This window comes from Hordeum vulgare, chromosome 3H (genome assembly GCF_904849725.1).
Source record: "Hordeum vulgare subsp. vulgare chromosome 3H, MorexV3_pseudomolecules_assembly, whole genome shotgun sequence".
In the NCBI taxonomy this organism is placed as follows: domain Eukaryota; kingdom Viridiplantae; phylum Streptophyta; class Magnoliopsida; order Poales; family Poaceae; genus Hordeum; species Hordeum vulgare.
This window is the reverse complement of record NC_058520.1, coordinates 42,303,917-42,376,005: the sequence shown is the minus strand read 5'-3', so window position 1 is coordinate 42,376,005 and position 72,089 is coordinate 42,303,917.

Below are 72,089 nucleotides of genomic sequence, written 5' to 3'. Positions count from 1 at the left end.
ACTGGGCCACTTGCTGCACCTTTGCTACTACTTGTTACTTGTTACTCTTTGCTTGCTACGTTTCACCTCGCTACACAATCACTTGTTACCGCTACTTTCAGTGCTTGCAGTTATTACCTTGCTGAAATCCGTTAATCAGAGCCTTCTGTTCCTCGTTGGGTTTGACACTCTTACTTATCGAAAGGACTACGATTGATCCCCTATACTTGTGGGTCATCAAGACTCTTTTCTGGCGCCGTTGCCGGGGAGTGAAGCGCCTTTGGTAAGTGGAAATTGCTAAGGAAACATTTATATACTGTGCTGAAATTTGTTGTCACTTGTCACTATGGAAACTGTTCCTTTGAGGAGTTTGTTCGGGGTATCTTCACCACGAACGGAAGCACGAGGAGTTGCTCCTCAACCTGAGGTACCTACTGAAAATATATTTTATGAAATTCCTTTGGGTATGATTGAGAAACTAATGGCTAATCCTTTTACACGAGATGGATCTTCACATCCAGACTTGCATCTAATCTATGTAGATGAAGTTTGTGGTTTATTTAAGCTTGCAGGTTTGCCCGAGGATGAGGTAAAGAAGAAAGTCTTTCCTTTATCTTTGAAGGATAAGGCGTTGACATGGTATAGGCTATGTGATGATGCTGGATCATGGGGCTACAATCGGTTGAAATTGGAATTTCATCAAAAGTTCTATCCTATGCATTTAGTACATCGTGATTGGAACTTTTTTTATAACTTTTGGCCTCGTGATAGGGAAAGCATAGCTCAAACTTGGGGGAGGCTTAAATCAATGCTATATTTAAGCCCCAATCATGAGCTCTCGAGAGAAATCATCACTCAAAACTTCTATGCTCGGCTTTCTGATGAAGATCGTACCATGCTTGACACTTCTTGTGCCGGTTCTTTTAGGAAGAAGGATATTGATCACAAGTAGAATTTATTGGAAAGAATCAAACGCAACTCTGAAGATTGGGAGCTGGAGGAAGGTAAGGAGTCATGTATGAATTTCCAGTTTGATTGCGTTAAATATTTTGTTGAGACAAACACTTCTAGAGATTTTAGCGCTAAGTATGGACTTGACTCTGAGATAGTAGATTCTCTATGTGAATCTTTTGCTGCTCATGTTGATCTTCCCAAAGAGAAGTCGCTTAAATATCATCCTCCTGTAGAAAGCAACATAGCCAAAACCAATCTAGTTGAAGACAAAATCATAGCTTTTAGTGATCCTGTTGTTCCTTGTGCTTACACTGAGAAACCACCATACCCTGCTAGGATAAAGGATTATTCTAAAGCTCCAACTGTGATACGTAGGGGTTACATTAGACCACTTGCACCCCCTGAGGAGATTAGAGTTGAACCTAGTGTTGCTATTATCAAACATCTCTTAGCCGAAGACATAGATGGGCATGTTATCAAATTCTATGAGGACTCCGCTAGAATTGCTAAACCTCACGCGAAAGACAAAGACGGACCTGTAGTTGGCCTGCCCGTTGTTTTTGTTAAGATAGGAGATCACTGTTACCATGGTTTATGTGATATGGGAGCTAGTGTTAGTGCAATACCCCATTCTCTATATGATGAAATCAAAGATGAGATTGCACCTGCTGAGTTAGAACCCATTGATGTCACTATTACGCTAGCTAATAGAGACACTATCTGCCCTATGGGAATTGTGAGAGACGTAGAAGTCCTGTGTGGTAAGACGAAGTATCCTACTTATTTCCTCGTCCTTGGTACTGCACAAGATAGCTTTTGTCCCATCATATTTGGTAGACCCTTTCTCAACACTGTCAATGCTCACATTGATTGCATTAAGCAGACTGTCACAGTAAGTTTCGAGGGAGTGTCTCATGAATTTAACTTCTCCAAGTTTGGAATACAACCCCAAGAAAGAGAGTCGTCTGGTAGAGATGAAATTATTGCTCTTGCCTCTATTGTTGTACCTCCTAAGGATCCTTTAGAGCAATATCTGCTTGGCATGAAAATGATTATATCGACTAGAGGGGGGTGAATAGGAGACTTTTAGAATTTCATCACTGAGGAAATTCCTTTTGAGGAAATTCCTCACTGATGACTAACTTATAGCAAAAACAGTTAAGGATCAGTCGTGCAAACGTTCACAACAGCAGTATTACAGAGTGAAGATTATGAAAACAGATTGCACAGTAAGCAGGCACGCAGAATACATATGATGATTAACTATTGTGAAGAATTTGGGGTTGAGGAAATTCGGAGAAAGTCTTCAGCAAATTCTTCAAACAGTCACAGTGAAAGTCATCAACACATAATACAGAGAAAGTAAAGAGTTGAGGAATTAGAACCCGATTCTTGGTGAAGACTGTTGTTGATGACCCAGTTCCAACTGCTGTGACAGTTGTACATCTGGTTTGGAGCGGCTTGGTATTGAAACCAAAGGACACCCAGTCCCGGGACACACAGTCCCTGCCGTATTCTCCTTGAGCTAAGGACACACAGTCCTCGCCCAACACTCGTGGTAAGTCTTCAGGGCAGACTTCCAAACCCTCACAAACTCGGTCACCTGGCGATCCACAATTGACTGCTGGATTGCTCTAGACCATGACGCCTAACCGTCTGGAGGATGCACAGTCCTCAAAGGTAAAAGGCTTCAGTCCCACACAGGAACAACTTCTTCAGTGATGCTCAATCACTAGGTTTGGTTTGTGGTTTCGGTGGGTGGTGTATTTCCTCACTGATGAATTACTCTCGAAAGTTCTGAGGAATTGGGTTGCTCTTATGACAAGTGTCAGTTTCTAACGGAGCAGCCAACCAGCTAGTGGTTGTGGGGGGCGGCTATTTATAGCCTGGGAGCATCCCGACATGATTTGACACTAATGCCCTTAAATAATATGACCGTTGGAGTGGATAAGACCAGTAACTTGGCGTCGCTATCGAAACGGTCGGGACCCTCAACTGTGAGAGTCCTCATGTCACTCATATTCCTCACTTGAGGCTTTTGGTAGGATTTGGCTTGGGTTGAGCATCATGAGGAAATTCATTCCATAGCGTTACTTTAACCCCCTTTAACAGTACGGTTTTCGTATTCATCAAATGCGAAGAAAGTAAAACAGAAAATGTAAATCTTCACGCTTTAATTTCTTCAAAATGATTTTCTTCAGGAACCACCAATCTTCTCGATATCAATATCTTCATGAGGAATAACAATTTCATCGCAGATTCCTCGTGATTCATTTCTTCAGCTTCAGACCAATTTCTTCAACTGAAGACATATATTTTTAAGGGTCGATATTCTTCAAATATCTCAAACTCCTCAATGACTTATAGATCCTGTGTATACTCACAAACACATTAGATACTTAACCTATAAGTCTTCAAACCACCAAAATCACTAAGGGGCACTAGATGCACTTACATATGCATATGGAGGAGAGAGATGAAATAGATAAAATTGTCTTAGAACAATATCCTATTCTCAAGAATAATCTGCGTGTTGAACTGCTTGGGGATCCTCCCCCACCAAAGGGTGATGTTGTGTTCGAGCTTAAACAGTTGCCTGATACTCTTAAGTATGCCTATCTAGATGAGAAGGAGATATATCCTCTCATTATTAGTGCTCTCCTCTCTGCGCGCGAAGAGAAGAAGTAACTAAAAACTCTGAGGAAGCACCGCACTGCTATTGGATATACTCTTGATGATCTTAAGGGTATTAGTCCTACTCTATGTCAGCACAAGATTAAAACTGATCTTGACTTTAAACTAGTTGCTGATCATCAAAGGAGCTTAAATCCTAAGATGAAACAGGTCGTTAGAAAAGAAATATTAAAGCTTGTGGAAGCAGGAATCAGTTATCCTGTTGCTCATACTGATTGGGTAAGTCCAGTACATTGCGTACCTAAGAAGGGAGGTATCACCATCGTTCCTAATGATAAGGATGAACTAATCCCACAAAGGATTATTACCGGCTATAGAATGGTGATAGACTTCCTGAAACTGAACAAGGCAACCAGGAAAGGTCATTATCCTTTGCCGTTCATCGACCAAATGCTAGAAAGGCTATCAAAACACACACACTTCTGGTTTCTAGACGGTTATTCAGGTTCTCGCAAATACCTGTTGCACAATCTGATCAAGAGAAAACCACTTTCACCTTCCCTTTCGGTACCTTTGCCTATGGACGTATGCCTTTTGGCTTATGTAATGCACCTGCCACCTTCCAAAGATGTATGATGGCTATATTCTCTGACTTTTGTGAAAAGATTGTCGAGGTTTTCATGGATGACTTCTCCGTTTACGAGTCTTCCTTTGATGATTGCCTCAGCAACCTTGATCGAGTCTTACAGAGATGCGAACAAACCAACCTCGTTTTGAATTGGGAGAAGTGCCACTTTATGGTTAATGAAGGTATCGTCTTAGGACACAAAATCTCTGAAAGATGCATTGAAGTTGATAAGGCTAAGGTTGATGCAATTGAGAAAATGCCTTGCCCCACAGATATGAGAGGTATACGAAGTTTCCTAGGTCATGCTGGTTTCTATAGAAGGTTCATTAAAGACTTCTCTAAGATTTCTAGGCCTCTTACCAACCTCTTGTAGAAGGATGTTCCTTTTGTTTTTGATGAGGATTGTGAGGAAGCTTTCGAAATACTTAAGAAGGCTTTGATAACCGCACCTATTGTTCAACCACCTGACTGGAACTTGCCCTTTGAAATCATGTGTGACGCTAGTGATTATGCTGTTGGTGCTGTTCTAGGACAAAGAGTTGACAAGAAGTTGAATGTCATTCACTACGCTAGTAAAACTCTAGACAGTGCCCAAAGAAACTATACCACCACGGAGAAGGAATTTTTAGCAGTCGTGTTTGCATGTGAAAAGGTCAGATCTTACATAGTTGACTCCAAAGTCACTATTCACTCTGATCATGCTGCTATTAAGTACCTCATGGAGAAGAAGGACGCTAAGCCTAGGCTGATCAGATGGGTTCTCCTGCTACCGGAATTTGATTTGCACGTCGTTGACTGAAAGGGTGCTGATAACCCTGTAGCAGAAAACTAGTCTAGGCTAGAGAATGTCCTTGATGACCCACTACCTATTGATGACAGCTTTCCTGATGAGCAATTAAATGTCATCCGCACTTCACTTAGTGCACCATGGTATGCCGATTATGCAAACTAAATCATAGCCAAATACATACCACCCAGTTTCACCTATCAGCAAAAGAAGAAGTTCTTATTTGATTTGAGACACTACTTTTGGGATGATCCTCACCTTTATAAGCAAGGAGTAGATGGTGTTATTAGACGTTGTGTGCCTGAACATGAACAGGGGCATATCTTGTAGAAGTGTCAATCCGAAGCCTACGGAGGACTCCATGCTGGAGATAGAACTGCCCATAAGGTATTGCAATCAGGTTTCTATTGGCCCACTCTCTTCAAGGATGCCCGTAAGTTTGTCTTGTCTTGTGACGAATGCCAAAGGATAGGGAACATGAGTAAGCGTCATGAGATGCCTATGAATTATTCACTTGTCATTGAACCATTTGATCTCTGGGGCTTTGATTATATGGGACCCTTCCCGAGTTCCAATAGGTACACTCACATCTTAGTTGCTATGGATTACGTTACTAAGTGGGTAGAAGCTATCCCAACTAAAAATGATGATCACCACACCTCTATTAAGATGCTTAAAGAAGTCATATTCCCAAGATTTGGAGTCCCTAGATACTTGATGACTGATGGCGGTTCACACTTCATTCATGGTGTTTTCCGCAAGATGCTAGCTAAGTATGATGTCAACCATAGAGTTTCATCTCCTTATCATCCTCAGTCTAGTGGTCAAGTGGAGTTGAGTAATAGGGAGATCAAGTTGATATTACAAAAGACCGTCAATAGATCTCGAAAGAACTGGTCTAGCAAACTTGATGATGCACTATGGGCTTATAGGACTGCTTATAAGAATCCCATGGGCATGTCACCGTATAAAATGGTTTACGGTAAGGCGTGTCATTTACCTCTTGACCTGGAACACAAAGCTTATTGGGCGAGGTCAACTTTGATTTCAAACTTGTCGGTGAGAAGCGGTTGTTTGATATCAGCTCGTTAGATGAATGGAGAGCCCAAGCATATGAGAATGCCAGGTTGTTCAAGGAAAAGGTTAAGAGATGGCACGACAAATGAATACATAAACGAGAGTTCAATGTAGATGATTATGTCTTGCTATACAATTCTCGTTTGAGATTCTTTGCAGGCAAGCTTCTCTAAATGGGAAGGTCCCTATGTTGTCGAGGAAGTATATCGTTCCGGTGCCATCAAAATCAATAACATGGAAGGAAATTTTCCTAGAGTGGTAAATGGGCAAAGAATCAAGCATTACATCTCTGGTACTCCCATAAATGTTGAGACCAATATCATCAATGTCATAACTCCTGAGGAGTACATAAGGGATGTTTATCAGCCTGTTTCAGATCTTGAAAACGAAGATGTATCTGTTTCGGTAAGAAATTGGACTCCGATACTTTTCCAATAGGAAATTTCCTTTGTTTTGGAATTTTTAGAAAATTAGAAAAATAAAAAGCAGTCCGGAGAGCGAACGAGGCAGCCACAAGGGCCCACTCCGCCACCACCCCCTGGTGGCGGTGGGCAAGCTTGTGGGCACCTCGTGTGCCTCCCGGACTCCGTTTTCTTGCGGAGGACTCCTTCTGGCCCAGAAAAAAAATGAATATATAGTCGCCCGAAGGTTTTGATCTCCGTGTCGCGCAGTTTTCCTCTGTTTTCGTTTCGAGCTTGTTCTGCCGCAGATCTAGGTCTAGATGTCTTCTCAAGATTCAGAGGGAGAGAGCTATGTGGCTGACTACCTTGCTAACCCCAAGGACTATGGGGACTTGGAACCATATGGCTGGACCACTGATGAGGAAGAGGACTATCAGCCCAAAGGGAAGGACCCCGACGAAGAGGAGGCTCCTCTACCTCAACCTGCAAACACCCATGTGGAGTTCAAGAAGTCAAGCCTCCCTGACCATAGGAAGAAGCCTAAGACCTTGTTTATCCCTTCTCGTTTCTTGCAGGAGAGTAAGCAGGAGCTTTGCCATAGAGTTTTGAAACTTGATGAGGAAAATGACGATCTAAGGGAGCAAAACTTTTTGCTCAAGTGGAAATTAGACAAGCTCAAGACTGCTCCAACAACACCACAGTCACCACCAAAGGAAGATAACTACGCATTGGTATGGGCAATCCCCTTGGCTTCTGCCAAGCTTGGGGGAGTTGCCCTGGTATCGTATCACCTTTATATCTTTTGCTTTTACCTTTGTTTTAGTTCTTTCCTTTTCAGTTTTTATTTCTTCTTTTAGAGGAATAAGTCTTTAGTTTTTAGTTTGAGTCTTTTACTTTTGTCTCTCCCCCGTTGTATTCGAGCTTACGAGCTATATAATAAAGAGTGTCTTAGTTAAGGGCTTTGCTTTGTGCCATGATCAAAAGTATGAAAAGAACGATAGCATGAAAGATCATGAGACGATCTTATGGAAAGTGATAACTTCACTTATGACACGTATGATGATTGAAACTTGTTGAGAATAAATCAACATAGACATTAGTCATTGTTGCAATTAATAAGAAGTAATAAGGAAAGAGAGGTTCACATATAAATATATCATCTTAGACACTTTCTACAATTGTGAGCACTCACCAAACTATTACATGCCTAGGAGTAGATGTTGGACAAGGAAGACAACATAATCAATTGTGTTTGCTTGGTTCCAAACAATGGTATATGATTAGAGATCCCTTAGCATGTGACGATTTCTTCCACATCATATTAGCCAAAACTCTCGCACCAAGTAGAGATACTACTTGTGCATCCATAAACCTCCAACCCAGTTTTGCTGTGAGAGTCCACCATACCTACCTATGGATTGAATAAGATCCTTCAAGTAAGTTGTCATCGGTGCAAGCAATAAAAATTGCTCTCTAATATGTATGATCTATTAGTGTGTGGAAAATAAGCTTTGTACGAACCTATGATGAGGAAGACATAAAAGCGACGGACTGCATAATAAAGTTCTTTATCACAGGAGGCAATATAAAGTGACGTTCCTCCGCACTAAGAGGACACACATTCAAACCTCAAAAGCACATGACAACCTCTCCTTCCCTCTGCGAAGGGCCTATCTTGTACCTTTACTTTTGACCCTTGTAAGAGTCATGGTGATCTTCACCAATTCCGTTTTTGCCTTTGTCTTGGCTACCGTCACATGTTTGGGAAAGATCTATATTCATATATCAACTTGGAGTTGAGTAGTTATGCTTTATTGTTGTTGACTTTACCCTTGAGGTAAACCGTTGGGAGGCAAAACTATAAGCCCCTATCTTCCTCTGTGTCGAGCTGAAACTTTGACACCATGTGTACCACGTGAGTTAGAACAATTGTGGAAAACAAAAGAGATGATTGAGTATGTGGGTTTGCCTTACAAGCTCTTATTTGACTCTTTCTGATGTCGTGATAAATTGCAATTGCTTCAATGACTATGAACTATTGTTTGTTACTTCTCGGTAAGGTTTTTGCTTCATGCTTTGCTTTGTGAAGGAATTGTTACTTTCCCATAAGAATCTTTATGATGTATTGCTGTTCTATGTGTGATCATGATGCCCTCATGTCCGTATTATGTTTTATCGACACCTTCGTCCCTCAACATGTGGACATGTTTTTGGAACTTGGTTTTCGCTTGAGGACAAGCGAGGTCTACGATTGGGGGAGCTGATACGTTCATTTTGCATCATGCTTTCATGTTGATATTTATTGCTTTTTGGGCTGTTATATTACTTGTGGTACCATATTTATTCCTTTTCTCTCTTATTTTGCAAGGTTTATTTGAAGAGGGAGAATTCAGGCAGCTGGAATTCTGGAATGGAAAAGGAGCAAATCCTAGTCCACTATTCTTCACATCTCCAAATGCCTTGGAAATTTACGTGGATTTTTTCTGGAATATATTAAAATACTGGGCGAAGGAACTACCGGAGGGGGGCACGAGGGCTCCACAAGCCCCCACTCCGCCACCACCCCCCTGGTGGTGGTGGGCAAGCTTGTGGGCTGCCTGATGGTCCACTAGCCCCTCTCTTTTGCTATATGAAGCATCCTGGTCTGGAAAAAAAAATCAGAAGGGATATTTTTCCTGAGGACATGGGATAAGTCATGCTCATAATAGTCATGTGAATTTGATATTCGTTCGGTATTTTGATATGTTGTATGTTGTTTTTCCTCTAGTGGTGTTATGTGAACGTCGACTACATAACACTTCACCATATTTCGGCCTAGAGGAAGGCATTGGGAAGTAGTAAGTAGATGATGGGTTGCTGGAGTGACAGAAGCTTAAACCCCAGTCTATGCGTTGCTTCGTGAGGGGCTGATTTGGATCCACTAGTTTAATGCTATGGTTAGACTTTGTCTTAATTCTTCTTTTGTAGTTGTGGATGCTTGCGAGAGAGGTTAATCATAAGTGGGATGCTTGTCCAAGTAAGGGCAGTACCCAAGCGCCGGTCCACCCACATATCAAACTATGAAAGTAACGAACGCGAATCATATGAACATGATGAAACTAGCATGACAGAAATTCCTGTGTGTCCTCGGGAGCGTTTTCCTCCTATAAGACTTTGTTTAGGCTTGTCCCTTGCTACAAAAGGATTGGGCCAATTGCTCCACCGTTGCTACTACTTGTTACTTGTTACTCTTTGCTTGCTACGTTTCACCTCGCTACACAATCACTTGTTACCGCTACTTTCAGTGCTTGTAGTTATTACCTTGCTGAAATCCGTTTATCAGAACCTTGTGCTCCTCGTTGGGTTTGACACTCTTACTTATCGAAAGGACTACGATTGTTCACCTATACTTGTGCGTCATCAGGGGCTCGGTGGAACGAGGGGAGTGGGGGGGGGGGGGTTCTTCGTGGGGTTGGTGGGAGAGAACGAGGGAGAAGGATCCCCTCGTGGGGTGGGTTGGTGCGGCGCTCGAGGGCGGGGGGGTCTGGTGGCGCAGGTGGGAGGGAGTGGGGAGCTGCGGGGATGGGCTAGGTTTTTTGGGGGGGGGGTATACCCCCCAAATTAGGTGGGCCGGTGGTGAGGCGATTGGGTGGGCTGGCTGGGCCATTTTGGCCTAATTTGGCCACCAGGTTCTTCCATTTTGTTCTTGTTTTGTTTCTATTTTCTGTTTTTACTTTATTATAGTTTTAGATTTAGTTTATTTCAGTGCAATAAATCCCCTTAAATATAATAATTCTTAAAGGACAACTTACTAAGTATTACTCCCTCCGTTCCTAAATATAAGACCTTTTAGAGATTATACATTATGGACTACATACAAAGCTAAATGAATGAATCTACACTCTAATGTCTATATACATCCATATGTAAATCATAGTGAAATCTCTAAAAGGTCTTATATTTAGGAACGGAGGGAGTATTTGACAAACATCAAAAAAATTTATTTTTACATTTGAAAACTATTATCGCTTGAATTTATTCTAAATTTGTCTTCGAATCGTTTTGAACTAACGCGAGATTAACAATAGAAATCATGGTGACGTGGCATCATTTGCATAGGTTTACTGTAGCTTAATTACACATATTACTTTAGCAAAAGCTGAGGATGTCATAATGTATGTCCAATATAATTTTGTTGACTTTGACAGCCTTCTCATCTACCTGTTATCTAGGGTAGTTCCATGTAATGATCGTTCCCCTCATTACAGAAGAACTTAGTCTCGGGTTTGGGTTCAACCTTGGGTTTCTTCACTAGAGCAGCAACTGGTTTTCCGTTTCATGAAGTATCCCTTCTTTCCCTTGCCCTTCTTGAAACTAGTGGTTTTGCTAACCATCAACAATTGATGCTCCTACTTGATTTCTACTTTCGCGGTGTCAAACATCGTGAATAGCTTAAGGATCATCATATATATCCCTGATATGTCATAGTTCATCACAAACCTCTGTAGCTTGGTGGGAGTGACAATGGAATACTATGTCAATCACTATCTTATCTGGAAGATCAACTCCCACTCGATTCAAGCGACTGTAGTACTTAGAAAATCTGAGCACATGCTCAACGATTGAGTTTTTCTCCCTTACTTCGCAGGCAAGAAACTTGTCACATGTCTCATACCTCTTGACGTGGGCACGTGCCTGAAATCAAAATTTCAGCTCTTGGAACATCTCATATGTTCCGTGACGTTCAAAACGTCTTCGGTGCCTCAATTCTAAGCCGTTAAGTATTACTCACTGAACTATCGCGTAGTCATCAAAACATGTATGTCACTTGTTCGCAACATCCACACACGACGTTCGGGTTTCAGCATACCGAGCGGTGCATCAAGGACATAAGCCTTCTATGCAGAAATGAGGACAATCCTCAGTTTACGAACCTAGTCCCTATAATTGCTCCTATCATCTTTCAACTAAGTTTTCTCTAGGAACATATTAAAGACAATAGAGCTACAACGCAAGCTACAACATAATTTGCAAACACCTTTTGACCATGTTCAAGATAATGAGTTCAATTAATCATATTATTTAAGAACTCCCACTCAAATTTACATCCCTTTAGTTATTCGAGTGACGCATGATCCAAATTCACTAACTCAAGTCCGATCATCAAGTGAGCTGAGTTTAGCTTCAATGGTGAACATCTCCATGTTGATCATATCAACTATATGATTCATGCTCGACCTTTCGGTCACTTGTGTTCTGAGGCCATGTCTGTACATGCTAGGCTCGTCTAGTTTAACCCGAGTGTTCCGCATGTGCAACTGTTTTGCACCCATTGTATGTGAACATTGATTCTATCACACCCGATCATCGTGTGGTGTCTCGAAACGACGAACAGTCGCAATGGTGCACAGTCGGGGAGAACACAATTTTATCTAGAAATTTTAGTGAGGTATTACCTTATAATACTACCGTCGTCCTAAGCAAAACAAGGTGCATAAAAGGATTAACATCTCATGCAAATCATAAGTCACATGATATGGCCATGAACTTGTGGTTCTTGATCTCCATCACCAAAGCACCGACATGATCTCCATTATCACCAGCACCACACGAGGATCTCCATCATCATGATCTCCATCATTGTGCTGACATCGAGGTTGTCATGCTAACTATGCTGTTACTACTAAAGGTACTGCTAACTATGATATCCAAGCACAAAATAATTAAAGATAACCCTATGGATCCTGCCAGTTGCCGTAGCATCAACGTCCAAGTCGATATTTAACTATTACAAGTCGATCATCTCATACATCCAGTATATCATATCATGTCTTTGGCCATATCAAATCACATGCATACCCTGCAAAAACAAGTTAGACGTCCTCTAATTTGTTGTTGCATGTTTTACGTGGCTGCTATGGGTATCTAGTATAATCACATCTTACTTACGCAAAGCCACAATGGTGACATGCAAATTGCTATTTGACCTTCTCGAAGGACCGCCTCTGTCAAATCTGATTCAACTAAATTTGAAGAAACAGACACCCGCGAGTCATCTTTATGCAACAAGTTGCATGTAAGAAGAAGAAACCGGTCTCTCGTAAGCGTACGAGTAAAGTTGGTCCGGACCGCATCAATCCAACAATACCGTCGAATCAAGAAAATACTAAGGAGGGCAGCAAATTGAGCATCAACACCCACAAACTCTTTTGTGTTCTACTCGAGATATCATCTACGCAAGGACCTAGCTCATGATGCCACTGTTGGAGAATGTTGCATGGCAAACAAAAAATTTCCTACGCACACGCAATACCTATCCATGGTGATGATCATCTACGAGAGGGGAGAGTGAATCTACATACCCTTGTAGATCCCTAAGAGGAAGCGTATATAACGCGGTTGATGTAGTGGAACATCTTCGCGACTCAAATCGCAGACCGTCCCGCGATCTCATCATGATCCGTCCGACGATCCCATCACGATCCATCCCGATCTAGTGCCGAACGGACGACACCTCCGCCTTCAGCACACGTACAGCTCGATGATGATCAACGCCCTCTTGATCTAGCAAGAGGGCATAGAGGTAGATGAGTTCTCCAGCACGGCGGCGTGGTGGTGGTGGTGGTGAACTAATCCAGCAGGGCTTCGCCTAAGCACCGCCGAACTAGACTAGAGGGGAAACAGATCTAGAGGGAGAGAGAGGCAGCCATGACTGATTTCTGTGTCTCAAAAACCTCAAAACCTCTAGTATATATAGGAGGAGGAGAGAGGAGGAATCCTTGGCCCATACTCCAAGGAGAAGGGGTCGGCCGAACCCTACAAGGAAGAGTCCACCTTCCTGATGACGAGGCGATGTATATACTTCTCGCCCCTTGTTGGAACCCCCCAAGTGGAACGTGGAGATGTAGTTGATAACCCACAAGTATAGGGGATCAATTGTTGCCTTTCTCGATAGGTAAGAGTGTCGAAACCAACGAGGATCTAAAGGTAGGACAAATATTCCCTCAAGTCCTATCGACCACCGATACAACTCTACGCACACTTTACGTTCGCTTTACCTAGAACAAGTATGAAACTAGAAGTACTTTGTAGGTGTGATAGGATAGGCTTGCAAGAAAAGAAAGAACACGTAAATAAAAACTAGGGGCTGGTTATATAAAGAAAGAATTACATTAGTTTAACGAGTGTGGAAAAGTGGTGGTAGGAGTTGCGGAATTTCTCCTAAGCAATTGACTACGTTACTAGACCGATAACAAGTGTTATGTGGGAGAGGCCACTGCTAGCTTTTCATCCCTTACTTGGAATTATATGCACTTATGATTGCAACTATTAGCAAGCATCCGCAACTACTAACGCTCATTAAGGTAAAACCCAACCATAGCAATAAGATATATTGGTCCCCCTTCAATCCCGTATGCATCAATTTCTATGCTAGGCTGAAGCTTCTGTCACCCTTGCCCTCCAATACATAGTCCTATCAACATACTTCTAACCCTATGGTGTGATCCACGCATGCGCTCATATGATGAGCACCAAAGGACATCCACATAACCACAAGAAAATTAAACCAATCATATCAATTCATCAATCACCGATAGGACAACGAAAATATACTCAAACATCAGAGGATGGCAACACATCATTGGATAATAATATGAAGCATAAAGCACCATGTTCGAGTAGATGGTACAGCGGGTTGCGGGAGAGCGGACCACTGAATATAGATGGGGGAAGGTGATGGAGGTCTTGTTGAAGATAACGGAGGTGTTGGTGTAGATCGCCGTCACACGATGATGTCCCGGGCGGCGTTCCAGTGCCGCCGGGAGAGAGGGGGAGAGAGCCCCCCTTCTTCTTCTTCTTCCTTGACCTCCTCCCTAGATGGGAGAAGGGTTTCCCCTCTGGTCCATGGTCTCCATGGCGGCGGAGGGGGAGAGCCCCTCCGAGATTGGGTCTCTCTCTCTGTGTCCTTCTGTTTCTGCGCTCCTAGATTCTGCTTTTCACCGTTTCTTAAATTCCCGGAGATCCGTAACTCCGATTGGGCTGAAATTTTAACACAATTTTCTTTCGGATATTATCTTTCTTGCGGCGAAAGAAGGACCCCAACCGCCTTAGGGATTTGTCACAAGCCTGCCAGCCGCGCCCTAGGGGGGGCGCCTCCGATGTTTGTGACCTCGTGGGGCATCGTTTCGCGTACATTCTTCTTCCCAAAAATCATAAATATTTCCAAAAAAACCCCATAGGTTTTTTATTGTGTTTGGACTTCGTTTGTATGGATAATCTGCGAAACAAAAAACATGCAACAAACAAGAACTAGCACTAGGCACTACATCAATATGTTAGTCCCAAAAATAGTATAAAAAGTTGTCAAAAGTATATGAAAGTTGTAGAATATTGGCATGAAACAATCAAAAATTATAGATACGATGGAGATGTATCAGTAGTCAGCAGCAAATTTCCCTTACACAGAGAATGTAAGGTTTATCGAACTAGGAGGACTCCTAGGCTGAAGAAGAGGTGTCTTCCACCCTGGCGCTAGCAGAAGATGTGGACCTGCACACACACCAAATAACTTTGCTCCCAACGAGTACAGAGAGGTTGTCAATCTCTCCGGACTTGTAGTTTGCAAAGGATCGAAACACAAGCGGGAAGGTAATAGTGATTGCAACGGAAAAGTAAATAAAGCGGTAAATGGTGGAGGTGTAAGCAATGATGGTGATATGGACCGGAGTCACATGACGTTCACTAGTGAAGTCTCTCTCCCAAAATGCGATAACCAACTATGCTAGGGTAAAAAAATCATAGTTGGGCAATTGACAGAATTATGACCGCACCGCAATGCTAATTATGCTCCTTGATAGTTAGAGGTTCAATAGTAATGGGCAATACGCCAAGACAAGTAGACTTTATTCATCGACATCTACTTACTAATGATCCACCTTGAGATATCTATCCAGAACATCTCTCCGGTATTAAGTTGCGTGCCCCACCCAAAGTGTAAACTCAAAGCAACGGACAACTGCATTAACGAACTATGCTTAAGGTAAACAATCCTTGCTACCTTGGTCACAAGCACCGTTGTTTTCTGAACCCACAATCATGCATAACGCTCCCTCTTGGAGTTACGATCTACTACTTGGCCAAAGCAATAAAAAGCAACAAAGAACATGCATGAATCACTAAGGAACATATTATAAAAGGATAATCAAATATATAACTCATAACAATCTGAACATAATCTCATAATCCATCGGATCCCAACAAACCGATCATAGCAATAGCAAGAGAATTACATAGATGCCTTGATTATGTAGGGAGCTCACAAGGACTAACCATTGAAGCACAAGATTGTAGAGAAGACATCACATAACTACTGGTCATGGACTCATGGTCCAAGGGAAACTACTCACGTCACATCCGGGAGACGTCCATGGTGGTGGAGAAGCTCCCGGAGGTCAATCCTCCCTCCGACAGGGTTCCGGGAAGAGGCCTCCTGACGCTCCCGATCTCGAAAGCACTGCGGCGGCGGAACGATGGTGAAATTTGCGATTCCAGAAAGTCTGTGAGGGTTTCCTCACGGAACACTAAACATCACGCTAGCTATCTTACGATCATGCAAAGCAATATGACAACGATGGTGCGTGTCATAATAAACGGAACGATGGAAGTTGCATGCCAATATATCTCGGAATGGCTATGGAAATGCCATAATAGGTAGGTATGGTGGCTGCTTTGAGGAAGGGTATATGGTGGGTGTAATGCACCGGCGAAAGTTGCGCGGTACTAGAGAGGCTAGCAATGGTGGAAGGGTGAGACTGTGTATAATCCATGTAACATCCCAAATTTTTGAATCTTAATAAAATTATTAGATTGATTGTTTGTTTGTTTAAGTGATAGAAACTTGAGTGAAGCTTGAAACTTTTTAAAACTTTTGAATGAGAGGGAATAAAATGACTTTCCCCTTTTTCCCATGAATTCAAATTCATCCGCTTAAAATCAGTGAGAGAAGATAACATGACTTCTTCAACTATAAGGAATTTGAATCAAGGTGGCATTTGAATTTCTTTCGGTATATGATTCAAATTTATTTTTGGCACAAGATTTCAACCACAAAATTTTTCCTGACAATATACTTGCCAAGCAAGAAAGAGAGGAGGTAACATGACACCCCCCAAAAAAAGTCAGTAGAAAAAGAGTGCCAAAAAATTTTAAAGACAAAGTTGGATTTTTATTGGATTTAAAAAAAATAAATTTTTATAAAGTTTTTATTTTGTAAAAAAGAAAGTGTCCACGTTGTGGGAAATATTTTCTTGATAATTTTGATATATAATACTTCTATATTTGGAGTTATATTTATTTTCCTTTTTATGTTTTACTTTCCTATTATAATGAAAAGGAAACAAACCGTTTTATTAGGAAAGCTATGATGGGCCAGTTAGGAAACCGAATCAGACCCATTATTTCCTTCTTCTTCCTCTGATTTCCTTCCATCCCTGTGCACGTTACCTTCCAGAAAAGTTTCCAACCATGGCACAAAGATCCTCTCTTCCCCGATCTTCGCATACCTTCCTCCCCTCGCCCTCCCGAGACCTCTATAAGAACCCCACCCCTCTACTCTCTCCATTTCCCCAAGAGCCGCCACTCTCCTCGCCTCTCACCGCTGCTCACACCTCGCCGGAGAACCGGCCGGACTGAAGCTTCCAGGAGCTCCTGCCGCGCCCCCAACGCCCCAGGCGCCACCCTCACGCTATCATGAGATCACCGTGGTTCCCCTCCACCGGCCGCACCCCTCCTCCACCTCGGACCAACACCGGAGCTACCTTCCCGTCGTCTTCTTCAACTCCGGCAACTAACTCCGGTGAGATTCACAAAATCCCGTATTGCAGTTTTTTCAGAAAATTGCAATCTTAGAAAATTCATATCTATTAGTCTACAACTCCGAATTAGGTGATTCTTTTTGCGTTGGATCACAAATTTTATTTAGTTTCTGTAGATATATAATTTGTCGATGTTTGGATTTATAAAATTTGAATTAGATCAGATTTGATTTAAATCTTGTTTTGCTTATACCGGGAGTTTAAAATAGCTTTTGAATTAATAATTTTTGCTACTGTTTCCTAGTGATCATATCTTTCAGTAGTTTAAGTTTCAATTTTTTTTAAATAATTTTACTTGGGGTTTTTACCAAAACAGATTCTGTTTTAGTTCTTTTAGGATTATGGCTATTTCTTTTTCTATAATCGTTTTTAAATTATTTTCTTTTATATTTCTGAAAATTTATATTTTGTTTCTGTTAGTTAACAGTAGGTTTTCAACAAATTTTTATTTTTATTTTTATTTGTTATCATGAAATCAATTCTAGTTCTCTAATAACTTGCAATTGATTTCTCTACTGTTTCAACTCCCATTTGAAAATACTTTCAAAATAGTTTTATGTAAAATACTTTATTTTATCTTGGTTAAATTTATATCTTAGTTCTCTGTTATTTAATGTTTTATTTTCAGTTAGAACAAAAAAAAACTATTTAGTGTTTGATGTAGTAGAAGACTCCTAGTTTTAGTTGAAGTTTCTTTCGGAGTTTTATTCGCTCTCTCTTTTGTTTTGATTGCTAGAATAATTGCTAGTATGAGTGCTGATGTGAATGATATGTTTGTTATATAGATTTCATCGGAGAGTGACGAATAGTCTATCAAGTTATTTCTCGAGAACGATAATTCTTCTTCATCAACCTCACGAGGCAAGTCATTTGATCATGTATCACCTATGTTTTATGCATCGTAGTTCTACCATCCTATGCCCAATTGCATGCTGAGTAGGTACTTGGAAATTATGGTTATATATTGTAGTATCATGTGGTAGGCACCCAATAACCCCGTTACTTGGCCCGGGACGACAAATTTCATATTGCTATGCTTGAGTAGACGGGGTTCTGGTTGAGAGTTTATCACGAGTGATGCGAGAATAATTTAATAACCAAGACCGATTGAGTCAAGATTGTCAAGACCTCGTGAAGCAATGCAACTCAGGGTGAAGGACGGTTGATCGGCTCCCTGGAGAAACCAGTGGATGACCCGGGATGTTGGAGACGTGCCATGACATCTTCCGGAAAGCTTCGCCCAGGCTCAAAGAGACGGACGGATATTTTCAAGACCCAAGGGTTACCTGCACAGCCACAATTCATTATGGGCTCTGGCTTGGTTGGACAACGCGGCGACTCTGTACAGGCGGTGCCAGTAGATGTAGAAGAACGGTAGGATTTGGATGGGCACCGACAGGGATTCAGAGGGACCCGTCGAAAGACCATGTTTTGACCATCCGGTCTTCAAACACCCTGAAGTGCGAGGACATACATGGAGGCGATCAAATCTTGTGGGGAACGTGTGCAAAACTCTGCAGAGTACTCAAACCTAATCGATTAGCCGTGTCCATGGTCATGGACAACTTGAGACGAAGGCATTGAAATTTTTCCTGAACTCTCAACACAGTTTAATAATGATGTGGGTAATATTGACAACTTGGGTATGAGACCTGGTTGGCGGAACATTCTCATTAACAACCAACAATGTAGTAACATTTTGCTTTTAGCCCTCTCTTGATGTAGGAGAAAACCTTGCTTTTCGCTAAAAACTTATAGCCCCACCTGCCATATATGCATATAGAATAGATGATTACTTTTTCATCTCTCTCTTATGTGACTTGCCGGCATATTCAATATGCTTGTAAGTGCATCTAGTGCCCCTTAGTGATTTTGGTGGTTTGAAGACTTAAAGGTTAAGTATCTAATGCGTTTATAAGTGTACACAGGATCTATAAGTCATTGAGGAGTTTGAGATATTTGAAGAATATCGACCCCTAAAAATGCATGTCTTCAGTTGAAGAAATTGGTCTGAAGCTGAAGAAATGAATCGCGAAGAAATTGCGATGAAATTGATATTCCTTATGAAGATATTGATATTGATAAGATCGGTGGTTTGTGAAGAAAATCGTTCTGAAGAAATTGAAGCATGAAGATTTACGTTCTCTGTTTTACTTTCTTCGCACTTAATGAGTAGGAACACCGTACTGTTAAAGGGGGTCAAAGTAACACTATGGAATGGATTTCCTCATGATACTCAACCCAAGCCAAAGTGAGGAATATGAGTGACATGAGGACTCTCACAGTTGAGAGTCCCGACCGTTTCGATAAGCCACGCCAAGTCACTGATCTTATCCACTCCAACGGTCGTATTATTTAAGGGCATTAATGTCAAATCATGTCGGGATGCTCCGAGGCTATAAATAGCCGCCCCCCACAACCACTAGCTGGTTGGCTGCTTCGCTAGAAACTGACACTTGTCATAAGAGCAACCCAAATTCCCCAGAGCTTTCGAGAGTAAATCATCGGTGAGGAAATACACCACCCACCGAAACCACAAACCAAACCTAGTGATTGAGCATCACTGAAGAAGTTGTTCCTGTGTGGGACTGAAGCCTTTTACGTTTGAGGACTGTGCATCCTCCAGACGGTTAGGCGTCATGGTCTAGAGCAATCCAGTAGTCAATTGTGGATTGCCGGGTGACCGAGTTTGTGAGGGTTTGGAAGTCTGCCCTGAAGACTTACCACGAGTGTTGGGCGAGGACTGTGTGTCCTTAGCTCAAGGAGAATACAGTAGGGACCGTGTGTCCCGGGACTGGGTGTCCTTTGGTTTCAATACCAAGCCGCTCCAAACCAGATGTACAACTGTCACAGCAGTTGGAACTGGGTCATCAACAACAGTCTTCACCAAGAATCGGGTTCTAATTCCTCAACTATTTACATTCTTTGTATTATGTGTTGATGACTTTCACTGTGACTGTTTGAAGAATTTGCTGAAGACTTTCTCTGAATTTCCTCAACCCCAAATTCTTCACTTGAGTAAATCATCATTTGTATTCTGCATGCCTGCTTGCTGTGCAATCTGTTTTCATAATCTTCACTCTGTGATACTGCTATTGTGAACGATTGCACAACTGATCCTTAACTGTTTCCGATGTAAGTTAGTCATCAGTGAGGAATTTCCTCAAAAGGAATTTCCTCAGTGATGAAATTCTAAAAATCTCCTATTCACCCCCCTCTAGTCGATATAATGCACTTTCAATTGGTATCAGAGCGAGGTACTCCCTTGTTCTGTGTGATTTTGGTTTAACCACCTGGAGTTTTAGTTATGTCGACTGCAGGCATGTTTAAGGTGACTGCAACATGTCCTACCTACGAGGGAAATAATTTTCCCTTCTGGAAGAACAAAATGCAAATGCATCTACAAGCTATAGACAATGATCTCTGGTATATTGTGGAAAATGGTGTTCCCATCATTTCTGCTAGTGTCACTGCAGCTGATGTGAAGAAATTCAAGCAACTCGATTCTCAAGCGAAGAACATCATCTGTGGTCATCTGAGCCCTGGCCAGTTTGGAAGAGTAAGTGCCTTAGGCTCTGCAACACTGATCTGTGAAAGACTATGCAAGGTAAATGAAGGAGTATCAACCCAGCGCGACTCTCGTGTTGATATTCTTCGCAATCTCTTCAATCGCTTCAAAAGACATGAAAATGAAAGCTGCCAAGACACCTTTGATCGCCTCACTGACATATCAAATGAACTGCAAGCACTGGGAGCTCGAGACATCACTGATCACGAAGTTGTGAAGAAACTGCTGAGATCTTTGGATTCTTCATTTGACACTTTAGTTCTGATGATACAAGAAAGACCAGACTACAAGATGCTAGATCCTGCTGATATCCTTGAAAGGCTAAATACTCATGAATTCCAGCTAGAAGAAAAGAGAGATCTATATGAACAAAGCTATTCCAGACCACGTGCACTGAAGGCAAGAGCAATTTCCTCATCTGAAGAAGAAGACACAGATGACAGCAGTTGTGACCCTAAAGAATTTGGTCAGGAACTTGCAATGCTTGTGAGGAAATTCCAGAGATTTACACGACGAGGCCAGTTCGGTAAATCATCAAGAAGAGACATGAGGAAATCAGAATCTGCATCTGAGGACAACAAGAAACGGACCTGCCACAAGTGCAAGAAATCAGGCCATTACATTGCTGATTGTCCTCACTGGGAAAGGAATCAAAGAAGAAGAAATACAAGGATGATAGTTCTGATGACTCAAAGAAGAAGAAGAAATCTTCAAAATCCTCATCCTCAAAGTCCTCCTCACACAAGAAGACTAGCTTCAGAAAGGCTCGGGCACTTATTGGCAAGGAAATGGATTCCGAGGCATAATCAGAAGAATGTGATGATGAAGAAGGCTCTGGAGAAGATTCAGAATCCGGACAGGCTAGTCTTGCACTAGCAACCAATTTCGTCAGCAAGTCAATCTTCAATCTTGAAGAAAATGAGTGCACCATCCATGCTGATGACTATGCTGATGACTTCGCTCCAACCTATTGCTTCATGGAAAAAGGTTCAAAGGTATCACATAATGCCTCCTCATCTGATTCAAGTGACTGTGAACATGATGATTACAAAAAACCCAGTTACAGTAAACTTCAAAACTTCAAAAGCTGCTAGACAAAAGTGATGATCTGCTGAATGATGAAATGAATCTTAATCAAATCCTCGCTGATGACATGAAAAATCTTCAGTCTAGATTTGATATTCTTCAGGATCGTTATGATACACTCCTTACTGATCATGATAAGCTTTCCTACGAATTTCTTCAAAGGAAGCTTGATCTTGAGAAGTTGAGGATTTCTCATGATGATCTTCGTATGGAAAATGATTCATTACTAGCTCAACAGATCAGCGCTGGTCAAGTTGAATTCATTCCTCCATGTCTTAAATGCATTGAACGCGAAACTGCTAATTCCTCACCAGAATCTTCAAATGCTACCACTGCTACAAATTCTTCAACTGCACCTGTTGTGTCTATTTCCTCACTTGAGGAAAACACAAATGTCATTGATGAAAATGCAGGGTTGAAGGAATTGTACTTGCCTGCATGTACAAAAGCCTCAAAGGACATAAAATCCTTTGTGATGTGCTCAAAAAGCAGATCTTGAACAGGAACCCGAGGAAAGAAGGAATTGCCTTTGAGAGGAAACTGAATGCTGATGGATCTTATTGGAAACCTGAGCAGTATCCCAAAACCTCATGGGTTGCTGCTACTGGGCCTCCTTTTGATCCATCTAATCTAACTGGCTTCTCATGTGAATTATCCTATTCCTCTGATGAGTCATTTGATTCCAACTATAAACTGTTCAAAGATCAATCTGGTAAAGTATTTGCTCGATATGTTGAAACTAACTGCAGGAATGGCCCTCCTCTGAGGAAAATCTGGGTTCCCAAAAGTTGTCTTGAAAATCTTCAAGTGAATGTCCTCATGACATCACCTCTGAAGAATCTGAACCCCAGATCAAATTTTTCAGGAGGACCAAAGTCTTCAAGAGGATCAAAATCCTCAACTGGTCAAAACTATGCTCATACCCGTGCTTATGCGTCTAACATGCAGGGAAACTACAAGGAATATGATTATGAGCGCTATTCTTCAAATCATTATGTTCATAAATCCTCAAACCAGTTCTCTGCATACTCATATGAGTACTTTAACCCCCCTACTGTTAAGAGAAGTGCATTAGCGTCAATGCCACCTTTTTCATATGGTGCTCGCAGGATGATGAACGCTTTGCCACCCCTTCAAATGTGGGTGGTGAAGAAATCAAACTAATCACTTCTGCCGGTCAGGTCTCCAGATGAAGATCATCATCTGAAGAATTTGTTGGAGACCTGAGGAAATGCTTGATAGGACGCAAGCTAGTGATTGATGAAATAGAAATATTTCACACGTCCTTACATTTCTGTTATGATGAAATTAGTATCATATTCTTCAAACTTGAAGCATATGAGATGGTAAGCTGTACTAATTCATCTGCAGGATGAAAAACCCAAAAATACTGAGTGTGTTCTCGATAGTGGCTGCACACATCACATGACTGGTGATAAAAGCCTACTGATGAATATGCCATTAACTCCATCACCTCTGAAGCAAATCACATATGCTGATAAAGGTAAAAGCAAGGTATTGGGACTTGGCAAAGTAGCTATTTCCAAGGATAGGCATATGGACAAAGTGATGCTTGTTGAATCCCTTGGTTTTAACCTCATGTCAGTCTCGATGCTTTGTGATCTTGATATGATTGTTATCTTTGGTAGATATAGATGTGTAGTCATCATGGAATCTGACAGATCCAAAGTCTTCGAAGGTGTAAGAAGAGGGGATTTGTACATTGTTGACTTCTCTACAGGTCCTCAACCAGCCACTTGCTTACTAGCAAAAACCTCAGAAGGATGGCTGTGGCACAGAAGGCTAGGTCATGCAGGCATGAGGAATTTGCACACACTTGCTAAGAAAAAGCATGTCATTGGCATAGAATCATTCAAATTCCTCAAGGATCATCTCTGTGGTGCTTGTGAATCTGGGAAAATGACCAGATCCAAACATCCCTCCAAAACGATCATGACCACTACACGTCCATTTGAATTGCTTCATATGGATTTATTTGGACCTACACACTATGAAACACTAACCAATGCAGCATCTCTATATGGCTTTGCATAGTTGATGATTATTCCAGATACACTTGGGTGCACATTATCGTGTATAAAACAGAAGTACAGGAAATCTTCAAACGATTTTCTTCAAGGGCATCAACGAACTTCGGCATCAAGATCAAACATATCAGGAGTGATAATGGAACTGAGTTCAAAAACACTAGTCTTGATGATTATCTTGATGAACTTGGTATTACTCACGAATTGTCTGCTCCTTATACTCCTCAGCAGAATGGTGTCGTCGAAAGAAAGAACAGGACTCTGGTTGAAATGGCGAGAACTATGCTTGAAGAATATCAGGCTCCTCGTCGCTTCTGGCCTGAAGCAATCAATACTGCATGCCATATCATCAACAGGGTATATCTTCACAAATTCCTCAAGAAAACCTCATATGAACTCCTCACTGACAAGAAACCCAATGTAAGTTATTTCAAAGTCTTCGGTGCAAAATGCTGGATTAGAGATCCTCATCATAGCTCGAAATTTGCACCTAAGGCACATGAAGGTTTTATGCTCGGTTATGGAAAGGACTCACACACCTACAGAGTCTTCAACAACTATCACAACAATGTTGTTGAGACTGTAGATGTGGGGTTCGATGAAACTAATGGCTCGCAAAGAGAGCAATTGCCTTCTGATCCAGATAAGCTGTCTCCTGAGGAAGCAATAAAGCTTAAGCCTACTGAAGACATTGTTCCCACTGAGGAAATTGGTGAAGAAACAATCCCCATCGCTGATGAAAGACAAGAAGATGCTCCTGAGGAAATTGCAACAACACCACTTCCTCAGCCCAGACAAAATCCTCAACCAGCACATCCGAGGATTGCAAATGAAGTAGAACTTGACAAAATCCTCAACGACATCAACGCGCCAGGTCCTCTCACTCGCTCAAAAGCTTCACACTTAGTTAACTTTTGTGGGCATTTCTCTTTTGTATCTATCACAGAACCCTCAAAAGTAGCCGAGGCTTTTCTAGAACCGGAGTGGATCCAAGCCATGCAAGACGAACTTCTTCAATTCAAGCTGAGTGACGTATGGGAGCTTGTCAAACGACCCGATCCTCGCAAGCATAAGATCATCGGCACCAAGTGGATTTTGCGAAACAAGCAAGATGAGGACGGTCAAGTGGTGAGGAACAAGGCATGACTTGTAGCCCAAGGCTAAACCCAGGTTGATGGAATAGATTTCGATGAAACTTTTGCACCTGTTGCTAGACTAGAAGCTATTCGAATCCTACTTGCTTATGCTAATCATCATAACATCATCTTATATCAAATGGATGTGAAAAGTGCATTCCTCAATGGTAAGCTTGAGGAAGAAGTATATGTTGCTCAGCCCCCAGGTTTTGAGGATCCAAAGAATCCAGACAAAGTCTTCAGACTCAAAAAGGCTGTGTATGGTCTCAAGCAAGCCCCTCGGGCATGGTATGATACATTGAAGGAATTCCTCATGAAGAAAGGCTTCAAACCTGGTTCACTCGATCCAACTCTTTTCACAAAATCTTATGATAATGAGCTGTTTGTATGTCAAATATATGTTGATGATATCATATTTGGCTGTACTGACAAAAGATACAGTGATGAATTTGCTTATATGATGAGTGAAGAATATCAGATGTCTATGATGGGGGAGCTGAAATTCTTCTTAGGTCTTCAAATTTGTCAACAAAGCAATGGAATCTTCATATCACAGGAGAAATACCTCAAGGATGTTCTGAGGAAATTCGACATGCATGAATGCAAAGGTGCCAAGACTCCAATGCCTACCAACGGTCACCTCGGCACTGATGAAAATGGTATAGATTTCGATTAGCAGGTATACCGTTCTATGATTGGTTCTTTATTGTATCTATGTGCATCTTGGCCAGACATAATGCTTAGTGTTTGCATGTGTGCACGTTTTCAAGCAAAACCGAAGGAATCACACCATAAGGCTGTGAAACATATTCTTCGATACTTAGCTCACACACCAACACTAGGATTATGGTATCCCAAGGGCTCCAATCTTCATCTGGTAGGGTATTCTGATTCAGACTATGCTGGTGACCGCGTGGATTGCAAGTCAACATCTGGCACATGCCATTTCCTCGGAAGATCACTGGTTTGCTGGTCCTCAAAGAAGCAGAACTTCGTATCACTCTCCACTGCCGAAGCTGAGTACATTGCTGCTGGCTCTTGCTGTGCTCAATTACTATGGATGAAGCAAACCCTCAAGGACTACGGCATCAACATGAAGAATGTGCCTCTCTACTGTGACAATGAGAGTGATATCAAGATTGCCTACAACCCAGTACAGCACTCGAAGACCAAGCACATCCAGATTCGTCATCATTTTCTTCGGGACCATGTCCTCAAGGGCAATATACCCATCGACCATGTGAAGACTGATGATCAACTGGCTGATATCTTCACTAAGCCCTTGGATGAGAAAAGGTTTTGCAAGTTGCGGTGTGAGCTAAATATCTTAGAGTCTTCAAATGTTTTGTAGAAACATGCACACATCCTAACACTTATGCAAAGTTGATGACTTAGATGTGCAACACATGATGAAACGATTTTCTTCAACCAATGAAGAAAATCACTCTGAATGTGAAGAAATTAACGAAGAAATTGATTCTCAGGGCCCTACGACAATTGTACGCGGCGTCTGTAATCAACATTCTTATATGGTGGGTAACGCCACCGCCCAATGTGAAATTCCTCAAGTTGATTTTCTTCAAATGATCAAGTTCCTCACAATGCATTGTTCTTCAAAACAGTTGTTCTTAATTGTGATGATCTATTGCAAAATCTTCAAAAACACGTGATGACTTTCATTTGCCTAGGTAGACTGTGATTTCTAGTCCTCAACAGCATTCACTTATTGCTATTTCTTCAAGTTGATGTTTCTGCTAAGTGAATGTGATCGGACCCTATTTTCCCTCTATGCTATACTTATCCAGTCTATTCAATTCCTCATATGCGTTCTACTTGAAATTTTGTTCAAAATCCTCAATGCATCCTTGCTAGCTGATGATTTTGTAACGAAAATCCTCAAATCTTCGAAAAATGGTTTTCTTCAAAGGAACAGTAACTGAACCCCCACTTCCCACGATTGGATAGCCACGATCTCCACTATCTCCACCGCATCGTACGGGAGCTACACGTGTCCTGCGGAGACGTAGAGGCAAGGGCTATTCGGTCCGAAACTTTCGCGCCAAACAGTAACTTTCGGGCTATAAATATGTCCTTAACCCCCTCGGTATCATCTTCTTCGCCTCATCGCTCTCCTGCCACAACACACCAAACCCTAGCGCCACCGCTGGAAGTCTTGACGCCGGCAAGGAAGAGCTTCACTGCCTCAACCTTCTCGCCGCCAGGATCACGCTGGAGACGGAACATCTACGTCTGCCGCCGCCGTAGACGTCCTCTGCTGCCAAGTTAGGGTGCATTGGACACTTGACCGAAGAGCCTCTCCATCACCACCTTTTTGTGTTCTTCGTTCGCACCTTCCAGGGTAATTATATCCCATTTTTACAACAGATTAGATCTAAAATTTTACCTCTCCCATGTGAAATCTGTTTTTCCTCAAGATACGATGCGCACATGATTCCTCAAACACTATCCATCACCAGAACCATTGATGAACTAGCTAAGCATCTAAGATTTTCACGAGATTCCTCAATTGTGCGAATTTTCGGATCTGTACAACTCTGGAACCCAAGAACAGAATGCTTAAGAAATTCCTCAACCACTGGTTATATTCCTCAAACTGTCAAACTTTTCCATTTTCTTCAAATTTGAGAACGCATATGACCTCTCCAAATTCCTCGCAACTATACTCTGTTCACAGGTACACACATGTCAGCTGATGAATCTCTCGGTTCTCATCACATTAACTCATTTGCAGCGTTTCTCGAAGAAACTCTTCAAGGCTCATCAGAATCCTCAAGAGTTCAAAATCCTCAGAAAGTTCCTCGTCTGAAGAAAATGGAGGAAGAAAGGAAACAGAGGGGAGGAAAGAAACTGGAGCAGAACACAGCTGTTGATATTCCTGATGATATATACCTAGACTACTGCACGCCTAATGATGAACCTGAGACTATGCCTAAAAGAAAGATTAGGTTGCAGAAAATTGAACGCAGATGGGCAAAGGAGTGGAAGGAGTACAGGTTTGTGACTCCAAAATATGCGAAGAAATTCGCTTTGAAGCCTCCTGGAAGAAGGGCCCCGCTTGAGGATCATCAAGTTGCTCATCCCTCAAGTCTTATGACACTTGATGACTATCCAGAGGAAAAAGAAAGGCATCTGGCCAAGCTCAAGAAGCAAGCAGAAACAACAGTGAAGAGATTTTATGAATCCTCAGTTGCTGCCTCCGGTGCTGCTCATTCCTCAGCAGCAGAAACCTCAGGCTCCGAGATTCCTCAACCAAAGCCTGTGCCAACAAAGCAAAAAGCTTCAAAACCCCAAGAGAAGTTTGCACAGACTTCTGTCACAAAACCCTCAGCTCCAAAACCCTCGGTTCCAAAACCGTCAACACCAAAACCATCAGCGCCAAAACCCTCAGCACCTATCGCATCTACACCAAAGTCCTCAGCTCCACCTCCAAAGCCAGTACAGAAGAAAGTCGTGAAGACTACGACTGCCAGCTCCAGCTCCTCACTCCCCGCTGCAACTAGCTCGGAGACAAAGTCTTCAACACCCCATGTGAAGACTTTGGCAACCACTGAACCTGCACCTCTACCCAGCCCAAGCAAAATGATCACAGTCCCGTCTGCATCAGAGGGAAGTGAAGAATATGATGATGAAACTCTGCAAGCCATCATCAGGAACAAGCAAGAAAGGGTAGCACAAGCATCAGGCAGTGCTATTCCTCTGGCGATGGACCCAAAGGTCCTCCTCGATTTCATCAATGTGTGGTATGAAGACCCAAACACACCCATTGATGATTTGAAACTTCCTCCTGGTGTCAGCCACATGTTGGCTACTTTCATAAACGAAGCCAAGTGGAAGGAACAGAAGGCCAAGCAGGCAAAGATTGCAAAGGCCAGAAAGGAGAAATTCCTCAGGCAAAATGTTCTCAAGCTGACGCCTGAAGCATTGGTGTCCACCCAGGCACAACTGCAAGTTTTGACAGACAAATGTGAGAAACTGTCAGATCGCACAAGCATCAAAAGCAATTTCATCAAGCTAGCCACTAGTGCTGTTGATGACTACAACAGACGTCACCCCCCACCAGCACCAACTCCTCAGCCCCTGGTTGAACAGCCAAAAGATGCATCTCCTGTTGAGGAGGAAATTCCTCAAGCTGAGGAACAACACCAAGAGCGCCGTGCTGATGAGCCGGCCATTGAAGAAATCATCACTGAGACCGCTCCTGATGAAACTGCAAACCCTGATGAAACTGCTACTGATCCAGCTGCTTCACCAAAGCAGGCTGAAGACTATGTTCCAGCTGGTTCCTCACTGCCAGCTGAAGAATCTGTTAAGAAAACACCTTCACCAAAAACTTCAAAGGTGAAGAAGTTAATCCCGTCTGCATCAGACGCGAAAAAGACAAGGGCTGCTGAGAAGGAAGCGAAGAAGATAAAAGCTTCCTCAGCAGAAGAAAAGATTGAGGCAAAACGCCTCAAGGAAACTGAAGAATCTGCCCCACTGGACCCGGTGCCTCTTAATGTTCCACCCTCATTTGAAATGGTCGTCGTTGGTGACCACACTACAAGGGCAGATGAGGAAATGAAGGATGCTGCCTCTGAGGAGCATACTGATGAGGAAATACAAATTGATGACAGTCCTCAACCTCATATTCCTCCGAAAGAGATTACTGAAGCTTCAGTTGCAGCAGCTGATGAATCTGCGTCTGCCACAAAGTCAGCTGATGAAAATCAAGCTGAACAAAATGTCCAGTCTGAGCAGGCTCCTCCCATTGAACAGGCTGATCAAACTCCTCAAGCTGAGAAGGATGAAGAAATTCCTCAGCCTGATGCTCAGCTAGAACAAGAAATTCCTCACCCTGAGGAAACTGCTGAAGAAAATGTTCCCGCCCCTGACAATGAGTTCATTGTGCTCAACCCAGAATCTGCCATGGTTGTTTCCCCTCCCATTCCTCAGCACAATCTCAGTCCAGTTCAGCGCCTGCCATTCTCGAAGAGGCCAAAGTTTCAGAAAGAAAATTTCTTTGAGGAACGCATGTATTTCATCGGAGAGAATCCTTACGACAAGCCTCAAATGAGGCATCTGAAGTTTTGGACAAGGACGCAGATGAACTACTATGCTTCTGTGCTCTGTGGCCGCAACAAGATATTCCAGCACAGGCACATTCCTCATGCTGAACTTGAAGAGATTCCCTGCATGGAACCAGTTCTCAGTGTACTACATGATGCAGGTTTGCTCCCTATGTGCTCCGACATATCAGATTGGAATAGTGAGCTAATTCTTCAGTTCTATTCAACTCTGCACATCTCGGGCAATGCTGATGACATCAACACGTGGGTGTTCGACTGGATGACCCAAAATACTCACTACTAGGCTCCAGCGTCTGAACTCCTCAGAGAACTGGAGGTACCAATTCCTTCAGAAGGGGCAGTGAAGCTTTATGGTGAGCGTGAGCTGCCATATGGAATGATGGAAGTCCTCATGAAGCCTTTGGCTGCAGGAAAACCCTCAAGAACCACATTCCTCGTCCATGAGCTAAGTACACACCACGGTCTGTCTACCGCATTCTCTGCAGTGTGCTAGCGCCAATCAAAGGCCATGATGATGACGAAGATGTCGTCGGCCTCATGAAGAATATCCTCTTCAACATCATTCACGGTATCCCCATGAATATCCATGATTTCTTCTTGAGGACTTTGGCTGACAATGCAATGTGCCCATATGATCACAAAATTTATGCACCATGGATCATGAGATTCCTCAGGACAAGGACAGGCATCAACTTTCACGCAGATTTCCAGAACCATGTTGGTTATATGCCTCCTATCCGAGTCAACAAGAAGACTTTCGAGCCTATTGAGGGAAAAGGAAAGTCTGTAATTGATGAAGGAAGCAGGCCTCTTGATGGTCAATTTAAAGAGCCAGATGAATATTCCTCATGGGACGATACTGAGACTCGTCCACCAAGCCCAGTTCCTCCTCGCGTGCTAACCACCACAGAGCTTCTTCTCAGTCTTCATCAGAAGGTGGATCACAACCACAAATGGGTCAAACGCCAGTTTGGTGCCCTTGTGAAAACCCTCACTGAGACACAGAACAGTGTGAAGCTTAATAATCACTATCCGCATGAGGTTTTTGATCGCACCTGGGCTACCCTTGCACATCTGAAGACCCAGACTGAGCTTGAAGAATTGAACTTTGAGCAGGACTTTGACTGGTCGTGGCCTCCCAACAAAAAGTTCAGGCCCATTCCAGTGCCAGATCTTGAAGACAGCTCCTTCTCCTCCTTCCGCACCGCCGAATCTGATGAGGAACAGCTCGACACCGCAACAGGCCCAAGGAAGAAGACTACACCCAAGAAGCGCCAAGGATCTTCATCAACCGCCAAGAAATGAAGTCTTGACAGGCGTTAGTCCTCAGTTTGTCCCTTTTTGTCACTTGATGACAAAGGGGGAGAAACTTGAGAGTTAGTCTTCAAACGGGATTTATTTTTGGGCTTATGAACTATATTTAAGTTACAAACTCTTGGCTCTTCTGAAGCTTTTATGTAATGAGTTGTAACTTAAGCCCGATGGTACTCTGACGCTTTTGAACGTTTTTCTTCGCATGCTTATTCCTCAAGTTTTAATGCACGCATGCTAAAATTCGTCAGATACCATTTGCCATCATGCATCCTCATTTTCTTCATATAATATGTTATATGTATGCATGATTTACAAGATTCAGGGGGAGATCTCCATGATATAAATCATCAATGTGCATATGCTATAAAAGCAAAATCCTCAAGGTATGCACATCTTCAGGGGGAGTCTCTGTGAATCTTGTTTTCAAATTCCTCAAATGAGTATTTACACTTCATATTTTTGATCCCTGTTGAAGACTTAACCTAATTTTCATCAACCACCAAAAAGGGGGAGATTGTAAGTGCATCTAGTGCCCCTTAGTGATTTTGGTGGTTTGAAGACTTATAGGTTAAGTATCTAATGCGTTTATAAGTGTACACAGGATCTATAAGTCATTGAGGAGTTTGAGATATTTGAAGAATATCGACCCCTAAAAATGTATGTCTTCAGTTGAAGAAATTGGTCTGAAGCTGAAGAAATGAATCGCGAAGAAATTGCGATGAAATTGATATTCCTCATGAAGATATTGATATTGAGAAGATCGGTGGTTCCTGAAGAAAATCGTTCTGAAGAAATTGAAGCATGAAGATTTACGTTTTCTGTTTTACTTTCTTCGTACTTAATGAGTAGGAACACCGTACTGTTAAAGGGGGTCAAAGTAACAGTATGGAATGGATTTCCTCATGATGCTCAACCCAACCCAAATCATACCAAAAGCCTCAAGTGAGGAATATGAGTGAAATGAGGACTCTCACAGTTGAGAGTCCCGACCGTTTCGATAAGCCACGCCAAGTCACTGATCTTATCCACTCCAACGGTCATATTATTTAAGGGCATTAATGTCAAATCATGTCGGGATACTCCCAGGCTATAAATAGCCGCCCCCCACAACCACTAGCTGGTTGGCTGCTCCGCTAGAAACTGACACTTGTCATAAGAGCAACCCAAATTCCTTAGAGCTTTCGAGAGTAAATTATCAGTGAGGAAATACACCACCCACCGAAACCACAAACCAAACCTAGTGATTGAGCATCACTGAAGAAGTTGTTCCTGTGTGGGACTGAAGCCTTTTACCTTTGAGGACTGTGCATCCTCCAGACGGTTAGGCGTCATGGTCTAGAGCAATCCAGCAGTCAATTGTGGATCGCCGGGTGACCGAGTTTGTGAGGGTTTGGAAGTCTACCCTGAAGACTTACCACGAGTGTTGGGCGAGGACTGTGTGTCCTTAGCTCAAGGAGAATACGGTAGGGACTGTGTGTCCCGGGACTGGGTGTCCTTTGGTTTAAATACCAAGCCGCTCCAAACCAGATGTACAATTGTCACACCAGTTGGAACTGGGTCATCAACAACAGTCTTCACCAAGAATCGGGTTCTAATTCCTCAACTATTTACATTCTCTGTATTATGTGTTGATGACTTTCACTGTGACTGTTTGAAGAATTTGCTGAAGACTTTCTCTGAATTTCCTCAACCCCAAATTCTTCACTTGAGTAAATCATCATCTGTATTCTGCGTGCGTGCTTGCTGTGCAATCTGGTTTCATAATCTTCACTCTGTAATACTGCTATCGTGAACGATTGCACAACTGATCCTTAACTGTTTCCGCTGTAAGTTAGGCATCAGTGAGGAATTTCCTCAAAAGGAATTTCCTCAGTGATGAAATTCTAAAAATCTCCTATTCACCCCCCCTCTAGTCGATATAACACACTTTCAATGTTGACCTACACGGCTGCAACGTCTTATGTTGCAGATATTTTTCCTCGACGAGTAAGAGTACGATTCAGGGTTACGGCCCGCACTCAACTTGCCGTTGGTGTTTATTGGGACTCCACTCCCTTGACTGTTTCCGCTGAGATATTTAAGGTATATATCAGTTTTACGCTATTTACATGTGATTGCACTTTGATATATACATTGATGTACTGTATGTGCCAGCATACTGATCCAGGGATGGCACAGATACACAGAGGCTTGACTCGTTTTGAGTCGGGTCGCTACAGAAATGGTATCAGAGCACATGTTGACTGTAGGACGTGACCCTAGAAACTGGAAATTTCTTAGGAAAGGATCTCTCAAAATTTCAATTTTTCAAGAACACCTTTTACTTCTTATCTCTTCTGATTTCATCAAATGTTCTCTCTCACCTCAAATAGTTAGACAATGCCCTTTCCCCTTTGACCACGTGAAGGATCAACTGACTCCCACTTCATAGTAAAGAGGATTTCATCATGCAGTTGAAGCTACACCAATTGAAGACTCTCAAGACCCGAAGAACTCGAAGACCCCGAAACGTTCCAATGTTTATTAGAAGTCCAAACCCCAATTATATACCCACGTTAGTTACGATGATTTGTGAGCCGTCGTTGGTGTGTGTTTTCCGACGGCCACAACTAAAACCTATTCTCAAAAATATTGTTTTTATTGTGTGTATCTCCCTCCCTCTCTTACCCGTCTCATCCCCAAAACCTCAACCCTACCAGATGGAGTATGAAGCTGGACTTGTAGTCTCTGGACCAATGACCCAGCTGGAGGCTGAAATATGGATTCAGAACATGGAGAACCACTTCGGGAGCAACTTGATCTCAAGGAAGTATGAAGTGGAACACGCTCTCCATTACTTTACCTAAAGTGCTGCTATCTGGTGGAAAATGCACCATGCCATACAAGGATTTAGTGGAGCAGAAACTTGGGACGAATTCAAGAACACTCTGTTAAGATCCCGACTTATTCAGAAGTGCTATGACAATCCGAAGGAGAAGACTTGTGCATGCAAGATCTGTGGAGAAATAGGACACACCCAGGAAGAACACAAGGATGGATGCACTCATTGTGAAGAAAATCACCCAGCTGAGGAGTGCCCAAGTAGTCAGGTGACTTGTTTCATTTGTGAAGGAACCACCCACTACCCAGCTCAGTGTCACATTTACCCCAAGATGCAACAAGTTGTCAAGGAGCAGGAAGATGCAGTGAAGGAAACACTCAAGAAGAAGATTCTAGAAGAGCCGGTGATGAACGAAAATATTGAAAACCCTGATGGACAAGGTCTGACCAGATTTTTCTCCAATGCATGCTACTCATGTGGAGGAGAAGGACATTATTCACAGGATTGCACAAAGGGAAGCCAAGAGTATCTGGGAAACTTCCCGACGGAAAAAGTGGAGTTTGATACACTTGAAATAGAAGAACTGGCCAAAATAAAGGAGTCCGGAAAGAAAAAAAGGTACCCTCGGAAGAGCCAAATCTCTGCAGATATAGACCTGAGTCATGTCAGATGTTACAAGTGTATGGAATTTGGCCACCACAAATACATGTGCTCAGGAAGGAAGTCGGAAACCCAAGGAGCAAAAGCAAACACTAAGACGCCTCGAGACTTGTCAGAACTCATTTGCTTTCGTTGCAAGGAAGCAAGAAATTTTGCTAACGATTGTCCACAAAGGAAGAAAGCTAAAAAGGAGTAGTTAAGTTTTGACTGCGGAAATTAGTGTAATCCGAAGAACTCTTGTTTTTCATGAGATCATGCAGTGAATTTTTTTGTAACAGAAGTCCCTGAGATTGTAATAACATCATGAATGAATGGAATTTATTGTCTCATGATTGCCTATGTTGAAACTGTATGCGTTGTTTCTCTTCGAACAAACATCTCTGAACAATTATGAGGATATGAGAAAATATGGTCTATGCAGGCATGAGTATAATTCATTTTAAGTGTGGTACTAATCGGTAAACCCACAGGATCCACTGAGTAGGAATTACCATAACTACCAAGGAGACACATACATTCCTCTGAGTACCTATTTACTGACACCTGCAGATGACAACTCTCTACGAGTCATTCCTCAAGGGCCCAGAAACGATCATGACCCTGACCAGTGATCATGATTACCCGAAAATCCTGAAGGACATGATGAAGCACATTCGTCTTGAAGGAGATGCAGTCTACAAAGGCTACCCATTCATGGAAAGTGGAGTAGAACTTTGGTATGTGGAAGTACACCTCCACTATGTGAAAGGAGTTTGTCCAAAGACTATGGGGCAATACTTTTTCATTTCATGTGTACCACGAGCAACCTTCTTTGATGCTGTTTGTGAAGCTGCCATGGAAGCCATACGTGAGATTGGAGAAATACTTGAAACAAGACTCCGTCATACCCAGGAATACCTGAGTGAGGTACGTGCGGAGATGATGGAGATGAAGCTCATGCCCACCATGATGAAGCAAAAGATGGATGATTTCAAGGAGCACATTGCAAAGTTCCAGTGGAACAAAAGTACCTCCAAGGGAGACAATTGAATAAAGTTGGCAGGAATGCTTGACCATACCGAACAATGTGGATGGCAGCATTTGTAATAGAGTACTTTTGAATTGGAGTTTTTGAGAAGAAATTAAGGATGTAATAAAGGATTGATTATGAAATGAATATGATTTATGGATGAAGCAATACCTTTTATGGTAAACACACCAATGGAAAGTATCTCACAGAGTGGCGTGTGTACCAAAAATAAGTCTGAGGATTATTATTATATGATGGTTACCCCAAGAATATGACGGAATGAAACACTATGGAAATTTAAAGGCGGAGTAACTCCAAGTATGCCTGAAACCCCCAGACCCGGGGACAAATAAGGATCAATCACTACCTTTATGAAGAAAGAAACTTGGAAGAAACTATGACGGATCAGCAAACATTTTCTTAGGAGCATACGAAAACCCGAGAGTTGTGAAGATACGATAGATGTTTTGTTCAGCTTGCAGAAACAATGGATTATCCGAACTTCATTCGTGGACAAGAAAATTTCTCCAATGCTTGCGAGGATGCCCAAGTGTTATAATGCGAGATTCGCTAAACCTTATACTGAGAAATGATTTGGGTGCGGAATGGATTGATCACCATGTCAACTTACTCTTATCATTTATCTTGCTATTCGGAATGGTAAATCTGAGAGATTTACCCATAGTGAGAGACGACGTTCTTTCAAGCTTTTGTTTAAGCCTTAGAATGGTATAAGAAAATCCCATGTACATGGTACTTGTTGTCACGCGTAAGAAATTTTACTGTGAGGATGAAACCAAGACCACTCTCTCTGCAGGATAACCACAAATGGTAGACCACCATGAGAACCATCGATATGTTATTTAGAATTGACCGCGAGACTGTGAGTTAAGAAGACCCAATAAAGGAAGAAGCTTATATCAACAGAAGGACCCTCATTTTTGATGGAAATGTTACGAATATAACGGAAGAGGATCACCAAAGGAGTTAGTATGAAGAATGTGAGGATTTAGATGGCAAGACCCCACAGGATCGTTAAGACATTTTGAGGGACCAGTAATCTTTATTTTAAGTGTGGTAGCATCCCACTTTGCGGGAGGTTGGATTTGTTAGAAGACCCCCAAACCCTAACCTTTCTTTCTAGCCTCTTCGAACTCGAGGACGAGATTCATTTTAAGTGTGGTAGGTTTGTAACATCCCAAATTTTGGAATCTTAATAAAATTATTAGATTGATTGTTTGTTTGTTTGAGTGATAGAAACTTGAGTGAAGCTTGAAACTGTTTAAAACTTTTGAATGAGAGGGAATAAAATGACTTTCCCCTTTTTCCCATGAATTCAAATTCATTCGCTTAAAATCAGTGAGAGAAGATAACATGACTTCTTCAACTATAAGGAATTTGAATCAAGGTGGCATTTGAATTTCTTTCGGTATATGATTCAAATTTATTTTTGGCACAAGATTTCGACCACAAAATTTTTCGTGACAATATACTTGCCAAGCAAGAAAGAGAGGAGGTAACATGACACCCCCAAAAAAAAGTTAGTAGAAAAAGAGTGCCAAAAAATTTTAAAGAACAAAGTTGGATTTTTATTGGATTTAAAAAAATAAAGTTTTATAAAGTTTTTATTTTGTAAAAAAGAAAGTGTCCACGTTGTGGGAAATATTTTCTTGATAATTTTGATATATAATACTTCTATATTTGGAGTTATATTTATTTTCCTTTTTATGTTTTACTTTCCTATTATAATGAAAAGGAAACAAATCGTTTTATTAGGAAAGCTATGATGGGCCAGTTAGGAAACCGAATCAGACCCATTATTTCCTTCTTCTTCCTCTGATTTCCTTCCATCCCTGTGCACGTTACCTTCCAGAAAAGTTTCCAACCATGGCACCAAGATCCTCTCTTCCCCGATCTTCGCGTACCTTCCTCCCCTCGCCCTCCCGAGACCTATATAAGAACCCCACCCCTCTACTCTCTCCATTTCCCCAAGAGCCGCCACTCTCCTCGCCTCTCACCGCTGCTCACACCTCGCCGGAGAACCGGCCGGACTGAAGCTTCCAGGAGCTCCTGCCGCGCCCCCAACGCCCCAGGCGCCACCCTCACGCTATCATGAAATCACCGTGGTTCCCCTCCACCGGCCGCACCCCTCCTCCACCTCGGACCAACACCGGAGCTACCTTCCCGTCGTCTTCTTCAACTCCGGCAACTAACTCCGGTGAGATTCACAAAATCCCGTATTGCAGTTTTTTCAGAAAATTGCAATCTTAGAAAATTCATATCTATTAGTCTATAACTCCGAATTAGGTGATTCTTTTTGCCTTGGATCACAAATTTTATTTAGTTTCTGTAGATATATAATTTGTCTATGTTTGGATTTATAAAATTTGAATTAGATCAGATTTGATTTAAATCTTGTTTTGCTTATACCGGGAGTTTAAAATAGCTTTTGAATTAATAATTTTTGCTACTGTTTCCTAGTGATCATATCTTTCAGTAGTTTAAGTTTCAATTTTTTTTAAATAATTTTACTTGGGGTTTTTACCAAAACAGATTATGTTTTAGTTCTTTTAGGATTATGGCTATTTCTTTTTCTATAATCGTTTTTAAATTATTTTCTTTTATATTTCTGAAAATTTATATTTTGTTTCTGTTAGTTAACAGTAGGTTTTCAACAAATTTTTATTTTTATTTTTATTTGTTATCATGAAATCAATTCTAGTTCTCTAATAACTTGCAATTGATTTCTCTACTGTTTCAACTCCCATTTGAAAATACTTTCAAAATAGTTTTATGTAAAATACTTTATTTTATCTTGGTTAAATTTATATCTTAGTTCTCTGTTATTTAATGTTTTATTTTCAGTTAGAACAAAAAAAACTATTTAGTGTTTGATGTAGTAGAAGACTCCTAGTTTTAGTTGAAGTTTCTTTCGGATTTTTATTCGCTCTCTCTTTTGTTTTGATTGCTAGAATAATTGCTAGTATGAGTGCTTATGTGAATGATATGTTTGTTATATAGATTTCATCGGAGAGTGACGAATAGTCTATCAAGTTATTTCTCGAGAACGATAATTCTTCTTCATCAACCTCACGAGGCAAGTCATTTGATCATGTATCACCTATGTTTTATGCATCGTAGTTCTACCATCCTATGCCCAATTGCATGCTGAGTAGGTACTTGGAAATTATGGTTACCTATTGTAGTATCATGTGGTAGGCACCCAATAACCCCGTTACTTGGCCCGGGACGACAAATTTCATATTGCTATGCTTGAGTAGACGGGGTTCTGGTTGAGAGTTTATCACGAGTGATGCGAGAATAATTTAATAACCAAGACCGATTAAGTCAAGATTGTCAAGACCTCGTGAAGCAATGCAACTCAGGGTGAAGGACGGTTGATCGGCTCCCTGGAGAAACCAGTGGATGACCCGGGATGCTGGAGACGTGCCATGACATCTTGCGGAAAGCTTCGCCCAGGCTCAAAGAGACGGACGGATATTTTCAAGACCCAAGGCTTACCTGCACAGCCACAAGTCATTATGGGCTCTGGCTTGGTTGGACAACGCGGCGACTCTGGACAGGCGGTGCCAGTAGATGTAGAAGAACGGTAGGATTTGGATGGGCACCGACAGGGATTCAGAGTGACCCGTCGAAAGACCATGTTTTGACCATCCGGTCTTCAAACACCCTGAAGTGCGAGGACATACATGGAGGCGATCAAATCTTGTGGGGAACGTGTGCAAAACTCTGCAGAGTACTCAAACCTAATCGATTAGCCGTGTCCACGGTCATGGAGAACTTGAGCCGAAGGCATTGAAATTTTTTTGAACTCTCAACACAGTTTAATAATGATGTGGGTAATATTGACAACTTGGGTATGAGAACTGGTTGGCGGAACCTTCTCATTAACAACCAACAATGTAGTAACATTTTGCTTTTAGCCCTCTCTTGATGTAGGAGAAAACCTTGCTTTTCGCTAAAAACTTACAGCCCCACCTGCCATATATGCATATAGAATAGATGATTAATTTTTCATCTCTCTCTTATGTGACTTGCCGGCATATTCAATATGCTGACCTACACGGCTGCAACGTCTTATGTTGCAGATATTTTTCCTCGACGAGTAAGAGTACGATTCAGGGTTACGGTCCGCACTCAACTTGCCGTTGGTGTTTATTGGGAGTCCACTCCCTTGACTGTTTCCGTTGAGATATTTAAGGTATATATCAATCTTACGCTATTTACATGTGATTTCACTTTGATATATACATTGATGTCCTGTGTGTGCCAGCATACTGATCCAGGGATGGCACAGATACACAAAGGCTTGACTCGCTTTGAGTCGGGTCGCTACAATCCATGGACTCAACATTAGTCATAAAGAACTCACATACTTATTGCAAAAGTCTATTAGTCATCGAAAGAAGGTACTACACGCATGCTCCTAGGGGAAGGGTTGGTAGGAGTTAACCATCGCGCGATCCCGACCTCAACACAATGGATGACAATCAATAAATAAATCATGCTCCGACTTCGTCACATAACGGATCACCATTCGTTCATGCTACGGGAATCACAAACCTTAACACAAGTATTTCTACGAATACACAATTACTCACTAGCATGACTATAATATCACATCTTCATGTTGCAAAACTATTGCAAGGAATCAAACATATCATATTCAGTGATCTACAAGTTTTATGTAGGATTTTATGACTAATCTTGTGAATGACCAACTTCTGTTAACTCTCCAAATAGGTATAAGTGAAGCATGAGAGTTTAATTCTTTCTACAAAAGATATGCCCCGCTCTAACAAATATAAGTGAAGCAAAAGAGCATTCTACAAATGGCGGTTTTCTATGTAGAAAAACAGGCAATCCAAACTTCAAATGATATAAGTGAAGCACATGAAGCATTCTATAAAGCCATACTCAAAAGATATAAGTGAAGTGCAAAGAGCATTATATAAATCAACCAAGGACTATCTCATACCAGCATGGTGCATAAAAGAAAAAGGAAAAATAAACACAAAAGAGGCTCCAAGCATTTGATCATATCATGTGACGAATAAAAATATATCTCTGAGTAAAATTACCGATAGATTGTAGACGAAAGAGGTGATGCCTTCTAGGGAATCCCCAAGCTTAGATGCTTGAGTCTTCCTTGAATATTACCTTGGGGTGCCTCGGGCATCCCCAAGCTTAGGCTCTTTCCTCTCCTTATTTCTTCATCCATCGTGGTCTCACCCAAAACTTGAAAACTTCAATCACACAAAACTCAACAAAACCTTCGTGAGGTCCATTAGTATAATAAAGTAAATCACCACTTTAACTACTGTTGTGAACTCATTCCAAATTCATATTAGCATTATATCTACTGTAATCCAACTTCACCATGGTCCATACCCCCCGATACTACCCATAGATTCATCAAAATAAGAGAACAATGCATAGAAAAGAGAATCTGCCAAAAACAGAACAGTTTGTAGTAATCTGAACTTATACCATACTTCTGATACTCCAAAAATTCGTAAAAATTATGATAATTAAGGAAATTTGTATATCAATCTTCAGCAAAAAGAATCAACTCAATAGCACTCTCTGTATAGAAATAAGAAATGATTTCGTGAGTGCAAAGTTTCTGTCTTTTTCAGCATGTTCAAACAACTATGACCCAAACTAATCATAAAGGCTTTACTTGGCAAATTATTTTTATAATATGATGGGATTGTACAAAGGGATAATTATTTTTGCGAGAAACTTCCATGGAAAATTCTACATTGTTTCCATGAGCATGAACACAAGTGTTCAAGGTCGACCCTCACTTCCGCAATGCATCACCTTTCAACCGCTTCTCTTTTTGAAAAAGTTTTATGTTCCCCTCTATATATTTTTTGTTTTTAAACTATATAAAAGAACACAACAGAAATAAATGACTCTCTAGAACTTCCGGGTTGTCTCCCAGGCAGCGCTTTCTATAAGGCCATTAAGCTAGGCATAAAGTGCTCAAGTAATGGATCCACCCGGATCCCAAGGTATATCAAAGCCAATTTTAATTAACAATGATTTGTAATTTAGTAGTGAGAACAAGGTAACATATATCATGCAATGACGAAGTCTAACCCTCTTCCTACGCATTGACTTGTCATAAAAGAACAATTCATGCACATCAAGTAAAGGTCAATACATAGCATAAGCAGTTTCTTGCAATTTTATCGTATTGGAAACATAGAGAGGTGGAGATGTAGTTCCTCTCTCATAATAATTGCAAGTAGGAGCAGAAAGCACATGCATATTACATTTATCAAAATCATCATGTGTAATTGTAGAAGGCAACCCATCTATGTAATCCCTAATAAGAGCAAACTTCTCACATATAGTGTAGTTGGGAGAGTTCAAAAAGATAATAGGACTATCATAAGTGGGTGCGATAGCAACAATTTCATGTTTAACATAAGGAACTATAGCAAGTTCATCTTCATAAGCATCATTCATATTGGCATCATGGCCACAAGCATAGCAAGCATCAAGTTCATCAAAAATGGATATTTCAAACGAATCCAAGGGATCATAGCAATCATCATAGCATTCATCCTTCGGTAAGAACGAATGGAAATTAAACAATGTATGAGTTGAAGAGTTACTCTCATTAGAAGGTGGGCACAGGTAGCTAGTCCGATCTTCCTCCTTTTGTTCTTCGCTCTCCTCGTCATCTTTTTCATCTAATGAGCTCACAGTTTCAACATTTTCTTCTTCCATAGTTTCCTGCAAAATATTAATCTCTTCTTGAGCAGCATAGAATTTCTCCTTAAATCGATAAATATGAGCACTATATTCATAATTAGTATAACAATAACGAAGCATAACCAAATTTCTCAGATCGGTAAGCATCATCATCATTATCATCACACCTTTTAAACAGAGCTTCAATTTCATAAGCACCCATAAAAGCAACAAACTCTTCTATTTGTTCCACGTCATAGTAATCATATATTTGTTGAGCCTTCATCCTAGAGCAACAAGTAATATCGTATCTCGAGCATAGTTCCCAAGCATACCATTTCAACAAATGAATTTGATCCGTAATAGTTTCCCTTTTTGAGTCAAGCTATAATCTCTAATGTATTATCGTTGATCCAAAGTGTATCCCATTATATAATTTAATGGGGTTTTCTCAGGATTATTAAATAAGTGCATAATATTTTCCACATAACAAGCATCGAGGGTTTTAGGAGGTTCCCCATCTCCATGAGTAGCAAGTACACCTAATTTGTTTGGTATTTCGTGTCCCATATCCATCACTAAAGATAAAGAATTCTACTTCTCAAACAACAGCGCCGGAAATTGACACGTTGACGGAGACTTGCTTGCGTTGGTTTTTCCCTTGAAGAGGAAAGGGTGATGAAGCATAGGAGCAGTAAGTATTTCCCTCAGTTTGAGAACCTAGGTATCAATCCAGTAGGAGAATATTGTCAAGTCCAGAGTACCTGCGCAAACACAAAAGTGCTTGCACCCAACGCTATAAAGGGGTTGTCAATCCCTTCAAGATTGTTTCTAAAGTGAGATCTGAAGGCGGAAAGTGCAACGAAGTAAAAATTGTAAGGCTGAAAATATGGTGTGGATTAGACCCTGGGGGCCATAGTGTTCACTAGAGGCTTCTCTCAAAATAGCAAATATCACGGTGGGTAAACAAATTACTGTCGAGCAACTGATAGAACCGCGACAAGTCATGACGATATCTAAGGCAATGATCATACATATAGGCATCACGTCTGAGACAAGTAGACCGATACTTTCTGCATCTACTACTATTACTCCACACATCAACCGCTATCCAGCATGCATCTAGTGTATTGAGTTCATGACGAACAGAGTAACGCCTTAAGCAAGATGACATGATGTAGAGGGCTAATCTCAAACCAATGATGAAAACCCCATATTTTTACCCTTGATGGAAACAACATGATTCGTGCCTCGCTACCCCTTCTGTCACTAGGTGAGGTCACTGCACGGTATGAACCCAAAACCAAGCACTTCTCCCATTGCAAGAATCATAGATCTAGTTGGCCTAACAAAACCCACAAGTCGAAGAGAATTATAAGGATATGAAATCATGCATAAGAGAGATCTGAAGAAGCTCAAATAAGATTCATAGATAATCTGATCATAAATCCACAAGTCATCGGATCTCGACAAACACACCACAAAAGAAGATTACATCTGATAGATCTCCATGAAGATCATGGAGAACTTTGTATTGAAGATCCAAGAGAGAGAAGAAGCCATCCAGTTACTAGCTATGGACCCGTAGGTCTATGGTGAACTACTCACGCATCATCGGAGAGGTCATGGTGTTGATGAAGAAACCCTCCATATCCGAATACCCCCTCCGGCAGGGCACCAGAATGTGCCCCAGATGGGATCTTGCGGAGACAGAAGCTTGCGGCGGCGGAAAAGTACTTCCGATGATCTCCTAATTTTTTTTGGGATTTTTAGGGAATATATAGGCGCAAAACCTAGGGCAAAGGGGCCTTAGGGAGCCCACAAGCCTGGTGGCCGCGCCCCCCTGGCCGCGCCGTGTGGGCTTGTGGGGTCCCTGGTGGTCCCCTGCCCTGATTCTCCGGCTCTCCGATCTTTTTCTGTGCCGGAAAAAATCTTTTTGGCATTTTCATTTCGTTTGGACTCCGTTCAAGATACTCCTCTGAAAGGGGTGAAAAACATGGAAAAATAGGAACTAGCACTTGGCACTGAGTTAATAAGTTAGTCCCAAAAAATATATAAAAGGCATACAAAACATCCAAAGTTTGACAAGATAATAGCATGAAACCATCAAAAATTATAGATACGTTGGAGACATATCAAGCTTCCGCAAGCTTAACTCCTGCTCGTCCTCGAGTAGGGAAGTGATAAAGAATGAATTTTTGATGTGGAATGCTACCTAGCATAGTTTTCCTTTGCAACTTCTTTCACGTGACATGAATGTTCAGATCCGTAAGATTCAAAACTATAGTTTGCTATTGACGTGAAAACAATAATACTTCAAGCAAACTAGCAAGGTAATCATGAACTTTCAAAATAACAAGGCCAATGAAAGTTATCCCTACAAAATCATATAGTCTGGCTATGCTCCATCATCCTCACACAACTAATGTAAATCATGCACAACATTGATATTGTCCAAGTAATTGTTTTCGCACTCTTACTTTCTCAAAATTTTATAACTATCACGCAATACATGAGCGTGAGCCATGGATATAACACTATAGGTGGAATAGAGTGTGGTGGTGGTTGTGAGACAAAAAGGAGGAGATGGTCACATTGACTCGGCGTATCAAAAGGCTATGGAGATGCCCATTAATAGATATTAATGTGAATGAGTAGGGATTGCCATACAAAGGATGCACTAGAGCTATAAGTATGTGAAAGCTCAAAAGTAAAACTAGTGGGTGTGCATCCAACTTGCTTGCTCACGAAGACCTAGGGCATTTTTGAGGAAGCCCATCATTGGAATATACAATCCAAGTTATATAATGAAGATTCCCACTAGCATATGGTGGTGACAAAGCAAGAAGCTCTCAATCATGAAGAACATGGTGCTATTATGAAGCACAAGTGTGGAAAAAGATAGTAGCATTGTCGCTTCAATATTTTTCTCTCTTCTTTTTTTTATTTGGGCTCTTGGGCCTCTTTTTTCTCTTTTATCTTTTTTTATTGGACACTTTGGCCTTTTTTTCCTCACATGGGACAATGCTCTAATAATGATGATCATCACACTTTTATTTACTCATAGCTCAAAGCTTAGAACGATGATGACTCTATAGGACATGCCTCCGGCAGTGTACCAGGATGTGCAACGATCTCGCTTGGCGTATGACGTTGAAACATATCGCTAGCTATCTTACGATCATGCAATGGCAATATGAGAGTGACGACACAAGTCATGAGACGGAACGGTGGGAGTTGCATGGCAATATATCTCGGTATGGCTATGAAAATGCCATAGTAGGTAGGTATGGTGGCTGTTTTGAGGAAGGCATATGGTGGGTTTGTGTACCGGCGAAAGTTGCGCGGTACTAGAGAGGCTAGCAAAGGTGAAAGTTCAAAGTGCATCTATACCATGGACTCACATTAGTCATGAAGAACTCACATACTTGTTGTGAAAGTTTTTATTAGTAATCAAAACAAAGTGCTAAACACATACTCCTAGGGGAAGGATTGGTAGGTGTTAACCATCGCGCGATCCCGACCTCAACACAAAGGATGACAATCAATAGATCAATTATGCTCCTACTTCCTAACATAGCAGTTCACCATACGTGCATGCTACGGGAATCACTAACTTCAACACAAGTATTTCTAGATTCACAACACCCTACTAACATAACTCTTAATATTACCAAATCCACGCCTCAAAACTAATTGAGAGGAATCAAAACTTCTCTTTCTACTCAATGCACATGAAGATGGAGGTTTTGGTATCCACGTTGGGTACCTATCACATTTGGGGCTACTTTCATAGCATAAGCCAACTACCAAGTCACGCACCGCCGTGCTCTAAAAGATATAAGTGAAGCACAAAGAGCAAAAGTATCTAGCTCAAAAGATATAAGTGAAGCACTATGAGCACTCTAGCAAAATGACGATGAGTGCATGTCTCTCTCTCTCTCAAAAAGGTGTGCAGCAAGGATGATTGTGACACAACAAAAAGAAAAGACTCCTACGATACAAGAAGCTTCAAGCAAATCACATATCATGTGGTGAATAAAAATACAGCTCCAAGTAATGTTACCGATGTATTGAAGACGAAAGAGGGGATGCCTTCCCGGGGCATCCCCAAGCTTAGGCTTTTTCTTGTCCTTGAATTTGGCTTGGGATGCCTTGGGCATCCCCAAGCTTCAGCTCTTTCCACTCCTTATCTCTTTGTCCATGAGAACATGACCCAAAACTTGAAAACTTCACAACACAAAACTTAAACAGAAATTCGTGATAACATTAGCACAAGAAAACAAACTACCACCTCTTTTGGTACTGTAGCAAACTTGAATTCTATCTATATTGGTGTTGGGCTACTGAATTATCACTTTCCCATGGCTAGTACCCCCCCAATACTAACCATAGTTTCATCAAAACAAGCAACCAACTCAACAAAAACATAATCTGTCAAAAACAGACCAGTCTGTAGAAATCTGTATACTTCGTATACTTCTGGTACCTCAAAACATATGAACAATTACGACTGCCTGGGAAAAAGGCATATAAACCATAAGCAAAAAGAGTTAACACAAAAACTCTTTCTGAATAAAAATGAAAAATCATCTCGTGAGCGAAAAGTTTCTGTCTTTTTCCAGCAGGATCAAACAACCATCACCAAGACTAGTCATAAAGGTTTTGTTTGGCTCAAACACAAAAAGAAACACAAAAAACACAATCACAACAGAATTATGATGGTGTGGACGCAATAAAACAGGAAGAAAAAGATAAATTCATTGGGTTGCCTCCCAACAAGCGCTATTATTTAACGCCCTTAGCTAGGCTTAAAAGCGGTAGAATCACGTATCGTCGTCTTTGGTGCTCAAACCATAAGTGGCCCTCATCATGGATTCATAAGGCAATCTTATTTTCTTTCTAGGAAAGTGTTCCATTCCCTTCCTTAAAGGAAATTGAAATCTAATATTCCCTTCCTTCATTTCGATGATAGCACCGATAGTTCTTAGAAAAGGTCTACCAAGAATAATAGGGCATGTAGGATTGCAATCAATGTCAAGCACAATGAAATCCACGGGTACGTAGTTCCTATTTGCAATAATAAGAACATCATTGATCCTTCCCATGGGTTTCTTGACAGTAGAATCAGCAAGATGCAAATGAAGAGAACACTCTTCAATCTCATTAAAACCCAGAACATGACATAAAGACTTTGGAATCACGGAAACTCTTGCACCCAAATCACACAAAGCATTGCATTCATAGTTTTTTATTTTGATTTTGATGGTAGGTTCCCACTCATCATGAAGTTTTCTAGGGATAGAGACTTCCAATTCAAGTTTCTCTTCAAGAGATTTTATCATAGCTTCGATAATATGATCGGTAAAGGCCTTGTTTTGGCTATAAGCATGTGGAGAGTTTAACACGGATTGCATCAAGGAAATGCATTCAATCAAAAAGAAACTATCATAATTGAATTCCTTGAAATCCATAGTAGTAATTTCATTACTACTCAAAGTTTTAACATCTTCTACTCCACTTTCAATGCTTTTAGCATCAAGATAGGTGGACTCCGAATCATTGGGGCACTTTTCAACCAAAGTGGATTCATATCCAGCCCCATAATCATTAGGTTTGACACAAGAAAACAAAGATTCAATGGGAGTCACACCAAGCACTTTAAGATCTTCGCGATTCTTATCCCGAGAACACGCCTTTTTAAGCCATTCATGTCTAGCACGAATTTGGGCGGTTCTTTCTTGGCTCTCAATCATGGAAACACGCATAGATTTAAAAGTTTCATCCATATTGATCTTGGGAGGAGCACATCTAACTTTAAAAGCATCAACATCACTAGACATTCTATCAACGCTCTTAGCCAAATCGTCAATTTTGAGTAACTTTTCCTCATGGACGCATTGAAAAAAATTGTGAGTTGATAAACTCTTTGATATTACTCTCTAGATTAGAGGGTAATATATTGTAATTTTCATGAGTATTGTTGTAGTAGTTGCCAAAGTTATTAGAGGAGTTACTAGGAAAAGGCCTAGGAATATAGTTTCCTCTAAAAGCATTATTGTTGCCAAAGTTATTCCTACCAACAAAATTAACGTCCAAGCTAGTGTTGGTAGTCTCAATCAAAGAAGACAAGGGCATATCATTATGATCTAAAGGGGCACTTCTACTAGCAACCAAATTCATTAACTCATCTATCTTAGCAATTAACGAGTTAATTTCTTCTATAGCATGTACCTTCTTACTAGTAGGTGACCTTTTAGTGTGCCACTGAGAGTAGTTCGTCATGATATAGTCTAGGAGGTATGTGGCCTCCCCTAACGTGATTTCATGAATGTTCCATCTGAGGCGGAGTCCAAGATATTTCTAGAACCAAAATTCAAGCCAGCGTAAAAGATTTGTATAACCATCCAAAGACTCAAGCCATACGCGGGACAATTTCTAATCATCAATTTCATTCTCTCACAAGATTGTGCGACATGTTCATGATCAAGTTGCTTGAAATTCATGATATCATTATGGAGAGGGATGATCTTAGCCCGCAGAAAATACTTGGAAATATAAGCATCTTTGCACTTATCCCAAGAATCTATACTATTTTTGGGCAAAGAAGAAAACCAAGTTTTTGCGCGATCTCGAAACGAGAAAGGAAAAAGATTCAATTTAATCACATCATTATCCACAATTTCTTCTTTTTCATATCGCAAAGCTCAATGAAGGCATTGAGATGGGATGTGGCATCTTCACTAGGAAGGCCAAAGAATTGCTCTTTCATAACAAGATTCAGCAAAGCGGCATTGATTTCGTATGACTCCGCACTAGTGGTGGGAGCAATCGGAGTACTAATAAAATCATTATTATTAGTATTCGAGAAGCCACAAAGTTTGGTGTTTTCATTCATGGTGACTTCGGCAAGCAAGAAAGCACACAAGAGAACAAAGAGCAAGCGAGAAAAAGGGCGAACGAAAAAGGCAAATTGTGAACTGGGGGAGAGGAAAACGAGAGGCAACTGGCAAACAAAGTAAATGCAAGAGATGAGTTTGCGACACCGACTTGGATGAGTTCTTGACTTGATCCTCCCCGGCAACGGCGCCAGAAATCCTTATGCTACTTCTCAAACAACAGCGCGAGAAATTGACACGTTGAGAGAGACTTGCTTGCGTTGGTTTTTCCCTTGAAGAGGAAAGGGTGATGCAGCACAGGAGCAGTAAGTATTTCCCTCAGTTTGAGAACCAAGGTATCAATCCAGTAGGAGAATCTCGTCAAGTCCAGAGTACCTGTGCAAACACAAAAGAGCTTGCACGCAACGCTATAAAGGGGTTGTCAATCCCTTCAAGATTGTTTGCAAAGTGAGACCTGAAGGCGGAAAGTGCAACGAAGTTAAAAGTGTAAGGCTGAAAATATGGTGTGGAGTAGACCCTGGGGGCCATAGTGTTCACTACAGTCTTCTCTCAAAATATCTAAGGCAATGATCATACATATAGGCATCACGTTCGAGACAAGTAGACTGATACTTTCTGCATCTACTACTATTACTCCACACATCGACCGCTATCCAGCATGCATCTAGTGTATTGAGTTCATGACAAACAGAATAACGCCTTAAGCAAGATGACATGATGTAGAGGGATAATCTCAAACCAATGATGAAAACCTCATCTTTTTACCCTTGATGGAAACAACACGATGCATGCCTCGCTACCCCTTCTGTCACTGGGTGAGGTCACCGCACAGTATGAACCCAAAACCAAGCACTTCTCCCATTGCAAGAATCATAGATCTAGTTGGCCAAACAAAAGCCACAACTCGAAGAGAATTACAAGGATATGAAATCATGCATAACAGAGATCTAAAGAAACTCAAATAAGATTCATAGATAATCTGATCATAAATCCACAATACAACGGATCTCGACAAACACACCGCAAAAGAAGATTACATCGGATAGATCTCCACGAAGATCATGGAGAACTTTGTATTGAAGATCCAAGAGAGAGAAGAATCCCTCTAGTTACTAGCTATGGACCCGTAGGTCTATGGTGAACTACTCACGCATCATCGGAGAGGTCATGGTGTTGATGAAGAAACCCTCCGTACCCGAATCCCCCCTCCGGCAGGGCACCAGAACGTGCCCCAGATGGGATCTTACGGAGACAGAAGCTTGCGGCGGCGGAAAAGTACTTTCGATGATCTCCTGATTTTTTGGGATTTTTAGGGAATATATAGGTGCAAAATCTAGGGCAAAGGGTCCTCAGGGAGCCCACAAGCCTGGTGGCCGCGGGCCCCCTGGCCGCGCCGTGTGGGCTTGTGTGGTCGTTGGTGGTCCCCTGCCCTCATTCTCCGGCTCTTCGATCTTTTTCTGTTCCGGAAAAAATCTTTTTGATAGTTTTATTCCGTTTGGACTCCGTTCAAAATCCTCCTCTGAAAGGGGTCAAAAACATGGAAAAACTAGGAACTCACACTTTGCACTGAGTTAATAAGTTAGTCCCAAAAAATATATAAAAGGCATACAAAACATCCAAAGTTTGACAAGATAATAGCATGAAACCATCAAAAATTATAGATACGTTGGAGACGTATCAGAGAACAACTTAGAACAACAAATAAATCTACTTAGTGATAAAGCAAACAAGCACACACGGGAATATTCACCCCACGCTATTGCTCCCCGGCAACGACGCCATAAAAAGGTCTTGATAACCCACAAGTATAGGGGATCAATTGTAGCCTTTCTCGATAAGTAAGAGTGTCGAACCCGACGAGGAGCTAATGGTAGGGCAAATATTCCCTCAATTCCTATCAACCACCGATACAACTCTACGCACACTTTACGTTCGCTTTACCTAGAACAAGTATGAAACTAGAAGTACATTGTAGGTGTGATAGGATAGGCTTGCAAGAAAAGAAAGAACACGTAAATAAAAACTAGGGGCTGGTTAGATAAAGAAACAATTACGTTAGATTAACGAGTGTGGAAAAGTGGTGGTAGGAGTTGCGGAATTGTCCCTAAGAAATTGACTACGTTACTAGACCGATAGCAAGTTTTATGTGGGAGAGGCCACTGCTAACATGTCATCCCTTACTTGGAATTCTATGCACTTATGATTGGAACTATTAGCAAGCATCCGCAACTACTAACGTTCATTAAGGTAAAACCCAACCATAGCAATAAGATATATTGGTCCCCCTTCAATCCCGTATGCATCAATTTCTATGCTAGGCTGAAGCTTCTATCACCCTTGCCCTCCAATACATAGTCCTATCAACATACTACTCACCCTATGGTATGATCCACGTGCGCGCTCATATGATGGGCACCAAAGGACAACAACATAACCACAAGCAAATTAAACCAATCATAGAAATTCAACAATCACCGATAGGAAAATGAAAATCTACTAAGACATCATAGGATGGCAACACATCATAGGATAATAATATGAAGCATAAAGCACCATGTTCAAGTAGAGGGTACAACGGGTTGCGGAGGAGTGGAGCGCTGAATATAGACGGGGAAGGTGATGGAGGTGTTGGTGAAGATGACGGAGGTGTTGGTGTAGATCGCCCTCACACGATGATCGCCCTCAAACGTATCTATAATTTTTGATGGTTTCACGCTGTTATCTTGTCTTCTTTAGTTGTTTTATGTACCTTTTATATCTTTTTTGGGACTAACTTATTAATTCAGTGCCAAGTGCCAGTTCGTGTTTTTCCGTGTTTTTGACTCTTTTCAGATCTGATTTTGGAACAGAGTCCAAACGGAAGAAAAACCCCGAAATGATTTTTTCCCGAACGGAAGAAGACCAGGGGGCTTTTGGGCCAAGCCAGGTGGGCTCCAGGGAGCCCACAAGCCCCCACTCCGCCACCAGGGGCAGGCGGCGGTGGGCAGGCTTGTGGCCTCCCTGGCCGCCCCCTGACCTAGGTCTTTGGCCTATAAATTCCCAAATATTCCGCAAAAAATCAGGGGAGCCTCGAAAATACTTTTCCGCCGCCGCAAGCTTCCGTTTCCGCAGGATCTCATGTGCAGACCCTTCCCGGCGCCCTTTCGGAGGGGACTTTGGAGTTGGAGGGCTTCTTCATCATCATCATCGCCCCTCCAATGACTCGTGAGTAGTTCACTTGAGACCTACGGGTCCGTAGTTAGTAGCTAGATGGCTTCTTCTCTCTCTTGGATCTTCAATACAAAGTTCTCCATGATATTCATGGAGATCTATCCGATGTAATCTTCTTTGGCGGTGTGTTTGTCGATATCCGATGAATTGTGGATTTGTGATCAGATTATCTATGATATATATTTGAGTCTTTGCTGATTTCTTATATGCATGATTTGATATCCTTGTAAGTCTCTCCGGGTCTTGGGTTTTGTTTGGCGAACTAGATCTATGATTCTTGCAATGGGAGAAGTGTTTGGTTTTGGGTTCTACCATGTGGTGACCTTTCCAAGTGACAGTAGGGGCAGCAAGGCACACATCAAGTAGTTGCCATAAAGGGTAAAAAGATGGGGTTTTTATCATTGGTTTGAGATTATTCCTCTACATCATGTCATCTTGCTTAAGGCATTACTCTATTCTTATGGACTTAATACACTAGATGCATGTTGGATAGCGGTCGACGTGTGGAGTAATAGTAGTAGATGCAGGAAGTATCGGTCTACTTGTTTTGGACGTGATGCCTATAGATATAATCATTGCATAGATATCGTCACGACTTTGCGCGGTTCTATCAATTGCTCGACACTAATTTGTTCACCCACCGTCTACTTGCTTTCATGAGAGAAGCCACTAGTGAACACTACGCCCCCCGGGTCTATTCACATCCATCGTTTACATCTCCGCTTTTACTTTGGTTTGTTACTTTGTTGCTTTTAGTTCTCACTTGGCAAACAATCTATAAGGGATTGACAACCCCTTCATAGCGTTGGGAGCAAGCTTTTGTGTTTGTGCAGGATCTTGAGATACTCCTCCGCCGGATTGATACCTTGGTTCTCAAACTGAGGGAAATACTTACCACCGCTGTGCTACATCGCCCTTTCCGCTTCGAGGGAACACCAACGCAAGGCTCCAAGGCCACGGGGAAAATCCTTTGCATACTTGCCTAGGAAGTCCCTTAAGGCGTAGCAGTAGCTGAAGGATTCCTCGTGCCGTCGACACGACTATATCTGGCGCCGTTGCAAGGGATACACAGCAAACATCAAGCCCCCTTCTTCTTCTTCTTCCTTGACCTCCTACCTAGATGGGAGAATGGTTTTCCCTCTGGTCCATGGTCTCCATGGCAGCGGAGGGGCGAGAGCCCCTCCTAGATTGGATCTCTCTCTCCGTGTACTTTTGTTTCTGCGCTCCCAGATTCTGCCTTCCACCGTTTCTTAAAATCCCGGAGATCCGTAACTCCGATTGGGCTGAAATTTTAACATGATTTTATTCCGTATATGATCTTTCTTGCGGCGAAAGAAGGGCCTCAACCGGTATTGGTCACAAGCATGCCAGTCGCTCCCTAGGGGGGCGCACCTCCTGGGCTTGTGACCTCCTCGGGCATCGTTTCATGTAGATTCTTCTTCCCAAAAATCTTAAATATTCCAAAAAAAAAATCCTTGCAAGTCTTTTATTGCGTTTGGACTTCGTTTGTTATGGATAATCTGCAAAACAAAAAACATGCAACAAACAGGAACTGGCACTGGGCACTGGATCAATATGTTAGTCCCAAAAATAGTATAAAAAGTTGCCAAAAGTATATGAAAGTTGTAGAATATTGGCATGAAACAATAAAAAATTGTAGATACGACGGATACGTATCAGTAGTTAGCAGAAAATTTCCCTTACACAGAAAATGTAAGGTTTATCGAACCTGGAGGACTCCTAGGCTCAACAAGTAGGTGTCTTCCACCCTGGCGCTAGCAGAAGACGTGGACCTGCACACACACCAAATAACTTTGCTCCCAACGAGTACAGAGAGGTTGTCAATCTCTCCGGCCTTGTAGTTTACAAAGGATCAAAACACAAGCTGGAAGGTAATAGTGATTGCAACGGAAAACTAAATAAAGCGGTAAATGGTGGAGGTGTAAGCAATGATGGTGATATGGACCGGAGTCACATGACGTTCACTAGTGAAGTCTCTCTCCCAAAAGGCGATAACCAACTATGTTAGGGTAAACAAATCACAGTTGGGCAATTGACAGAATTATGATCGCACCACAATGCTAATTATGCTCCTTGATAGTTAGAGGTTCAATAGTAATGGGCAATACGCCAAGACAAGTAGACTGTTTATTCATCGGCATCTACTTACTAATCATCCACCTTGAGATATCTATCCAGAACATCTCTCCCGTACTAAGTTGCGAGCCCCACCCAAAGTGTAAACTCAAAGCAACGGACAACTGTATTAACAAATTATGCTTAAGGTAAACAATCCTTGCAACCTTGGTCACAAGCACCTTTGTTTTCTCCCTGGTGGAAACAATCACATCCCCTTGTCTCATGTTTCTGTCACTCAAGCTAGACATCGAGGGGCCTGAACCCACAATCATGCATAACGCTCCCTCTTGGAGTTACGTTCTACTACTTGTCCAAAGCAATAAAAAGCAACATCGAACATGCATGAATCACTAAGGAACATAATATAAAAGGATAATCAAATATATAACTCATAACAATCTGAACATAATCTCAGGATCCATGGGATCCCAACAAACGGAGCATAGCAATAACAAGAGAATTACATAGATGCCTTGATCATGTAGGGCAGCTCACAAGGACTAACCATTGAAGCACAAGATTGGAGAGAAGACATCACATAGCTACTGGTCATGGACTTATGTTCCAAGGGAAACTACTCACGGCACATCTCGGAGGCGTCCATGGTGGTGGAGAAGCTCTTGGAGGTCAATCCTCCCTCCGGCAGGGTGTCGGGAAGAGGTCTCCTCACACTCCCGATCTCGGAAGCGCTGCGATGGCGGAACGATGATGAAATTAGCGATTCCAGAAAGTCTGCGAGGGTTTCCTCATGGAACACTAAATATAGGCAAAAGGAGGGCAGCGGAGGAGGTGGGGCCCACCCAGGCGACCTCCTGGCGCGGCCTAGGGATAGGTATCGCCAGCAGGCCGCGTGGGAGGCCCGTGGCCCCCGTGTGGCCCTCCTTCGATGATCCCGAAGCTTCTATTTCGCTGATTTTTTTATATATTTTTCTGGATTTTTCGGGCTTCGGAAAATTGGGTAAAAGCCCTTGCAAAAAAGACTCTCATAACCCACAAGTATAGGGGATCGCAACAGTTTTCGAGGGTAGAGTATTCAACCCAAATTTATTGATTCGACACAAGGGGAAGCCAAAGAATATTCTCAAGTATTAGCAGTTGAGTTGTCAATTCAACCACACCTGAAAGATTTAGTATTTGCAGCAAAGTATCAGTAGCAAGGTAGTATGATAGCAACAGTAGCAACAGTAACCAATAGCAGCAAAGTGACAGTGGTAGCAGCAAAGTAACAGTAGTAGCAACAGAGTAACAGTAGCAGCAGTGACAATAGTAGCAGCAAAGTAACGTAGCAAGGACTAGTAGTAAAAGACTCGTAGGCATTGGATCAGTGATGGATGATTATGCCGGATGTTATTCATCATGCAACAGTTATAACACGGAGAGATATGTAACTAGCTCCAGTTCGTCAATGTAATGTAGGCATGTATTCCCTATGTAGTCATACGTGCTTAGGGAAAAGAACTTGCATGACATCTATTGTCCATCCTCCCATGGCAGCGGGGTTCTAATGGAAACTACGGGATATTAAGGTTCTCCTTTTAATAAAGAACCCGACCAACGCATTAAAACTTGGTGAATACATGAACTCGTCATACTATGGTCATCTCCGGGAGTGGTTCCGGCTATTGTCACTCCGGGGTTGCCGGGTCATAACACATAGTAGGTGACTACAACTTGCAAGATAAGATCAAGAACACACATATATTGGCGACAACATAATAGGTTCAGATCTGAAATCATGGCACTCGGGCCCTGGTGACAAGCATTAAGCATGGCAAAGTAGTAGCAACATCAATCTCAGAACATAGTGGATACTAGGGATCAATCCCCGTCAAAACTAACTCGATTACATGATAGATCTCATCCAACCCATCACCTTGCAGCAAGCCTATGATGAGATTACTCACGAGCGGTGGCGATGAAGGAAGGTTGGTGATGACGATGGCGACGATCTCCCCTCTCCAGAGCCTAGAACGGACTCCAGATCTGCCCTCCAGAGGAAAAATAGGAGGTGGCGGCGCCCCCGTGTCGTAAAACGCAATGAACTCTTCTCTCTGATTTTTTTCCCGACGAAAGGGACTAAATAGAGCTGAGATTGGAGGCGGTGGAGCAACGTGGGCCCCACAAGCCTCCTAGGCGCATCCAGGGGGGTCGCGCCTGGTGGGCTTGTGGGCTCCACGTTCCACTTCCTCGGTTGATTCTTGCGCCAGTATTTTTTATATATTCTACAAAAATTCTCTGTAAATTTCAAGGTCATTCTGAGAACTTTTATTTCTGCGCAAAAACAACACCATGGCAATTCTGCTGAAAACAACGTTAGTCCGGGTTAGTTCCATTCAAATCATGCAAATTAGAGTCCAAAACAAGGGCAAAAGAGTTTGAAAAAGTAGATACGATGGAGACGTATCAACTCCCCCAAGCTTAAAACCCTGCTTTTCCTCAAGCAATTCAGTTGACAAACTGAAAGAGACAAAAGAAAAACTTTTACGAACTCTGTTTGATCTTGTTGTTGCAACTATGTCTAACTCATAACCAGAATTTTAGCATGATCAAAAGCAAACCACATAAGCAAATGACATCTAGGTCTCACGGTAAACTCATATCAATGGCATAATCAACTAGCGAGAAAATAATAATAAGTTTGAAACGTCAACACTTCAATCAAAACAATCCTGAAGCAGTACGAACAGGTGGTATCTCACTAGCTCTTTCTGAGACCGCAAAACATAAATGCAGAGCACCTACAAAGACCAAGGGCTGACTAAACATTGTAATTCATGGCAAAGAAGATTCAGTCACAGTCATACTCAACATGAGTCAAAAGCAAAGCATAAAAATGACAGAGGTGCTCTCTAATTGGTGCTTTTATAAGAAGAGGATGACTCAACAGGAACATAAATAGACAGGCCCTTCGCAGAGGGAAGCATTGATTTGCAGAGGTGCCAGAGCTCAAGCTTTGAAAACAAAGATAATAATTTTGGGTGGCACGCTTTCATTGTCAACGCAATGACCAAGAGTTTTCACCATCTTCCACGCTACACCTGCTATAGGAAGTTCCCAAACAGAAAAGTAAAGTTTTGACTCCCCCACCACCGATCAATCACACTCCACGACTAGCCGAATACTCGGGTGCCGTCCATACCAACAACAATCCAGGGGGAGTTTTGTTTGCAATTATCTTTTCGATTTGAGCATGGAACTGGGCATTCCAATTACCGGCCCCTTTCTCGTGAATGATAGTGAATAAACACATATCGAGGATAACACGCCTAGCATGGAAGATACTGATAGCCCCTTGTCACCACATGAGCGGTTCGGGCATGCAAACCAGATTATTTCTTGAAGGTTTAGAGAGTGGCACATGCAAATTTACTTGGAACGACAGGTAGATACCGCATATAGGTAGGTATGGTGGACTCATATGGAACAACTTTGGGTTTATGGAAGTGGATGCACAAACAGTATTCCCGCTTAGTACAAGTGAAGGCTACCAAAAGACTAGGAAGCGACCAACTAGAGAGCGACAACAGTCATCAAAATGCACTGAGATTAACCAACATTGAGTGCAAGCATGAGTAGGATATAAATCACCATAAACATGAATATCATAGAGGCTATGTTGATTTTGTTTCAACTACATGCGTAAACATGCGCCAACTCAAGCCACTTGAATCATTCAAAGGAGGATACCATCCTATCATACTACATCACAGTCATCTCAAAATTCATGTTGGCATCCAAGACAAACCATTATAGGCTCCTAGCTAATTAAGCATGGCATCAGAAACTATGATCTATAAGTTATCATTGCAAACATGTTTCTCTGACAACAACGCTGAATCAGGAACGATGAGCTAGTCATATTTACAAAAACAAAATAGATCGAGTTCATACCATCTTTTCCAGGCTCGTTCACTTCATCATATATCGTCATTATTGCCTTTCACTTGCACGACCGAATGATGTGAACAATAATAAGAGTACTCGTGCATTGGACTAAGCAGGAATCTGCAGGCAAACACAAAGGAGAAGACAAAGTAATATAGCTTTTTAACAGATAAATAAATATGCACGCGAGAGCCACTAAACATTGTAACCATGGTCTTCTACCTTGACCCAAAGAAAAAGAAAACTATTTACACGGGAAAGCTCCCAACAAGCACAAGAAGAAAGGAAAATATTTTTGGGTTTTTCTCAAACTAGACAAACACACGAAAAGAAAACGAGAGAAAGAAATAAACTAGCATGGATGATACTGTGGCAAATTGTGAACCCACCGAATAACAAAGTGAAAGTGTAAGCAAGAATATAAAGTCGGTGAAAAACACGTACTCCCCCAAGCTTAGGCTTTTGGCCAAAGTTGGTCTACTCCCAAGGAGGGAAATAACCAGATCCGGGGTACTCAGGAGTGTACTCAGGATGCCACTTCTGTGTGAGCTCCTCTAGCTCCGACTGATAAACTGGCATTTGGTACTCGACTGGTTGCTCGGGCACGGGCACCTGTTGTTGGGATATGCCCCAATATGCGTAGATGTCCGAGGGCATAATAATGTACCTGCCTGTATGAAGATTGAACAAAGAAGGAGCAGGCAAGGTAATAGTCTCACGAGTACCCTGACTAAATACCAGGTTATAAATCATCCTTCTATTTATATCTCTATCAAGAAAGTCATGGTGAACCATGCTATCATAATCTAGATATCTCTCAGGAAGAAGAATCTCTTCTTCCTCGTCCAGTCTAATAGGTATCTCAAAGTGTCTAGCAAGACGAGTAGCATAGATACCTCCATAGAAAACTCCTTTAGAACGGTTCTTGTTCAACCGTTGAGCTACTATAGCGCCTAAGCTATAAGTTTTATCATTATAAAAGGCTTCGCGCAAGACCGCGAGATCTGGGGAGTTAAGGGACCCAGCTTTTCCATGGCCAATCAAACATTTTCCCATGAATGATGAGAAGTACCGAAGCACGGGAAAATTTATGCTAGCAGCTCTAGCGCAAGTTACTCCTCTCTCCTCTCCAACAGCAATATTATCTATGAAAGCCTCCAAGTCCCGTGGACGAGGTTCATGAATATCCCCCACATAAGGTAATTTGCAAACATTGCAAAAATCCTGAAGTGACATGCGCTGGGGGATATCATATAATTTGAACTCAACCATAGGAGGATTCTTCCTTGGATAGAAGTTAAAGCTTTGCACGAAAATGTTAGTGAGGAGGAGGTATTGCGGACACTTATATTCAACGAAGGCGGTAAGGCATGCGTTCTCCACCAAGTATTAAAAGTCCTCATAAAGTCCGGCGGTGCGTAAGAACACATTGCTTAGCCACTCGCACGCTCGAACTTCTGCAACTCGGGGGACCAGATACTTGGGTTTCTTCTTCTCACTTCCATCATCCTTGGGGTCACGGCTTGAAGAGCCTCTTAAGAACCTCCTCATCTTTTCCCTTTTTCTATCTCTGGAAATTTCTGAGATTTTTCTAGTGACTCAAAGGAAAAGTTAACAAGACTCAACTAAACTCATAGCAACTACTCCGACAAGTGCCTAGAGGCCATATCACGCATCAAAACTACTTGGGACCAGCTAAAATTAGCATGCAAAGCTCAAGAACAGGGTCACCAAGGTAGCAAAAATACGCGAAGTATAAGGCACTTGAGAAAAAACTAATTGGACCAATGGAGGAGTCACTCACCAAGGAGCAATTTCCCCAAAACAGTTTGGTGAATGGTGCTTTGCACAAGGAGATCGAAAATCCCAGCAAGAAGAGTAAGAACACGGGTTTGAGCTGCGAAACAATTTTTTTCTGGAGGTAGGAGAAGCAGATGGGAGCTAGAATGAGTGGAAGGTGTGCACGTGGTCCCCACAAGCCTGGGTGGCGCGGCCAGGGGGGTGCCCGCACCTCTAGGGCTTGTGGACCACTGGTGGAGCCCCCTGACTAGCTCTTCGTCTCAGTATTTTTCAAAAATTCCAGAAAAAATCATACTTGATTTTCAGGACATTCGGAGAACTTTCATTTTCGGGGTACTATTCTACGGGACGGTAAAACAGAAAACAGGGAAAACTAAACTAAATCTATCATTTTTCTTCTAAGCTACCAAAGGTGAAAGCTTGGAACAGAGGTTTGTGACTCCTCGATTCATCCATCTCATGGTCATCGAAAGAAATTCCGTCAATGAGGTTGATCAAGTCTCCTTGACAAACTTTTTCCAATCGCAAAAGAAGACGGAGAATTTTCGAATAGCCACTAAGTTACCTCAATGGGGATGTGTATATCCCCAACAAGCAAATCATACTTCATCTTGACAGTAGGTATAGGGCATTCAAAGCTCCCAATAAGAATCGATGAAGTTTTTTCGATAACATTGATGCAATGTAATTGATATTGTTTCTTCGGAAAGTGCACCGTATGCTCATTACCGTTGACATGGAAAGTGACATTGCCTTTGTTGCAATCTATAACAGCCCCGGCAGTGTTTAAAAAGGGTCTTCCGAGGATGACCGCCATGGCATCGTCCTCAAGAATATCCAGAATAACAAAGTCTGTTAAGATAGTGACGTTTGCAACCACAACAGGCACAACCTTGCAAATGCCGATAGGGAAAGCAGTTGATTTGTCGGCCATTTGCAGAGAGATTTCAGTGGGTGTCAACTTATCCAGTTCAAGCCTACGATAAAGAGAGAGAGGCATAACACTAACACCGCCTCCAAGGTCGCATAAGGCAGTTCTAACGTAGTTTCCTTTAATGGAGCAAGGTATAGTGGGCACTCCGGGATCACCTAGTTTCTTAGGAGTTCCACCCTTGAAGGTATAATTAGCAAGGATGGTGGAAATCTCAACCTCAGGTATCCTCCTCCTATTAGTCACAATATCCTTCATGTACTTAGCATACGGAGACATTTTGAGCATATCTGTCAAACACATTTGCAGAAAGACAGGTCTAATCATTTCAACAAAACGCTCAAAATCCTCATCATCCTTTTTCTTGGATGGTTTGGGAGGAAAGGGCATGGGTTTCTGAACCCATGGTTCCCTTTCTTTACCATGCTTCCTAGCAGCGAAGTCATTCTTATCGTATCTCTTATTCTTAGGCTCTGGGTTATCAAGATCAACAGGTTCAATCTCCACATCCCTATCATTGCTCAGTTGAGCATCGTCATGAACATCACTATTGATATTATCATTAGGCTCATGTTCATCACCAGATTGTGTTTCAGCATCAGAAATAGAGACATCGTTTGGACTCTCAGGTGTAGCAGCAACAGGGTTGCTAGCGTGCAAGTTCCTATCATCTTTCTTCTTCTTTCTAGGATGACTAGGTGCATCAGTGCTAACTCCTTAAGAATCTTGTTCAATTCTATTAGGATGACCCTCGGGATACAAAGGTTCCTGGGTCATTCTACCGCCTCTAGTGACGACTCTGACATAATTGTCATTCAAGTCATTGAGCAAGTCATTCTAAGCTTTAAGTACTTGTTCTACCCGAGTAGTAACCATAGAGGCATGTTTACTGAAGAGCTAAAGATCATTGACATTTCTATCCACACAAGCACTTAAATGACTAAGCATACGAGCATTTTGTTCCAATTGTCTGCTAACATAATCATTGAAACTCTGTTGTTTGGCAAAAAAGTTATCAAATTCATCCAGGCATAAGCTAGCAGGTTTATCAAAGCGAATATCACTCTCATCGAATCTATGAAGAGAATTTACTTCTACTACTTGTATCGGGTTATCAAGACCATGGATATCTTCTATAGGTGGTAGATTTTTGACATCTTCAGATTTAATGCCTTTCTCTTTCATAGATTTCTTAGCTTCTTGTATATCTTCAGGACTGAGGAATAGAATACCTCTTTTGTTCGGAGTTGGCTTAGGAGGTGGTTCGGGAATAGTCCAAGCATTCTCATTGCACAAAATATTATTCAGTAGGATCTCAGCTTGTTCTACGGTTCGTTCCCTAAAAACACAACCAACAAAACTATCTAGGTGGTCTCTAGAAGCATCGGTTAGTCCATTATAGAAGATATCAAGTATTTCGTTCTTTTCAAGAGGGTGATCAGGCAAAGCATTCAGTAGCTGGACGAGCCTCCCCCAAGCTTGTGGGAGACTCTCTTCTTCAACTTGCGCAAAGTTGTATATTTCCTGCAAGGCAGCTTGCTTCTTATGTGCAGGGAAATATTTCTCAGAGAAATAGTAGATCATATCCTGGGGGCTACGCACACAACCAGGAGCAAGAGAAGTGAACCAAGTCTTAGCATAATCCTTTAGCGAGAAAGGAAACATCTTGAGGATATAGTAGCGGCGGATCTTTTCCTCACTAGTGAATAGGGTGGCTATATCGTGCAGTTTGGTAAGATGGGCTACAACCGCTTCGGACTCATAACCGTGAAAAGGATCAGATTCGACTAGAGTGATTGACTCAGAGTCGACAGAGAGTTCATAATCCTTATCGGTCACAAAGATAGGCGAAGTAGAAAACTTCGGGTCGTATTTCATCCTAGCGTTCATAGATTTTTCTTTCCACTTGCGTAGTAATTTCTCAACATCATAGCTATCCTTACACGCAATAAAATCCTCAGCTATCTCTCCCTCCATAACATAACACTTAGGCATATCAGGCAATTCATATCTGGGAGAGCTAGTTCTAACAGGCAAAATAGCAGGTTCTACTTCAATAGTATCAGCAGTTTCAGAAGTATCATCACATCTAGCAGCAACTCTAGAAATTTGTGCATCAAGGAATGCACCTAGTGGCAAAGTAGTATCAAGCATAGCATCATCATAAGCATCATGGGCAGCAGAAGTAGCATCATCAAGCACAGGCGACATATCAAGATTTCTAGCAGGTGGTGGTGTCGCAAATTTACTCATAACTGAAGGTGAATCAAGTGCAGAGCTAGATGGCAGTTCCTTACTTGTCCTCGTACTTGAGGGCAAGACTTTAGTTATTGGATCTTTCGGATTCCTCGTACTGACCAGCAGACGTAAATCCCAAGTGACTAGACAATATAGCTATGCTTCCCCGGCAACGGCGCTAGAAAATAGTCTTGATAACCGACAAGTATAGGGGATCGCAACAGTTTTCGAGGGTAGAGTATTTGATACGTCTCGAACGTATCTATAATTGTTGATGGTTTCACGCTGTTATCTTGTCAACTTTGGATGTTTTGTTTACCTTTTATATCTTTTTTGGGACTAACTTATTAATCCAGTGCCAAGTGCCAGTTCCTTTTTTCTGTGTTTTTGACTCTTTTCAGATCTGATTTTGGAACGGAGTCCAAACAGAATAAAATCACCGAAATAAATTTTTCCAGAACGGAAGAAGATCGGGAGGCTTGAGGGCCAAGGCAGTGGGCCTACAGGTAGCCCACAAGCCCTATTGCCGCGGCTAGGTGGGCCCGCGGCAACCAGGCTTGTGGCCTCCCTCGCGCTCCCCTGCCCTAGCTCTTTGTCCTATAAATTCCCTAAAAATCCAGAAAAATCAGGGCATCCACGAAAACACTTTTCCGCCGCCGCAAGCTTCCGTTTCCGCGAGATCTCATCTAGAGACCCTTCCCGGTGCCCTGCCGGAGGGGACTTTGGAGTTGGAGGGCTTCTACATCAACATCATCACCTCTCCAATGACTCGTGAGTAGTCTACTTCAGACCTATGAGTCTGTAGTTAGTAGCTAGATGGCTTCTTCTCTCTCTTGGATCTTCAATACAAAGTTCTCCATGATCATCATGGAGATCTATCCGATGTAATCCTCTTTGGCGGTGTGTTTGTCGAGATCCGATGAATTGTGGATTTGTGATCAGATTATCTATGAAATATTTGGGTCTTTGCTGATTTCTTATATGCATGATTTGATATCCTTGTAAGTTTCTCCGAGTCTTGGGTTTTGTTTGGACACCTAGATCTATGATTCTTGCAATGGGAGAAGTGCTTGGTTTTGGGTTCATACCGTGTGGTGACTGATACCTCTCCAACGTATCTATAATTTTTCATGGTTCCATGCTATTATCTTGTCAACTTTGGATGTTTTATATGCATGAATATGCTATTTTATATCTTTTTTGGGACTAACCTATTAACTCAGCGCCAAGTGCCAGTTTCTGATTTTTTTCGTGTTTTTGACCCTTCTTCAGACGGAGTCCAAATGGAATGAAACTTTACGATGATTTTTTTGGACCAAAAGAGACCACTGAAGCTTTGGAAGAAGGCTAGAAGAGCCACGAGGGAGTCACAAGCCCTGAGGCCGTCACCACCCCCGTAGGTGGCGCCTACCAGGCTTGTGACCTCCTCGTTGGCCCAACTGACGCAATTCCACCGCCATAAATTCCAATAAATTTAGAAACCTCAAGAAAGAGACCTAGATCGGGAGTTCCGCCGCTGCAAGCCTCTGTAGCCACCAAAAACCAATCTGGAGTCCGTTCCGGCACCCTGCCGGAGGGGGAATCCATCTCCGGTGGCCATCTTCATCATCCCGGCGATCTCCATGACGAGTAGGGAGTAGTTCTCCCTCGTGGCTGAGGGTATGTACCAGTAGCTATGTGTTTGATCTCTCTCTCTCGTGTTCTTGAGATGTCTTGGTCTCAATGTACCATGGGCTTTGCTACTATAGTTGGATCTTATGATGTTCTTCCCCCTCTCCCTCTTGTAATGAATTGAGTTTCCCCTTTGGAGTTATCTTATCGGATTGAGTCTTTGATAACACTTGATGTATGTCATGCACGTGTCTATCTGCTGTGATCAACTTGCAGGTTTGTGACATTGGGAACCTATGCATATGGGTTGGCACACGTTTGAATCATGTGAGTACTCGATGTATGTTTTGGTGATCAACTTGCGGGTTCGTGACATTGGAAACATATGCATAGGGGTTGGCACACGTTTTGACTCTCCGGTACAAACTTTGGGGCACTCTTTGACGTTCTATGTGTTGGTTGAATAGATGATTCTGAGATTATGTGATGCATATCGTATAATCATGCCCACGGATACTTGAGGTGACAATGGAGTATCTAGGTGACATTAGGGTCTTGGTTGGTATGTATCTTACGGTGTTATTCTAGTACGAACCCTATGATGGATCGAACGGAAAGAATAGCTTCGTGTTATTTTACTACGGACTCTTGAATAGATAGATCAGAAAGAATAACTTTGTGGTGGTTTCGTACCCGACAATAATCTCTTCGTTTGTTCCCCGTTATTAGTGACTTTGGAGTGACTCTTTGTTACATGTTGAGGGCTAGTTATATGATCCAATTATGTTATCATTGTTGAGAGAACTTCACTAGTGAATGTATGAACCCTAGGCCTTGTTTCCACGCATTGCAATACCGTTCGTGCTCACTTTTACCATTTGTTACCTTTCTGTTTTTGTAATTTCAGATTACAAAAACCTATATCTACCATCCATATTGCACTTGTATCACCATCTCTTCGCCGAACTAATGCACCTATACAACTTACCATTGTATTAGGTGTGTTGGGGACACAAGAGACTCTTTGTTATTTGGTTGCAGGGTTGCTTGAGAGAGACCATCTTCATCCTACGCCTCCCGCGGATTGATAAACCTTAGGTCACCCACTTGAGGGAAAATTGCTACTGTCCTACAACCCTCTGCACTTGGAGGCCCAACAGCGTCTACAAGGAGAAGGTTGCGTTGTAGACATCCGTGACCTTTCCCAGTGACAGAAGGGGCAGCAAGGCACACATCGTGTTGTTGCCATCAAGGGTAACAAGATGGGCTTTTATCGTAGATATGAGATTGTCCATCTACATCATGTCATCTTGCTTAAGGCGTTACTCTATTCTTTTGGACTTAATACACTAGATGCATGCTGGATAGCGGTCGACGTGTGGAGTAATAGTAGTAGATGCAGAAAGTATCGGTCTACTTGTTTTGGACGTGATGCCTATAGATATAATCATTTCCTTAGATAACGTCGCGACTTCGCGCGGTTCTATCAATTGCTCGACATTAATTCGTTCACCCACCGTCTACTTGCTTTCATGAGAGAAGCCACTAGTGAACACTATGGCCCCCGGGTCTATTCACAACTATCGTTTCCACTTTTACTTTTACTTTGGTTTGTTTTCTTTGTTGCTTTCAGTTCTCACTTTGCAAACAATCTATAAGGGATTGATAACCCCTTGATAGCGTTGGGTGCAAGCTGTTTGTGTTTGTGTGGGTACTTGTGACTTGACGCAATCCTTTCTCTAGTTCGATACCTTGGTTCTCAAAACTGAGGGAAATACTTGCCACCGCTATGCTACATCACCCTTTCTGCTTCGAGGGAACACCAACGCAAGGCTCCAAGGCCACGGGGGAATCCTTTGCATATTTGCCAAAGAAGTCCCTAAAGGCGTAGCCATAGCACAAGGATTCCTGGCGCCGTTGCTGAGGAGTATCAAGACAAGAATAGTCTCCCGTCAACACGCTTGTTTCTGACGCTGTTGGAAGATCTTTTATTGCAGTAGCAGAAGTATTTCTGGCGCCGTTGCCGGGGAAGAAGAGATCAAGACCTATCCAAGTAGGTGTCACAAACTCATCTCTTGCATTTACCTTTTTTGCCAGTCGCCTCTCGTTTTCCTCTCCCCCACTTCACATTTGCCGTTTTCGTTTACCTTTCTCCTTTGCCGTTTTCTTTTGCCTTTGCCGTTTTCCTTTGCCGGTTTTCTTGCTTGCTTGTGTGCTTGTTTGTTTGTTGAAGTCATCATGGCTGAAAACACCAAACTTTGAGACTTCTCGGGCGCAATAATGATTTTATTAGTACTCCGATTGCTCCCGCCACTAGTGCGGAATCGTATGAAATCAACGCAGCCTTGCTGAATCTTGTTATGAAAGAGCAATTCTCTGGCCTTCCTAGTGAAGATGCCGCATCCCATCTCAATGCCTTCATTGAGCTTTGCGATATGCAAAAGAAAAGAGATGTGGATAATGACGTGATTAAGTTGAAGCTTTTTCCTTTCTCGTTGCGAGATCATGCAAAAACTTGGTTTTCTTCTTTGCCTAAAAATAGTATCGATTCTTGGGATAAGTGCAAAGATGCTTACATATCCAAGTATTTTCCGACGGCTAAGATTATCTCTCTACGTAATGATATCATGAATTTCAAGCAACTTGATCATGAACACGTTGCACAATCTTGGGAGAGGATGAAGTTAATGATCAGAAATTGTCCCGCTCATGGCTTGAGTTTGTGGATGATTATACAAATCTTTTACGCTGGTTTTAATTTTGCTTCTCGCAATATCTTGGACTCCTCCTCAGGTGTAACGTTCATGGAAATCACGTTAGGAGATGCTACAAAACACCTAGACAATATCATGACCAACTACTCTCAGTGGCACACTGAAAGGTCACCTGCTAGCAAAAAGGTACACGCTATAGAAGAAATTAACTCGCTTAGCGCTAAGATGGACGAGTTGATGAATTTGGTTGCTAGTAGAAATGCTCCTTTAGATCCTAATGAAATGCCACTATCTTCTTTGACTGAGAGTAGCAACGCTAGTTTGGACGTTAATTTTGTTGGTAGGAATAATGTTGGCAACAACAATGCTTTTAGAGGAAACTATGTTACTAGGCCTTTTCCTAGTAACTCCTCTAACAATTATGGAAATTCCTACAACAACACTTATGGAAATCACAACAAATTACCCTCTGATTTAGAGAGTAATATCAAAGAGTTCATCAACTCTCAAAAGATTATCAATGCGTCCATAGAGGAAAAACTACTCAAAATAGACGATTTGGCTAAGAGCGTTGATAGGATGTCTTGTGATATTGATGCTTTGAAAGTTAGATGTGCTTCTCCCAAGGTCAACTTGGATGAAACTTTAAAAGCTATGCGTGTCTCCATGAATGAGAGCAAAGAAAGAACCGCCCAAATTCGCGATAGGCATGAATGGTTTAAAAGGGTGCGTTCTAGTGATGCAAATCACGAAGATCTTAAAGTGCTTGGTGTGACTCCTCTTGAATCTTTGTTTTCTCATGTCAAACCTATTGATGAAGGGGCTGGATATGAATCCACTTTGGTTGAAAAACCCCCAATGATTCGGAGCCCACCTATCTTGATGATAAAGGTGTGGAGAGTGGAGTAGAAGAAATCAAAATATTGGGTAGTAATGAAACTCACACTTTGGATTTCAAGGAATTCAATTATGATAATTGCTCCTTGTTTGAATGCATTTCTTTGATGCAATCCATTGCAAACTCTCCACATGCTTATAGACAAAGCAAAGCCTTTACCGCACATATCGTAGATGCTATGATCAAATCACTTGAAGAGAAGCTCAAATTAGAAGTCTCTATACCTAGAAAACTTTATGATGAGTGGGAACCTACTATCAAAATCAAGATAAAAAACTATGAATGCAATGCTTTGTGTAATTTGGGTGCTAGTGTTTCCGCGATTCCAAAGTCTTTTTGTGATATTCTTGGTTTTCATGATATTGAAGAGTGTTCTCTTAATTTGCATCTTGCGGATTCTACTGCCAAGAAACCCATGGGAAGGATCAATGATGTTCTTATTGTTGCAAATAAGAACTATGTGCCCGTGGATTTCATTGTACTTGACATAGATTGCAATCCTTCATGTCCCATTATTCTTGGTAGACTTTTCTTAAGGACTATTGGCGCTATCATCGATATGAAGGAAGGGAATATTAGATTTTAATTTCCCCTAAAGAATGGCATGGAGCATTTTCCTAGAAAGAAAATAAGATTGCCTTATGAATCTATGATGAGGGCTACTTATAATTTGAGCACCAAAGATGACTATACGTGATTCCATCACCTTTTGCCTAGCTAAGGGCGTTAAACAATAGCGCTTGTTGGGAGGCAACCCAACAAATCTATCCTTTTTCTTTCTACTTTATGTTTTCCACACTTTCATAATTCTGTTATGATTGTGTTTTTTATGTTTCTTTTTGCATTTGTGCCAAGATAAACCGTTATGATTAGTCTTGGGGATGATCGTTTGGTCAAGCTGGAAAAGACAGAAACTTTCTGCTCACGAAAAGAATTTTCATTTTTTCTGTAAGAGCTTTAGAGTTGATTCTTTTTGCTGATGATTGCTACGCAAATTCTTCAAAGTTACATAATTTTTCATAATTTTTGAAGTATCAGAAGTATCAGAAGTATCTTTTTGCTGATGATTGCTACAGTATGGTCTCTTGTTAACAGATTCTGTTTTTGTTGAGTTGGTTACTTATTTTGATGAAACTATGGATAGTATCGGGGGGTATTAGCCATGGAAGATTAAAAATACAGTAACCCAACATCAACATAAGTAGAATTTAAGTTTGCTACAGAACCTAAGGAAGTGGTGGTTTGCTTTCTTATACTATTGTTATCACGAGTTTCTATTTATGTTTCGTGTTGTGATGTTTTCATGTTTTGGGTGAAGTTCTTATCTACAGAAAGATAAAGAGTGGCAAGAGCTCAAGCTTGGGGATGCCCATGGCACCCCAAGTTGATTCAAGGATGTCGTAAAAGCCTAAGCTTGGGGATGCCCCGGGAAGGCATCCCCTCTTTCGTCTTCAATCCATCGGTAACGTTACTTGGGGCTATATTTTTATTCACCACATGTTATGTGTTTTGCTTGGAGCGTCTTGTATCGTAGGAGTCTTTTAGTTTTGTTGTGTCACAATCATCCTTGCTTCACACCTAGAGAGAGAGACATGCACACACCGTGATTTTGTCGAGCTTCACTTATATCCTTTGGTTAGACAATTCAGCTCACCTGTGCTTCACTTATATCTTTTGAGCTAGTTGATTTTGCTCTATGTGCTTCATTTATATCTTTTAGAGCACAGCGGTGCGTGGCTTGGTAGTTGATCTATGCTTTTACAGTAGTCTCAAAAAGGGTAGTTATCCAAAGGGATATGAAAACTTCCACCTTCATGTGCATTGAATAGTTAGAGAAGTTTGATTCATCTCAATTAGCTTTGAGTAATGGTTGTGGTAATATTGAAGTTATATTAGTGAGGTGTTGTGGATCTAGGAATACTTGTGTTGAAGTAAGTGATTCCCGTAGCATGCACGTATGGTGAACCGCTATGTGATGAAGTCTGAGCATGATTAATCTATCGATTGTCATCCTTTGTGTGGCGGTCGGGATCGCGCGATGGTTTATACCTACCAATCCTTCCCCTAGGAGTATGCGTTGAATGCTTTGTTTCGATTACTACTAAAGATTTTGCAACATGTATATGAGTTCTTCATGACTAATGTTGAGTCCATGGTTTAGATGCACTTTCACCTTCCACAATCACTATCTCCTCTAGTGTCGTGCAACTTTCGCTGGTGCACAAAACCCACCAATAGCCTCCCTCAAAACAGCCACCATGCCTACCTACTATGGCTTTTTCAAAGCCATTCCGAGATATATTGCCATACGACTACCACCATGACATGTGCTACTACTTCTTCATTGCCATTGCATGATTGTAAGATAACTAGCATGATGTTTCCATTAATGTTTATGCCATGCTAGATCATTGTCACGGTACACTACCGAAGGCATTCCATATAGAGTCATTATTGCTCTAAGTTTTGAGTTGTAAGTGTGATGATCATCATTGATGGAGCATTGTCCCATGTGAGGAAATAAAAGAGGCCAAAGATGCCCACCAAAAAAAATGCCAAAGAGCCCACCAAAAAAATGAGAGAAAAAGAGAGAAGGGACAATGCTACTATCCTTTCACACTTGTGCATATTAAGCACCATGATCTTCATGATTGAGAGTCTCTCGTTTTTACACCACCATATAGCTAGTGGAAAACTTTCATCATATAACTTGGCTTGTATATTCCAATGATAGGCTTCCTCAAAATTACCTTAGGTCTTCGTGAGCAAGCAAGTTGGATGCACACCCACTAGTTTTCTTGAAGAGCTTTCACATACTCTTAGCTCTAGTGCATCATTTGTATGGCAATCCCTACTCATTAACGTTGATATATATTGATGAGCATCTCCATAGCTCATTGATATGCCTAGTCAATGTGACCATCTTCTCCTTGTTTGTCTTGCAACCTCCAGCACACTCCACACCATTTATAGTGCTAAAACCATGGCTCACG